The sequence below is a fragment of the Arachis hypogaea genome, chromosome 13 (assembly GCF_003086295.3).
Source record: "Arachis hypogaea cultivar Tifrunner chromosome 13, arahy.Tifrunner.gnm2.J5K5, whole genome shotgun sequence".
In the NCBI taxonomy this organism is placed as follows: Eukaryota; Viridiplantae; Streptophyta; class Magnoliopsida; order Fabales; family Fabaceae; genus Arachis; species Arachis hypogaea.
The window spans coordinates 121,824,584-121,896,672 of record NC_092048.1 but is presented as its reverse complement, the minus strand read 5'-3'; the positions used below and the strand labels follow the sequence as shown (position 1 = coordinate 121,896,672).

The 72,089-nt window shown below is 36.7% G+C and overlaps 3 protein-coding genes, 1 non-coding gene and 1 pseudogene across 6 annotated transcripts; 2 read left to right on the top strand and 3 right to left on the bottom strand.

Moving 5' to 3' along the window:
* Positions 1-3,100: 3,100 nt before the first annotated feature.
* On the bottom strand, positions 3,101-3,208 carry LOC112738739 (small nucleolar RNA R71). The gene has a single exon (XR_003169682.1). It is a non-coding gene; the product is annotated as a small nucleolar RNA R71 (small nucleolar RNA).
* Positions 3,209-28,878: 25,670 nt separating this feature from the next.
* Positions 28,879-32,912, top strand: LOC112733044 (uncharacterized). 2 transcript variants are annotated; one of them, XR_011869934.1, is made up of 12 exons: positions 28,879-29,488; positions 30,517-30,614; positions 30,744-30,789; positions 30,940-31,022; positions 31,112-31,176; positions 31,380-31,441; positions 31,843-31,902; positions 32,118-32,150; positions 32,291-32,356; positions 32,447-32,496; positions 32,587-32,691; positions 32,774-32,912. XR_011869934.1 is itself a non-coding variant. In XM_072212420.1 (10 exons), exons 1-10 carry the CDS (start codon positions 28,970-28,972, stop codon positions 32,489-32,491), a joined length of 1,077 nt encoding a protein of 358 aa, XP_072068521.1. In that variant the 5' UTR covers positions 28,879-28,969; the 3' UTR covers positions 32,492-32,615. The 2 variants fall into 2 exon arrangements, 1 of the variants encoding a protein (XP_072068521.1); XM_072212420.1 differs by lacking the exon at positions 32,774-32,912 and having other exon boundaries at positions 32,447-32,615.
* A 377-nt stretch (positions 32,913-33,289) lies between these two features.
* Positions 33,290-34,463, bottom strand: LOC112733043 (uncharacterized; annotated as a pseudogene).
* Positions 34,464-38,466: 4,003 nt separating this feature from the next.
* Positions 38,467-44,155, bottom strand: LOC112733041 (beta-galactosidase 6). Of its 2 annotated transcripts, none has more exons than XM_025781895.3 (18): positions 43,660-44,155; positions 42,281-42,376; positions 42,077-42,189; positions 41,690-41,756; positions 41,477-41,569; positions 41,257-41,400; positions 41,075-41,169; positions 40,851-40,959; positions 40,681-40,765; positions 40,476-40,594; positions 40,210-40,383; positions 39,889-40,070; positions 39,683-39,774; positions 39,489-39,598; positions 39,283-39,387; positions 39,092-39,202; positions 38,858-39,003; positions 38,467-38,740 (listed from the first exon to the last, which is right to left on the bottom strand). In XM_025781895.3, exons 1-18 carry the CDS (start codon positions 43,843-43,845, stop codon positions 38,617-38,619), a joined length of 2,151 nt encoding a protein of 716 aa, XP_025637680.1. In that variant the 5' UTR covers positions 43,846-44,155; the 3' UTR covers positions 38,467-38,616. The 2 variants fall into 2 exon arrangements, with proteins under 2 accessions (XP_025637680.1, XP_072068520.1); XM_072212419.1 differs by having other exon boundaries at positions 42,077-42,178; positions 43,660-44,078.
* A 4,032-nt stretch (positions 44,156-48,187) lies between these two features.
* On the top strand, positions 48,188-49,903 carry LOC112733040 (protein ATAF2). The gene is made up of 4 exons (XM_025781894.3): positions 48,188-48,350; positions 48,529-48,862; positions 48,951-49,228; positions 49,313-49,903. The coding sequence occupies exons 2-4, from the start codon at positions 48,703-48,705 to the stop codon at positions 49,655-49,657; spliced, it is 783 nt and encodes a 260-aa protein (XP_025637679.1). The 5' UTR covers positions 48,188-48,350; positions 48,529-48,702; the 3' UTR covers positions 49,658-49,903.
* Positions 49,904-72,089: the final 22,186 nt, after the last annotated feature.

Here is a 72,089-nt window from a genome sequence, read left to right as displayed (position 1 = left end):
GGATTCAATGATTGAATGACTGTGACGAGCTTCAAACTCGCGAGTGCTGGGCGTTGTGACAGACGCAAAAGGAGGGTGAATCCTATTCCAGCATGATCGAGAACTGACAGATGATTAGCCGTGCTGTGACAGAGCATGTGAGCATATTTTTCACTGAGAGGAGGGGATGTAGCCACTGACAACGGTGATGCCCTTGCATAAAGCCAGCCATGGAAAGGAGTAAGACTGATTGGATGAAGATAGCAGGAAAGCAGAGGTTCAGAGGAACGAAAGCATCTCCATTCGCTTATCTAAAATTCTCACCAATGAATTACATAAGTATTTCTATCCCTATTCTATTAGTTATTATTCGAAAACATCATTATCAATTTATATCTGCCTGACTGAGATTTGCAAGGTGACCATAACTTGCTTCATACCAACAATCTCCGTGGGATTCGACCCTTACTCACGTAAGGTATTACTTGGACGACCCAGTGCACTTGCTGGTTAGTTGTATCGAAGTTGTGAACCATGGTATTGGCACCATGTTCTTGGCGCCATTGCCAGGGGAAGAAAGAGCCATGAATTTTACATAATTAAAGTGTAATCACGATTATGCGTACCAAGTTGCTCACGTTGCCAGGGATTGTTCGAGCCTGGACATCACAATTTCGTGCACCAAGTTTTTGGCGCCGTTGCCGGGGATTGTTCGAGTATGGACAACTGACGGTTCATCCTGTTGCTCAGATTAGGTAATTTTCTTTTTTTTTTTATTTTCAAAAATTTTTCAAAAATCTTTCAAAAATTTTTTTTTTTTCTTTTGTTTTCGAAAAAAAAATAAAAATAATAAAAATGTTTTCAAAAATTTTATTCAAAATTTTTAAAGAATGAATTCTAGTGTTTCATGAAGCATGTTGAAGCCTATCTGGCTGTAAAGCCATACCCAAACTGCTTTGGGATTGGCTAATCACTTCAGTGGAGTCATGCCCAATCCTTCTGGATAGGGTATGTCAGGCTTGTCATGTCTGAATTACACTCATATTTTTATTAAAGCTTGGCTGGCTATTAAGCCATGCCTGACCCTTTGATTGGAGCTTTAAGACTAACATGACAAGATTCCTGGAATTCATATTAAAGATTTTGAAATCCTTATCTTTGTTTTTCAAATAATTTTTTAAAAAAAAAACAAAAAAAAAATTTAGAAAATCATAAAAATAAAAAATATTTTTGTGTTTCTTGTTTGAGTCTTGAGTCATATCATAAGTTTGGTGTCACTTGCATATTCATCTTGCATTTTTCGAAAATTCATGCATTCATAGTGTTCTTCATGATCTTCAAGTTGTTCTTGGTCAGTCTTCTTGTTTGATCTTGATGTTTTCTTGTTTTGTGTCTTTTCTTGTTTTACATGTGCATCTTTCGTTTATTAGAGTCTAAACATGAAAGATTTCTAAGTTTGGTGTCTTGCATGTTTTCTTTGCATATAAAATTTTTCAAAAATATGTTCTTGATGTTCATCATGATATTCACGGTGTTCTTGGTGTTCATCTTGACATTCATATCATTCTTGCATACATTCATTGTTTTGATCTAAAAATTTCATGCATTGCATTATTTTACTTGTTTTTCTCTCTCATCATAAAAATTCAAAAATCAAAAAAATATCTTTCCCTTTTTCTCTCATCAAATTCGAAAATTTGGGTTGACTTTTTCAAAAATTTTTAAAATCAAGTTGTTTCTTATGAGTCAAATCAAATTTTCAATTTGAAAATCTTATCTTTTTCAAAATCTTTTTCAAAAATCAAATCTTTTTCAAATTTCTCAGTTATTTTCGAAAAATCCAAAAAAATATTTTTCAAAAATCTTTTTCTTAATTTTACATCATATTTTCGAAAATAACATCAACAATTAATGTTTTGATTCAAAAATTTCAAGTTTGTTACTTGCTTGTTAAGAAAGATTCAAACTTTAAGTTCTAGAATCATATCTTGTGATTTCTTGTGAATCAAGTCATTAATTGTGATTTTAAAAATCAAATCTTTTTCAAAACTAATTTCAATCATATCTTTTCAAAAATATCTTCTTATCTTATCTTTTTCAAAAATTTGATTTCAAAATATCTTTTCTAACTTCCTAACTTCTTATCTTTTCAAAATTTGTTTCAACTAACTAACTAACATTTTGTTTGTTTCTTATCTTTTTCAAAACTACCTAACTAACTCTCTCTCTAATTTTCGAAAATATCTTCCCCCTTTTTCAAAAATTTCTTTTTAATTAACTAATTATTTTTATTTTTGATTTCAAAATTTTTCGAAAATTACTAACACTTTTCAAAAACCATTTTCGAAAATCACTAACTCTTTTGCAAAAATATTTTTCGAAAATTCTCCCTCTCCCATCTTATTCTATTTATTCATTCATTTACTAACATCTCATCTCACATCTCAACCATCCTCACAGTTGTGTTTCTTCCATTACATTACATTCTTTATCTCCCCCTCTTTTCTCCTACGCACAAAGGGATCCCTATACTGTGGTATAAAGGATCTCTATTATTATTATTTTTCTGTGCCTTCTTCTTTGTCATATGAGCAGGAGCAAGGATAAGAACACTCTTGTGGAAGCAGATCCAGAACCTGAAAGGACCCTAAAAAGGAAACTAAGAGAAGCTAAAATACAACAATCCAGAGATAACCTTTCAGAAATTTTCGAACAGGAAGAGGAGATGGCAGCCGAAAATAATAATAATGCAAGGAGAATGCTTGGTGACTTTACTGCACCTAATTCCAATTTACATGGAAGAAGCATCTCCATTCCTGCCATTGGAGCAAACAACTTTGAGCTGAAACCTCAATTAGTTTCTCTGATGCAGCAGAACTGCAAGGTTCATAGACTTCCATCTGAAGATCCTTTTCAGTTCTTAACTGAATTCTTGCAGATATGTGATACTGTTAAGACTAATGGAGTAGATCCTGAAGTCTACAGGCTCATGCTTTTCCCTTTTGCTGTAAGAGACAGAGCTAGAATCTAGTTGGACTCTCAACCCAGAGACAGCCTGAACTCTTGGGATAAGCTGGTCACGGCTTTCTTAGCCAAGTTCTTTCCTCCTCAAAAGCTGAGCAAGCTTAGAGTGGATGTTCAAACTTTCAAACAAAAAGAAGGTGAATCCCTCTATGAAGCTTGGGAAAGATACAAACAGTTGACCAAAAAGTGTCCTTCTGACATGCTTTCAGAATGGACCATCCTGGATATATTCTATGATGGTTTATCTGAGCTATCAAAGATGTCACTGGACACTTCTGCAGGTGGATCCATTCACCTAAAGAAAACGCCTGCAGAAGCTCAAGAACTCATTGACATGGTTGCTAATAACCAGTTCATGTACACTTCTGAGAGGAATCCTGTGAATAATGGGACGCCTATGAAGAAGGGAGTTCTTGAAGTTGATACTCTGAATGCCATATTGGCTCAGAATAAAATATTGACTCAGCAAGTCAATATGATCTCTCAGAGTCTGCATGGAATGCAAGCTGCATCCAACAGTACTCAAGAGGCTTCTTATGAAGAAGAAGCTTATGATCCTGAGAACCCTGTAATAGCAGAGGTGAATTACTTAGGTGAACCTTATGGAAACACCTATAACTCATCATGGAGAAATCATCCAAATTTCTCATGGAAGGATCAAAAGCCTCAACAAGGCTTTAATAATGGTGGAAGAAACAGGTTTAACAATAATAAACCTTTTCCATCATCCACTCAGCAACAGACAGAGAACTCTGAACAAAATACTTCTAATTTAACAAACTTAGTCTCTGATCTATCTAAGGCCACTGTAAGTTTCATGAATGAAACAAGGTCTTCCATTAGAAATCTGGAAGCACAAGTGGGCCAGCTGAGTAAAAGGATCACTGAAATCCCTCCTAGTACTCTCCCAAGCAATACAGAAGAGAATCCAAAAGGAAAGTGCAAGGCCATTGACATAAGCACCATGGCCGAACCTGTAAGGGAAGGAGAGGACGTGAATCCCAAGGAGGAAGACCTCCTGGGACGTCCAGTGGTCAATAAGGAGCTTCCCTCTGAGGAACCAAAGGACTCTGAGGCTCATCTAGAGACCATAGAGATTCCATTGAACCTCCTTATGCCCTTCATGAGCTCTGATGAGTATTCCTCTTCTGAAGAGAATGAGGATGTTACTGAAGAGCAAACTACCAAGTTTCTTGGTGCAATCATGAAGCTGAATGCCAAATTATTTGGCATTGATACTTGGGAAGTTGAACCTCCCTTATTCATCAATGAACTAAGTGATCTGGATCAACTGACATTGCCTCAGAAGAGACAGGATCCTGGAAAGTTCATAATACCCTATACCATAGGCACCATGATCTTTAAAGCTCTGTGTGACCTTGGTTCAGGAATAAACCTCATGCCCCTCTCTGTAATAGAGAAACTGGGAATCTATGGGGTGCAAGCTGCTAAAATCTCATTAGAGATGGCAGACAATTCAAGAAAATAGGCTTATGGACAAGTAGAGGACGTGTTAGTAAAGGTTGAGGGCCTTTACATCCCTGCTGATTTCATAGTCCTGGATACTGGAAAGGAAGAGGATGAATCTATTATCCTAGGAAGACCTTTCCTGGCCACAGCAAGAGCTGTGATTGATGTTGACAGAGGAGAATTAGTCCTCCAAATGAATGAGGACTCCCTTGTGTTTAAAACTCAAGGATCTCTCTCTGCAACCATGGAGAGGAAGCATGAAAAGCTTCTCTCAAAGCAGAGTCAACCAAAGCCCCCACAGTCAAACTCTAAGTTTGGTGTTGGGAGGCCACAACCAAACTCTAAGTTTGGTGTTGAACTCTCATATCCAAACTCTAAGTTTGGTGTTGGAGAGTCTCAACAATGCTCTGAACATCTGTGAGGCTCCATGAGAGCCCACTGTCAAGCTATTGACATTAAAGAAGCGCTTGTTGGGAGGCAACCCAATTTTTATTTATCTAACTATATTTTTCTTAGTTATATGTCTTTATAGGTTCATGATCATGTGAAGTCACAAAATAAATATAAAAATTGAAAACGGAATCAAAAACAGCAGAAGAAAAATCACACCCTGGAGGAGCATCTGTCTGGCGTTCAAACGCCAGAACAGAGCATGGTTCTGGCGCTGAACGCCCAGAATGGGCAGCATCCTGGCGCTGAACGCCCAGAACAAGCATGGTTCTGGCGTTCAACGCTAGAAATGGCAGCAAATGGGCGTTGAACGCCCAAAATGGGCACCAACCTGGCGCTGAACGCCTAGAGTTGTGTGCAAGGGCATTTTACATGCCTAAATTGGTGCAGGAATGTAAATGCCTTGACATCTCAGGATCTGTGGATCCCACAGGATCATCTCAGGATCTGTGGACCCCACAGGATCCCCACCTACCTCATCATCTCTCTTTCCATTCATGATCATCCCTTCTGTTTTCCATTTACCACTCACATCTATACACCCACTACCTTCAAAATTCAACATCTCTCTCCCACCCAATCCCACCCATATGGCCGAATGCACACTCCCATCCATCTCCTCCATATCTTCTTCTTATTCTTCTATTCTTTCTTCTTTTGCTTGAGGGCGAGCAACATTCTAAGTTTGGTGTGGTAAAAGCATAGCTTTTTTGTTTTTTCCATAACCATTGATGGCACCTAAGGCCAGAGAAACCTCTAGAAAGAGGAAAGGGAAGACAAAAGCTTCCATCAAGGGTCTATAGCTCAGTGGTAGAACATTTGACTGCAAATCAAGAGATCCCTGAGATACCTCAGGGGATACATTTTCTTCCACGCAATTATTGGAAGCAACTAAGGGTGGAACATCAAGAGCACTCCATCATCCTTCATGAAATCAGAGAAGATCTAAAAGCAATGAAGGAGGAGCAACAAAGACAAGGAAGAGACATAGAAGAGCTCAAGGACATCATTGGTTCCTCAAGGAGGAAACGCCACCATCACTAAGGTGGATTCATTCCTTGCTCTTAATTCTTCTGTTTTTCATTTTCTATGTTATATGCTTATCTATGTTTGTGTCTTCATTACATGATCATTAGTAGTTAGTAACTATGTCTTAAAGATATGAATGTCCTATGAATCCATCACCTCTCTTAAATAAAAACTGTTTTAATTCAAAAGAACAAGAAGTACATGAGTTTTGAATTTATCCTTGAACTTAGTTTAATTATATTGATGTGGTGGCAATGCTTCTTATTTTTTGAATGTATGCTTGAACAGTGCATATGTCTTTTGAAGTTGTTGTTTAAGAATGTTAAATATGTTGGCTCTTGAAAGAATGATGACTAGGAGACATGTTATTTGATAATCTGAAAAATCATAAAAATGATTCTTGAAGCAAGAAAAAGCAGCAAAGAACAAAGCTTGCAGAAAAAAAAAATAATAGGCGAAAAGAAAAATAGAAAGAAAAAGAAAAAGCAAGCAAAAAAAGCCAAAAGCTCTTAAAACCAAGAGGCAAGAGCAAAAAGCCAATAACCCTTAAAACCAAAAGGCAAGGGCAAATAAAAAGGATCCCAAGGCTTTGAGCATCAGTGGATAGGAGGACCTAAAGGAATAAAATCCTGGTCTAAGCGGCTAAACCAAGCTGTCCCTAACCATGTGCTTGTGGCGTGTAGGTGTCAAGTGAAAACTTGAGACTGAGCGATTAAAGTCAAGGTCCAAAGCAAAAAAAGAGTATGCTTAAGAACCCTGGACACCTCTAATTGGGGACTCCAGCAAAGCTGAGTCACAATCTGAAAAGGTTCACCCAATTATGTGTCTGTGGCATTTATGTATCCGGTGGTAATACTGGAAAACAAAGTGCTTAGGGCCACGGCCAAGACTCATAAAATAGCTGTGTTCAAGAATCATCATACTGAACTAGGAGAATCAATAACACTATCTGAACTCTGAGTTCCTATAGATGCCAATCATTCTGAACTTTAATGGATAAAGTGAGATGCCAAAACTATTCAAGAGGCAAAAAGCTATAAGTCCCGCTCATATGATTGAAGCTCTGTTTCATTGATAGTTTGGAATTTATAGTATATTCTCTTCTTTTTATCCTATTTGATTTTCAGTTTCTTGGGGACAAGCAACAATTTAAGTTTGGTGTTGTGATGAGCGGATAATTTATACGCTTTTTGACATTGTTTTTAGTATGTTTTTAGTAGGATCTAGTTACTTTTAGGGATGTTTTCATTAGTTTTTATGTTAAATTCACATTTCTGGACTTTACCATGAGTTTGTGTGTTTTTCTGTGATTTCAGGTATTTTCTGGCTGAAATTGAGGGACTTGAGCAGAAATCAGATTCAGAGGTTGAAAAAGGACTGCTGATGCTGTTGGATTCTGACCTCCCTGCACTCAAAGTGAATTTTCTGGAGCTACAGAACTCGAAATGGCGCGCTTCCAATTGCGTTGGAAAGTAGACATCCAGGGCTTTCCAGAAATATATAATAGTTCATACTTTGGCCAAGAATAAATGACGTAAACTGGCGTTCAACACCAGCTTCCTGCCCAAATCTGGCATCCAGCGCCAGAAAAGGATCCAAAACCAGAGTTGAACGCCAGAAATGGATCAAAACCTGGCGTTCAACTCCACAAATGGCCTCTGCACGTGGAAAGCTAAAGCTCAGTCCAAACACACACCAAGTGGGCCCCGGAAGTGGATTTATGCATCAATTACTTACTCATGTAAACCCTAGTGACTAGTTTATTATAAATAGGACCTTTTACTATTGTATTAGACATCTTTGGTCTCAGTTTTAATCCATTGTTCATCTTAGGAGACTATTGATCACGTTTTAGGGGGCTGGCCATCTCGGCCATGCCTGGACCTTTCACTTATGTATTTTCAACGGTAGAGTTTCTACACTCCATAGATTAAGGTGTGGAGCTCTGCTGTTCCTCAAAGATTAATGCAAAGTACTACTGTTTTCTATTCAATTCATCTTATTTCGCTTCTAAGATATCCATTCGCACCCAAGAACGTGATGAAGGTGATGATTATGTGTGACGCTCATCACCATTCTCCCCTATGAACACGTGCCTGACAAACACTTTCGTTCTATATGAAATAAGCTAGAATGAATATCTCTTAGATCTCCTAACCAGAATCTTCGTGGCGTAAGCTAGAATGATGGCGGCATTCAAGAGAATCCGGAAAGTCTAAACCTTGTCTGTGGTATTTCGAGTAGGATTCAATGATTGAATGACTGTGACGAGCTTCAAACTCGCGAGTGCTGGGCGTTAGTGACAGACGCAAAAGGAGGGTGAATCCTATTCCAGCATGATCGAGAACCGACAGATGATTAGTCGTGCTGTGACAGAGCATGTGAGCATATTTTTCACTGAGAGGAGGGGATGTAGCCACTAACAACGGTGATGCCCTTGCATAAAGCCAGCCATGGAAAGGAGTAAGACTGATTGGATGAAGATAGCAGGAAAGCAGAGGTTCAGAGGAACGAAAGCATCTCCATTCGCTTATCTGAAATTATCACCAATGAATTACATAAGTATTTCTATCCCTATTCTATTAGTTATTATTCGAAAACATCATTATCAATTTATATCTGCTTGACTGAGATTTGCAAGGTGACCATAGCTTGCTTCATACCAACAATCTCCGTGGGATTCGACCCTTACTCACGTAAGGTATTACTTGGACGACCCAGTGCACTTGCTGGTTAGTTGTATCGAAGTTGTGAACCATGGTATTGGCACCATGTTCTTGGCGCCATTGCCAGGGGAAGAAAGAGCCATGAATTTTACATAATTAAAGTGTAATCACGATTACGCGTACCAAGTTGCTCACGTTGCCAGGGATTGTTCGAGCCTGGACATCACAATTTCGTGCACCACTCCTACATTGGATGTTGTGGCAGAGGTTAACGATCATATGATGTCAATGTTACTTGCCCAAAAAAGAGTTTACTTGAGTTCTGATTCTATGTGTTAAAGAAGGTAATATAGAATGTGAATTGGAGGCTTTGTCTCTTGAAATTTTAAATGGAATAAATTGTTCTGGTCTTCCACCACATAAGTTAGTTCTAAAAGAGGGAGTTCCAATCATGCTGCTAAGAAATATAGACCAATCAAATGGTCTATGCAATGGAACTAGATTGTTGGTGAGAAGACTGAGAAATCATGTAATAGAGTGTATAACTCTTACAGGTAATAAAATTGGAGAAATTATTTTGATTCCAAGAATGAATCTTATTCCCAATAATGAGACATTACCTGTCAAATTTCAAAGAAAATAATTTTCAATTATTGTGTCATTTGCAATAACAATAAACAAATTCCAAGAACAAACATTATCAAGAGTTGGAATTTATCTTTCAAAATCTTTTTTTTTTTTTTCATGGACAAATTTATGTTGTATTATCACGAGTAAAGAGCAATGATCAAGTTTGACTTCTACCGCAAATTCAAGATCACCTTCCAAGAAATTGCACTATAAATATTGTATACCAAAAAATCTTTCAGAATTTAACATAAAGTGGTAAGTATTATTTAACTTTTATTTTTTTTCTCCTTTAATTATATTGAATAATATTATCAAAAAATAATTGTTTGTGTTTGTAGGTTCAATAAAAAAAATTTTGATGTGTTTCAAAATTTATTACTCTATTTTTAATTATAATATTTAAACAGATAAAATATATTGATCTATATGTTGTATATTTTTTTATTTATGTGCAAGTATTTTATTATATATGGTATATAATTATGTCATATAACTTTATTTTGATTATTTATATATCTTTCTCTTATGATTTATTAATTATGTGAACGGAATAGCTAAAGGATTTAGAATTACTACTTATAAAATTAAATAAAAATAATTGATTAAAATTTTTGAATAAAAAATTAATTATTAAATTAAATAAATATCATTCAAATATTCACGAGTCTCTATTCATATTTGTTATGAAATTTTTTTTTACTGTCATATCCAAATTTGGAGTTTGGGTGTTTTTGGTGGTGGCTAGTGTTAATTGGTGGATGAATGTCGTCTCGCGATCTCTCCTCTATCCAATAATCTACTTTTTTCAACCTTGCTTTTTTCGTCGTTTCTTCTGTGTTGTATTTCTTTTCTGCTTCTCTGCCTTATCTTATGTGACTCTCTACTTCTATTCTCTTGGTATGTTTTGAGATTGTATTTCTTAATTTTGATATGTATTTGGATTTTGTTTTGATTTTTTTTTTTTTTTGTCTTTTAATCTTTGTTTGGGGATCCTTTTGGGAGCTTCATGCTCTATTATTAACTTAATATTAACATAATTATTTTTCTTTCTTTAATTATACTCAACTCTCTTTAAAATAAATGATAAATTATTCCTTTATAATATATCTTATTATTATTAAATAAAATAAGTTGGCTTATCATAATTAAACTGTTAATCTAACATATATTTTGATAACCTAATCAACTAATTATGATATAACTTTTTCTACAAATTATAAAAATCACTATGGAAGTTCTACTAAAATGATGGATATTAAATATATAATTAATAACTAAATATACTAATAAGTAATTCTTATTACTATTTATGTTGGTTAGCCTAGCGATATAAATTTTAGGGCCAGTTGAGAACAAAGGTTTGTATAATTATTTTATTCCTTTGTATATTTGTGATCTTTTCGGCTAATACGATATCTGGGTATAATATATTTCTCATAAGTTACCACTTTAATTTTCATCTTTTCCTAAATTCATGGTTAGTGTTTACGGTGGTTAGCCTAGCTATGAAAACTAAAGGGTTCACCATTTTAAAACAATGGTTAATATTAATTTTTTATTACTCTGTATATAATTTAGTATATAACTATTAATAATTAGCCTTTTTATTTATTGTGGTGTATGATTTAATATACTAAGAAGTATCAATAAAAATATTTATTAGGGTTAAGTACGATTTTGGTCCTTAAGTTATAGGTCAAAATTTTTTTTGTCCCTAACTTTTTTTTCACATAAAATCGTCCTTAAGGTTTAACTTAGTTTTAGAATAATCTTTTTTACTTAAATTTTAAATTTTATTACCAAATTATCCCTAATAAAAAATATAAAAAACAAAAAAGGGAAAAAAAGAGAAACAGAACGGATGAGAATGAGAAGGGAATCACGCGGAGGGGGGAGAAGAAGGGGAAAGGGAAGCAGAGGGGAAAGAAAAGGAAGAGGGGAAAGGAAGGATGGCGCCTGCGAGGCTTGGAGCTGTCGTCGCCGTTAGGAATCAGAACCAGAGAGAGAACTCGCGACTGAGAGAGGAGACGCGAGCCTTGTCACCATGCCTTGTCGCCATCGACGAGCTCGTGAAGAGAGAGAGAGAGAGAGAGAGAGAGAGAGAGAGTGCACGGCTAGGGAGAGGAAGAGGGGGTGCCTCGTCACCGTCGCACTCTGCCATAACTGCCACTGCCGTTAGTGCTACTGACCTCGCCGCCGCTTCTGGTCTTTGCCGCCGCTTCGCGTCCTCGTCGGTGCTCTTGTAAGAACTCGATTTTCAGTAAACAGACTTTTTTGGCTATTTTAAATTTATTTTACAAAAATTTGAACCACAACCTAATAAGAAATAGTGAGGCTGGCCCAATGGAAAAAAAATTAAATTAAGAAAAAGGCCATTAATATTGTAAAAATTGACTTTATGAGGGTAATTAATCCCCTTAAGTCAAGTTTGACTAGTAAATAATAAATATTAGCTTCCCATTGGTTTATTTTTCTCACTAGAGACTTGTTGAAACGGGAATTCACTTTTAGTGACGGTTTTGCGTGCGCCGAGAAAAACTCTAGTAATCGAAAACCTCAGAATCAGTGGTCAAAATAATTTTTACCCAACTAAATGTGCCTCAAAATTTATATTAGCCATCCATTCATGATTTACTCCTTTAAGAATAAATATTAGCCATTAATTATTTTATAGCACGGTAAAAGTTACCTGAATCGAATTTCTGACTAGTATTCCGCAAACGACTCCTAGAGACCCCAAATCTTCTTACTTGGCATCCAAGTAACTTGTATCTCCTTCTCAGCCTTTGGAAAGAGACTATCTCAGCCTTTCACCCCTCTCTGCTGTGCTTTTAACCTCGAGTAACTAACTGCGGTTAACTGTGGATAAGCTTGACATGCAAGCGTTGACCAAGCTTCCTCATTTTCACGCCCCTTATTCATTGAAGATCAGCCCCTGATCACAAAAATTTCAGCCTCTTTTACCATCACTAATTCACTAAGACTTTGATTTTTTATTTAAGGAAGCATTGGCCACAAAATTCACAAAATACTTTACACATTTTTACACTCTTTTGACCGAATTCTTGAGAGAAAAAGAGAGAAAATTCTTGCACTTGTTCTCTGCATCCCAGCCCCTATTTAAACTAATCTTCCAGTGTTGTTCATGTGTTCTTCAAGTACTCAATCCATACAAACACAAACTCTTGCCCGTTTTCGCTAATTCTTGCATTTATACCGAAATTTTGGCTAGGTAAACTCTTGTTCTTTCTCCTTTTCTTTTTCTTTTAAAATAAACAGTAACCATGATGAATTCTTACTCTCCTCTATGTATAGAGAACTCCTCTTGAAGCATCCATGGAGCACGCCTAAGGAGTTAAGGAATTTTGAGCTCACCGTGGTTGAATTTTGACGTTTTGCGACACTTTAAACCCAAAAACGAAACTCACCACCACCAGCTGTGTTTTTGCCCTTGTATGCACATTTTCTAGTGTGAGAAAGGTTTACTAACTGAATTAGATAAGAGGTAAGGGTTACGATTAGTTAGAGTATGTTTGTGCTTGTTTTCGGTGTTCATATGAGCAACTTTGTGGTGATTTTGTGCTTGATTCTTAATTCTAGAAATTCAGTGATACTTCTCTATTTTTGGACTATTATTTGAGTAATATTTGAAGCTTATTTGCCTCTGAAAAATGTATGAGACAGTAAAAAATTAATAGAGCACTTGGGGTTTAAGTTTCAAGCTTTAAAAGTCACTAAAAGTGGATAAAAATGAAAAAGTTTACCCCTGAAAATTAAGCCACTAAAAGACCATAAAAGTCACGTGTATAAGGGTTAAAAGAGGTTAGAAAACTGATTTTAATCCTATGGAACAAAGGTGTAAAAGTAAAAAGGGTGTTATGGTCATTTTTGGATAAAAAGAGAGTTAAAAATGTAATTTAAATAAAAAATAAATAAAATTCTGAACTTAGTATCATTAGAGTAAGATAGTAATTATATAAATTAGTTGGGTCAAAATTATAATTACAATAAAGTTTCGGGTTTGAATAAAAGCTTTAGTAAAAGTTAGAAGTAAAACGGTAAAAAGTGGTAACTAGAATAAGTAAATAAATTAGTAAAGGGTAAAATGATCTTTTAGGTCCCTAAGGGTAGAATTGGCATTAATTAAAAATATTATGGATAATTTGGTCATAGAAAAATATTAGGATTAACTTGATAATATTTTGACGCTAAATAAGGTTAAACAGTAAAACTAGAGTACTTAGGGGCATATTATTAATTTTAGGCATAAAGTCAAATTAAAAATAACTAATTAACTCAATGAAGGAGAAAAGGTCTATTAGAAAAAATATATGAGGGTAAAATGATGAAGTAATAACACTAGTGGTGAAAGCGTCACTAAAAACCTAAAGAAAACTAGAAAAATGAAGTTATATACAAAAAGGGTAAAATTGGAAATGTACAAAAATTTCAAGAACAAAATGCTAAAATGTGATAAGGCTGAGATATTTTAAGAAATGACCGGGCACAAATTTTATTTAAAAAGAAGGGCAGAGAAGTCCCTTAGAGATAAAGTTTATTGAGATGTGCCGCGGAAAAAGAACTATAAACCCCAAGGTGCTAGAGGTTGTTTGGAGGCGGGTATTTACCCACTGATTGCTAAAACTATGTTTCCCACTTTGTGCGTATATTATGGCGTCAAGCTTTGCAACGATTGCCTGCTGTCATGGATGGGTGGTATGCTTAACCACATCGACACGTATACACGGACGGACGCAATTGGGAAACCATATCTAGGACAAGTTCCTAGGTAACGTCGGGTTGCGGGTAGTCAACCGACGCATGAGCTCATGGCCTGCATAGGACTAGACATGCATCATACTTGGTTGATGCATTATCTATGTTTGTGGTTGCTTACTTGTACCTGTGATTGTATTTTTCTCTGCTTCCTGTACTTTGTGTTTGTTTACTATTTTGCTGTATACTTGTGCTTGTACTTGTTTGTGTGACTTACCGACCTAACTGCGCGAAGTCTTAGACTTAGGCTGCGGAACCCCATATGATTCCTGTGTAGTACCCTGCTGGGAACCTTAGATTCTCACCCCTTACTTCCTCATTCCGCTGATGCAAACTTGCGAGACCTTCTTTGAGTTTCCAGCCTTGGGACTAGCGAGCAGCAGTAGCATTACCAGAGGGTCAGAGCGACTTCTCTTACTTCCACACAGTACTTTCATGTTTCTTCAGCTACCAGGGATCGATGACCAGCAATAGTTATAACAGTAGCAGTAGTAGTAGTTGTCTTTGCCCTCGCTTTGTATAGACTTTTAGAAGGCTAGGTGCTTTTGTAAATACCTATATAAACAAGTTAGAATAGGTCCCAAACTAGGGTGACTCTTGTGAGTCAAGGCCTGTTAGTATAAATATGGAGTTTGTAAATATTTTCATGAATAAGCAACGACGTAACCCGGTGTGAATTATGATGTACTAAATGAGCCTTCGGGCATATATGCATGTATTACTATGTTTTCTGTATTTTCTATGCTAGATGTATATATTATCTATTTAACTATTATATATTTCCTTATATCTATATATCTGATACGCAATCTCGATTAGCACTACAGGCTCATATGTATAGATTTAATATAGGGTCTAAAGTCTCTAGGAAAAGCCGTGTAGTAGCGCCTGGCGGCTAGCATTGGTCATGACATGCTAGAAGCTGGGTCGTTACAAATGGTATCAGAGCAGTTCATCCTTGGTAGAGCCTGGGGATGGACTGCCATGCTTCACTGCATGCTCTGCTTGTGTATTTCCATGCTGCTAGGGTATCTCTAATGATACATTTTGCATGATAGTCTGTGAGCATTCATTTTGGAAATGTTAGCACTTAAACTAGATATATTAAGACTGATCACCTTAATGTTGATCGTTTAGTGTTAACAGGACTTCAATGTCTGCAAACAAGCGTAGCCCCCGTCAATCGACTCCGAGTTCGAAGCCGGCATTTGACTCGGCCGCCTTGTTAGAATCTATTAACACAACGGCTACAGCTGTGCGCAATTCTGTTGTTGCAACCAACAGAGCGGTTTAAAGAATGGAACGACAGCAGGGGAACGGTAATGGGAATGATCATGGAAATAGAAATGGATTGGAAAACAGTGTACCCGAAGGGGATAGGCTTATGACTTTGGCATCTTTTCTTAAAGTTAATCCGCCCAATTTCTCTGGAACCACCAATCTGATCGGGGCTGATGATTGGTTTTATGCCATAGAACGGCTCTACAGGTGCAACATGTCCCTGGAGGACAACAAGTAGAGTTCGCCATTTACATGCTGAAGGGGGATGCACAACATTGGTGGCAGGGAGTGAGCCAGTTGTTGGGACAAGGAGGCTTTGAGATCACTTGGGCTGATTTTTGCACTGAGTTCTACAAGAAGTATTTTTCTCTATCCGCCCGCACTGCCAAGGAGTTGGAATTGCTGCAGTTGAGGCAGAAAAGCATGACGGTGGCTGAGTACACCCGGATATTCGAGGACTTGTGCCAATTTTCGAAGGTCTACCAGGGAAATCTTGCAGAATATGAGGAGTGGAAGTGTATTAAGTATGAGGGAGGTCTCAGGGAGGAGCTGTTAGCCTTAGTGGGTCCAATGGAGATCAGGAACTTTGCTGAATTAGTCAATAAGAGTCAACTAGCAGAGGAATGTTCAAAGAAGTTGGCAGTTGCACGAACAAATTGTCGAGAGGCTGCACAACATAGTTTCAATCGGAAACTAGCCCCTCGGAGAAGAGATTTCAAATCTAATGGACAACAACAACATTGGAACTAACCTAGAGGTGACCTTCCTATTCGTTTCAATGGTAGTAACAATAATCATGACATAGGATGGATACAGGGAGAACAACCTTAGCAAACTCAGGATGGCTTTATATCCCCGAAGTGTGGGAAAAATCATGGCGGTAAGCCTTGCCAGTTTGGTATAAATATATGTTACTACTGCAATAATGAGGGACATTTGACAAGGGACTGCGGTAAGAGGATTTCAGAAAGGGCCTCTAGACCCCATTACCAGGGCAGAGTTTTACCGTGACTACTAATAAGTGTCACAAGACCCGGTCACTTCGCTTGAGGTGAGTGTTATGCTAATTAAGAACCTTAATCATAACACATGACAAAGATACCGTTATAATTCCTTGTGCATAACTGAAGTTTTGAGGAAAAAATTTTCTTTAAGGAGGATAGAATGTAAGAACTCGATTTTCAGTAAATAGACTTTTTTGGCTATTTTAAATTTATTTTACAAAATTTTGAACCACGGCCTAATAAGAAAGAGTGAGGCTGGCATAATGGTAAAAAAAATTAAATTAAGAAAAAGGCCATTAATATTGTCAAAATTGACTTTATGAGGGTAATTAATCCCCTAAGTCAAGTTTGACTAGTAAATAATAAATATTAGCTTCCCATTGGTTTATTTTCCTCACTAGAGACTTTTTGAAACAGGAATTCACTTTTAGTGACGGTTTTGCGTGCCTCGAGAAAAACTCTAGTAATCGAAAACCTCAAAATCAGTGGTCAAAATAATTTTTACCTAACTAAATGTGCCTCAAAATTTATATTAGTCATCCATTCATGATTTACTCCTTTAAGAATAAATATTAGCCATTAATTATTTTATAGCACGGTAAAAGTTACCTGAATCGAATTTCTGACTAGTATTCCGCAAACGACTCCTAGAGACCCCAAATCTTCTTACTTGGCATCCAAGTAACTTGTATCTCCTTCTCAGCCTTTGGAACGAGACTATCTCAGCCTTTCACCCCTCTCTGTTGTGCTTTTAACCTCGAGTAACTAACTGCGGTTAACCGTGAATAAGCTCGACACGTAAGCGCTGACCAAGCTTCCTCGTTTTCATGGCCCTTATTCATTGAAAGTCAGCCCTTGATCACGAAACTTCCAGCCCCTTTTACTATCATAAATTCACTAAGAGTTTGATTTTTTATTTAAGGAAGCATTGGCCACAAAATTCACAAAATACTTTACACATTTTTACACTCTTTTGACCGAATTCTTGAGAGAGAAAGAGAGAAAATTCTTGCACCTGTTCTCTACACTCCAGCCCCTATTCCAACTAATCTTCCATTGTTTTTCATGTGTTCTTCAAGTACTCAATCCATACAAACACAAACTCTTGCCCGTTTTCACTAATTCTTGCATTTATACCGAAATTTCGGCTAGGTAAACTCTTGTTCTTTCTCCTTTTATTTTTCCTTTAAAATAAATAGTAACCATGAGGAATATTTACTCTCCTCTATTTATAGAGAACTCCTCTTGAATCATCCATGGAGCACGCCTAAGGAGTTAAGGAGTTTCGAGCTCACCGTGGTTGAATTTTGACGTTTTGCGACACTTTAGGCCCAAAAACAAAACTCACCACCACCAGCTGTGTTTTTGCCATTATATGCACATTTTCTAGTGTGATAAAGGTTTACTAACTGAATTACATGAGAGGTAAGGGTTAGGATTAGTTAGAGTATGTTTGTGCTTGTTTTCGGTGTTCATATGAGCCACTATGTGGTGATTTGTGCTTGATTCTTAATTCTGAAAATTCAGTGATACTTCTCTATTTTTGAACAATTATTTGAGTAATATTTGAAGCTTATTTGCCTCTGGAAAATGTATGAGACAGTAAAAAATTAATGGAGCACTTGGGGTTTAAGTTTCAAACCTTAAAAGTCACTAAAAGTGGATAAAAATGAAACATTGTACCCCTAAAAATCCAGCCGCTAAAAAATCATGAAAGTCATGTGTATAAGAGTTAAAAGAGGTTAGAAAACTGATTTTAATCCTATGGAACAAAGGTGTAAAAGTAAAAAGGGTGTTATGGTCGTTTTTGGATAGAAAGAGAGTTAAAAATATAATTTAAATGAAAAATAAATAAAATTCTGAACTTAGTATCATTAGAGTAAGATAGTAATTATATAAATTATTTGGGTCAAAAATAAAATTATAATAAAGTTTCGGGTCTAAATAAAAGCTTTAGTAAAAGTTAGAAGTAAAACGGTAAAAAGTGGTAACTAGAATAAGTAAATAAATTAATAAAGGGAAAAATGATCTTTTAGGTCCCTAAGGGTAGAATTGGCATTAATTAAAAATATTATGGATAATTTGGTCATAGAAAAATATTAGGATTAACTTGATAATATTTTGACGCTAAATAAGGCTAAACAGTAAAACTAGAGTACTTAGGGGTATATTAGTAATTTTAGGCATAAAGTCAAATTAAAAATAATTAATTAACTCAATGAAGGAGAAAAGGTCTATTAGAAAAAATATATGAGGGTATGATAAACCACTATTTTATGGTTTATCTTGTGCTCAATTGAGTGGTTTTTATCTACTCTTTACCCACTTATTCATACTATTTGCATGGTTTTATATTTCCTTCCTAATTATGTGTTTTGATTGAAAACATGCTTCTTTGATCTTATATTTTCTTATTATTAATCCTCTCTTATTACCATTAGATGTCTTGATATGTGTGTTAAGTGTTTTCAGATATTATAAGGCAGGAATGACTTGGAGGATGGGAAGAAAGCATGCAAAAGTGGAAGGAATGCAAGAAGTTGGAGAAATTGCTAAGCTGTCCAGCCTGACCTCTCTGCACTCAAATGGCTATAACTTTAGCTACAGAGGTCCAAACGACGCGGTTCCAGTTGCATTGGAAAGCTAACGTCCGGGGTTTCGATTTGATATATAATATGCTATAGTTCCTCTGACGCTAGGCGACGCGACCGCGTGATCCATGCGGCCGCGTCGCAGTGACAAAATCCAGCGTGGCAAAATTCGAAACCAGCGAATTCTGGACTGTTTCTGACCCAGTTTGCGGCCCAGAAAACACAGATTAGAGGCTATAAAGTGGGGGACTGCACCCATTCATAGGAGAGGTTCTCACAATTCACAATTTTAGGAGTAGATGTAGTTTTTAGAGAGAGATGTTCTCTCCTCTCTCTTAGGATTAGGATTTCGGACTTCTCTTAGTTTTAGGAGTGACTCTCAATCCCAGGTTCTTTATTTTATTTATTTTTCCATGCATGTCTATGTCAGATTTAAGTTCTTTTGTTAATACAATTTGAGGTATTTCAGTTTAATATTGCTTTCTTTTATTTACATGATTACTGCTTCCCACCTGAAGACATTTTTATTCCAGTAGATTTACTTTTTCCCTTTTGGTTTTGGTTAAGAAATCAGTAACTCAGGAGTTATCCATCTTAATAGCATAATTGTTAATTGTTATCTTTGCTAATTGAACTGAGCTTCAATAATCCCAATCTTTTCTTAGGAATTAACTAGGATTTGAAGATCAAACTAATTAGTCACTTGACTTCAAGTGAAATTAAGATTCAATTTTCATTATCATTGATAAGGATAACTTGGTCTGGACTTCCAAATTCTTATACTTTGCCAAGAGTTTATTTTATAGTTATTTATTTATCTTATTCTTCTTATGCAACATACTGCTTCCTTACTTTCTAAAACCCCTAATTTACAAGACTCATAACCAATAATAAGAATATACCTCCCTGCAATTCCTTGAGAAGACGACCCGAGGTTTAAATACTCGGTTATCAATTTAAAAAGGGGTTTGTTACTTGTGACAACCAAGACGTTTGTACGAAGGGATTTTTGTCGGTTTAGAGACTATATCTACAACGCGACTGTTTTTATGACATTCTTTACTGGCAAAAATCCTAACGTCAAAATGGCGCCGTTGCCGGGGAATTGCAAACGTGTGCCTTATTATTGGTTATTGTAAATATTTTTTTTATTTTTGCTTGTTTATTTGTTTTTATTTTTGTTTTTATTTTTGCTTTTTCATAAATTAAGAGGTTATTGGTTTTTATTACAAAATTTTTCAAAAATTTGTTCTTAGTGTTCATCTTGATCTTCGAGTTGTTCTTCGCGTTCATCTTGACCTTCAAGCTGTTCTTAGTTGTTTTTTTCGTTTTGATCTAAAAATTTGAAATTTGGTGTCATTTTATTGTTTTTCTCTTTAAAAATATTTTTTAATCAATTTTTTTCGAAAAAAAAAATTTCAGATTTTTATTTTTAAAATTTTTATCTTATCTTATCTTATTTCAAAAATCAAATTTCAAAATTCAAATTTAAAAATTTTCAAAATTTCAAATTTTAAAATTTAATTTTCAAACTCAAAATTTAAATAACCTTTTAATTTAAATTTATTTTTATTTTCATTTTTTAATTTTTATTTGCTACTATGAACTCTCACCCCTTTGGCTATGAGTCTGGTTACAATTATGTTGCAGGAAGAAGAAATTACAATGAGAACAGGCATCAAGGTTGGAACAATCAAAGATGGGAGGAACCACAAGAATTTAATCAACCCTCATGACAACAACCACCTCCAATGAACTATCAACAACCACCATCATATGCCTATGAACTTCCTCAACACAACTTGGGACCACCATACTCACAAGCCCCTTTCCACCATTCACCTCCATATGACCCTAACCCACATCCACCATACCAACCACCTTATGAACCAAATGAACCATACATAAATCCACCCCAAACCTCCATGGAGAAAGCACTTGCCGATCTAAACTCTACTATACAAGCTCTCGTCGCCCAAATCAGACCACCAAATACCTTCAACAATCAACCCTCAAGCTCTAGTACACTTCCTTTTCAACCACAGAATGATCTCTCCATCCCATCACCACCATCCATGGAAGAGCACCCACATCCATCAATCTAAGAGCAACATGATCCCAATGATGCTATTGACATGGAACAAGAGAGAAGGGATCATCTTCGCGAATCCATACTTCATAAGGAGCTAGAGGAGGCCCTAAAGGTGAAGGTAGTAAATACCCTTGAAGATGAAAGAACAATTGAAAGGAGTTGTCATGGAAAGCAAATCATCAAGGATGAGTACGATTTTATATTAAAACTACTGGATAAAGCAGTAATTATTAAAGAGGAAAAAGTGGTTGAAGACTTGCGAGATGCTGAACCTCCATGGGAAAGTCAAGACATAGAGCCTCCTTCCAAGACGGTTGCATTTGATGTTGAGGAGGGTGTACAACCTCCAAGGCATACCCTGGTTGAAGACTTGGAAGAGGTTGAAATTGAAGAAGCTTACAAGGAGGTGGAAGTTGTCAGAGAAGAGCACAAGGGAGTGGAGCTTGCAATTTCATTAAAAATACCTCCCCCTAAGCTACCATCATCCTTCACAACATTCAAGTGGGTAAAATTCATATCCCATAGCTTTTTAATCCCACTTGAATATGGGCTACTGGAGACGGATGGTCAACTTAGAGCTCTTTGTGGCATTAAGAGTAAGAGGAAGATGGCCAGTGGTAAGAATTGTCCTGCAAGGTTCATTATGGTTGGAAGCTTTAAGTTTAAACGCAAAGGTTGGTATAAAGCTCAATTGAATGGGTCTAGGAAGTTGTTTGGACACTTCAGTGAGAATTCAGATTGCTTGCCACCCAGATGAAATCATGATGATCAATAAACAATTGGGTGTAAAAGCAAGATTTGGGATCCTGGAATCTGCTCTGACACTTGTTACTCCGGGAGCCTAAGAATCTGTTTGAAACTTCTTAAAGGCTTTACATGCTTAGTTTGGGACCCCGGAGGCTATTGGAAATACAAACATTGGTGAGGATTCCTGGATTAGTACAAGCACAAGCCACCATAACAGGAAGCTCACCAAATGTCCAACTTAAGGACTATAACTAAAAGTGCTAGGTGGGAGACAACCCACCATGGTATGATCGTCCTTTTTCATTTTTATTTAGTTTTATTTGTTTTTGAATTTTATTTTATTTTGTTATATTGAACCTGGAGTTTTGCATCACATTCATATTAACACTGCATTTTGCATCTTTTTTTCAGATTATCAAAAAAAAAAAAAAAAGCGAGCACGTGACGCGACCGCATCAGTGACGCGTCCGCGTCACAAGGAGATGGGAGACAATATTAATATGAACAGAGAGTTTCGCAGGAGCAGCGCTGGAGGCGTGCCAATGGCACAAATCACCCCACGCGACCGCGTCGCTGATGCGACCGCGTCATATGGGAATAATGGCCTCCCACGCGACCGCGTCACCCACGCGGCCGCGTGACCTGAAAATCGACGTCAACCGGGTGCATGGCCGAAAGTTGAGCTGGAGTTGGGCTGGACCCGTGCTAGTAGCACAAGCCCTGCCACGCGAACGCGTCACCCACGCATCCACGTCATATTGGAAATAAGGCCACCCGCGCGATCGCGTCGACCACGCGACCGCGTCACCCTGGATTTTGGCAATAATGAGTTTTGAACAGAGAGTTGTGTGACCACGAGGCTGCACTCGCGCCACTAGCACAAATCGAGTCACGCGATCGCGTGCCCCACGCGTCCGCGTCACCCAACCTTATCGCGCACCACGCGACCGCGTCGCCGGCGTCACACAACCTATCCAGATTAGTACCAATTTTCTTATCTTTTCTTCTCCGAATCCTTATTCTCTTATCTTTTCTTATTTCTTTCTTCTTCCTTTCTTATTTTCTCTCACTCTCATTCTAGTTTATTTAATTTAGTTGCATACTTTCATTCATTGCATATTTTTATTTTTCTAAAATTATTATTGGTGTTCAAATATTCTTATTCAACTGTTACATCTTTTCTGGTATTTTCTTGATGCTTAGTGACTTGTTTTAATTCTGATTGAGTAATATTATCTAAATCAATGCCAATCTTTTATACCTGTATTACTTTTACATTGATATGAATTTATATTATCTCTCCTTACCCACACTCTCTCCCTCATTATTGCAATATTTTGCACCACTAGTATGCCATGTGCTTCTATTGTTTTCTCACTTGCATGTTGTAGCTACCATGTAATTGAGACCCTCACTTTTGGCATTAACCAACCCATGTTTTATTTGTTTTCTATCTTTGCTTTGGGTTACTTTCCTTCCCTTTTTCTTTCAGGATGGCCACCAGGAAGAGAACCGGAAGACGTTCACATGGGAGAGACAAACAAGTTCCTACGCACATTCCTTGATGAGAAAAGCGTCAGTTGAAACAACCCATCCACCTGTAAATCTCAGCATGCACCGAGGACGGTGCAAACTTTAAGTGTGGGGAGGTCGATACCGATCTCCGTGGGTTAGTACTTTCTTTTCAACACCAATAATCTTATTTTCTTTATTTGTTCATTGTTGCATCTGCATATTTGATTGTATATTTATTTGATTTTGTGCATTTAGTTACTACTTGGTTAAAATAATAAATCTCTTTTTAAGATCCTATTTTTGAAAAAAATTTCACTAATTTAAATAAAAAAAATTTTAAAATTTTTTATGTCTTAAACTTGTTTGGAAGTTGTATTTGGAACATGGTTTTTGAGCCAAAGAGCACACAACCTGTGAGACTTTGAGCTTATTTACATGGTTACATTATTTAACCATAAATATTTTATTCATGTGTGTTCCATTCTCTATGATTGTAATCTATATTTTGTTCCAACCTATATGTCCATTATTTAGTGTATTCACATGCTTGCATATGATTGAGGCCATTATTTGATTTTAGCTCACTTATCCCAAATAAGTCTACCCTTTAAATCACCCTTGTCAGCCACTTTGAGCCTTTTAATTCCCTCTTGTTCTGTATTTTACCACATCACTAGCCTTAAAGCAGAAAAACAATTAAATATCCCAATTGAATCTTTGGTTAGCTTAAGATAGGGATTGTGCATCAACTAAGTGTGGGAAAATTGTGGGAACTTGGGTTAATAAGGGAATGTGTCATGTTTATAACTTATTTGAATATTGGGAATTTGGGAACCTACTCATGAAAAACCAAAATAGAAAAATAATAGAAAATCCATGTGCATTGATAAGTTATGTTTATTTCTATACAAAAAAAAAGAGAAAAAAAAAGAAAAAAAAGAGAAAAAGAAAAAAAAATATATATAATATAAATAAATAAATAAAGGGGACAAAATTACCCCAATGTTAAGTTAATGAAAAATCAATGCACATGTGATAAATTAAAAAGAAAAAGTTGATACATGAGTATGTGATGTAAAAGTGAGAATTATGGGTAGCTAGGCATGAATTTAAAAGTATATAGAGTATATGTATATTAGGTGAGAGCTTAGCTTAATTAAAGATTCAATTTATAAAGCTCACTTAGCCATATATATACCTTTACCCTTACCTTAGCCCCATTACAACCTTGAAAAAGACCTCATGATGTTTGTATTGGTATATTAAATATTGTTGATTGGTTAGATGAAGAACAAGGTTTAGAAAGCATGACTAGAAGAGAGTAGAGCGATTGACCCTAGACACCTTAGAGTAAGAGTGATATACACTGCCAGTGAGGGTTCAATGCTTGATTCTATGTTCCCTGCTTTTATCAGCTATCTTCTTACAAGTTTACTTGTCCTTTATTGTATGATTTGAATTAGTAGAAATTGGTTTGTATTTGTCTTGGAGAACTTATTTACTCTTAACCAAGTAAGTAAAAGCATTTAGCATGTAGTTGCATTCATAGGTTGCATTTCATACCATTCCTCTTCATCTTTATAGCTTCTCTTGAGCTTAGCATGAGGACATGCTAGTGTTTAAGTGTGGGGAGGTTGATAAACCACTATTTTATGGTTTATCTTGTGCTCAATTGAGTGGTTTTTATCTACTCTTTACCCACTTATTCATACTATTTGCATGGTTTTATATTTCCTTCCTAATTATGTGTTTTGATTGAAAACATGCTTCTTTGATCTTATATTTGCTTATTATTAATCCTCTCTTATTACCATTAGATGCCTTGATATGTGTGTTAAGTGTTTTCAGATATTATAATGCAGGAATGGCTTGGAGGATGGGAAGAAAGCATGCAAAAGTGGAAGGAATGCAAGAAGTTGGAGAAATTGCTAAGCTGTCCAGCCTGACCTCTCTGCACTCAAACAGCTATAACTTTAGCTACAGAGGTCCAAACGACGCGGTTCCAGTTGTGTTGGAAAGCTAACGTCCGGGGCTTCTATTTGATATATAATATGCTATAGTTCCCTTGATGCTAGGCGACACGACTGCGTGATCTATGCGGCCGCGTCGCAGTGACAAAATCCAGCGTGGCAAAATTCGAAACCAGCGAATTTTGGACTGTTTCTGACCCAGTTTGCGGCCCAGAAAACACATATTAGAGGCTATAAAGTGGGGGACTGCACCCATTCATAGGAGAGGTTCTCACAATTCACAATTTTAGGAGTAGATGTAGTTTTTAGAGAGAGATGTTCTCTCCTCTCTCTTAGGATTAGGATTTATGACTTCTCTTAGTTTTAGGAGTGACTCTCAATCCCAGGTTCTTTATTTTATTTATTTTTCCATGCATGTCTATGTCAGATTTAAGTTCTTTTGTTAATGCAATTTGAGGCATTTCAGTTTAATATTGCTTTCTTTTATTTACATGATTACTGCTTCCCACCTGAAGACATTTTTATTCCAGTAGATTTACTTTTTTCCTTTTGGTTTTGGTTAAGAAATCAGTAACTCAGGAGTTATCCAACTTAATAGCATAATTGTTAATTGTTATCTTTGCTAATTGAACTGAGCTTCAATAATCCCAATCTTTTCTTAGGAATTAACTAGGATTTGAAGATCAAACTAATTAGTCACTTGACTTCAAGTGAAATTAAGATTCAATTTTCATTATCATTGATAAGGATAACTTGGTCTGGACTTCCAAATTCTTATACTTTGCCAAGAGTTTATTTTATAGTTATTTATTTATATTATTCTTCTTATGCAACATACTGCTTCCTTACTTTCTAAAACCCCTAATTTACAAGACTCATAACCAATAATAAGAACATACCTCCCTGCAATTCCTTGAGAAGACGACCCGAGGTTTAAATACTCGGTTATCAATTTAATAAGGGGTTTGTTACTTGTGACAACCAAAACGTTTGTATGAAGGGATTTTTGTCGGTTTAGAGACTATATCTACAACGCGACTGTTTTTATGACATTCTTTACTGGCAGAAATCCTAACGTCAGGGTAAAATGGTGAAGTAATAACACTAGTGGTGAAAGCATCACTAAAAACCTAAAGAAAACTAGAAAAACGAAGTTATATACAAAAGGGTAAAATTGGAAATGTACAAAAATTTCAAGAACAAAATGGTAAAATGTGATAAGACTTATATATTTTAAGAAAGGACCGGGCACAAATTTTATTTAAAAAGAAGGGCAGAGAAGTCCCTTAGAGATAAAGTTTATTGAGATGTGCCGCGGAAAAAGAACTGTAAACCCCAAGGTACTAGAGGTTGTTTGGAGGCGGGTATTTACCCACTGATTGCTAAAACTATGTTTCTCCTTTGTGCGTATATTATGGCGTTAAGCTTTGCGACGATTGCCTGTTATCACGGACTGGTGGTATGCTTAACCACATCGACACGTATACACGGTCGGACGCAATTGATAAACCATATCTAGGACAAGTTCCTAGGTAACGTCAGGTTGCGGGTAGTCAACCGACACATGAGCTCATGGCCTGCATTATCTATCTTTGTGGTTGCTTACTTGTACCTGTAATTGTATTTTGTCTCTGCTTCCTGTACTTTGTGTTTGTTTACTATTCTGCTATATACTTGTGCTTGTACTTGTTTGTGTGACTTACCGACCTAACTGCGCGAAGTCCTTGACTTAGGCTGCGAAACCCCATAGGATTCCTGTGTAGTACCCTGTTGGGAACCTTAGGTTCTCACCCCTTACTTCCCCATTCCGCAGATGCAAACTGGTGAAATCTTCTTTGAGTTTCCAGCCTTGGGACTAGCGAGCAGCAGTAGCATTACCGGAGGGTCAGAGCAACTTCTCTTACTTCCACACAGTACTTCCGTGTTTCTTCAGCTACCAGGGATCGATGACCAGCAGTAGTAGTAATTGTCTTTGCCCTCGCTTTGTTTAGACTTTTAGAGGGCTAGGTGCTTTTGTAAATACCTATATAAACAAGTTAGAATAGGTGCCAGACTAGGGTGACTCTTGTGAGTCGAGGCCTGTTAGTATAAATATGGAGTCTGTAAATATTTTCATGAATAAGCAACGACGTAACCCAGTGTGAATTATGATGTACTAAATGAGCCTTCGGGCATATATGTATGATATTACTATGTTTTCTGTATTTTCTATGCTTCATGTATATATTATCTATTTAACTATTATCTATTTTCTTATATCTATATATCTGACATGCGATCTCGATTAGCGCTATAGGCTCATATGTATATATTTAATATAGGGTCTAAAGTCTCTAGGAAAAGCCGTGTAGTAGCACCTGGCGGCTAGCATTGGTCATGACATGTTAGAAGTTGGGTCGTTACAGCTCCTCCCTAGGGTTCCAATTCTGTTTCTGATTCGTTATGCTTCTACTTTTGATTTCTTTTGCTTCTGATTTGATCTTCTACTTCTGTTTCTTCTTATTCTAATTCTAATTTTATTGTTCTTGAGATCTGATTTTGATTTTGATTTTATTGTTCTTTTGTTTCTGATTCTGATTCTGTTTTTTTTATTTCATTGTTGTTGTGCTTTTGATTTTATTGTTCTTCTGATTTTTTGTGTTTTGATTCTTTAATATTTGAAATATAGATTTATTTTTTTACTTTTGTTTATGCTTCTATTTGTGATTCTATTTTTTATGTTTATTACATTGGTTTTGCTTCTAATTTTATTGTTGTTGCTGCTTGTGTTTTGATGAAGAAGAAGAAAAGGAAGAAGAGATGCTGTTATAATGGAAAAGAAGAAAAAGAATAGAAATTGGGTATTTTGGTGAAGAAGGAGAAGGGTATTTTGGTCCAAATGACGGTTTTAAAAAACTAAGTTAAACTTTAGGGACGATTTTGTATGCAAAAAAAGTTAGAGACAAAAAAAAATTTCGTCCTATTTCTTAAAGACCAAAATCATACTTAATCCTATTTATTATTAGCATATGCTACTTTTTAGGGTTTATGTTTTTTAGTTTACTTTAATCCCTAATTTTCTTCCATCGTTACATCGTGACAACAATTTAATCTAATTTAAAACATTCATACGAAAGATTTAACATTTTCTTACGTACATGACACGGGTAATTAAAATTGTATTTATCTCTATATGTTTAATAGATTTTGATAAATATATCAGTTTTCATTAAGTAATTGGATGACCATAATTTGATGTTTGGGTAACGTATATAATTAAACTAATTTTTTCATAAGATATTATATTATAAAGTAATTTTATTATAAAAGTTAACATCCAATATTTTAAAAGTTTAGTCGAAAAATAATTTATAGACTTAATATCATAAAATGTTTAAAATGAAATGAATGATAGTAAATAATAAAAGAACAATGTGATTATGCTAAAAGATAATATCACCTCTAAAAAATAAATACAAATGAATATGTCTGAACTCTAAATTAATAAATATAATACTGAATTTTAATCTCTTAATTTTCATCTCAGTATCTCAAAATAAACCCGACCTAGGTGCAGGAAATTTTTCTTGTCTACACCCTTCCATTCACCTTATCTTAATTTTGTTGTTAGAATTAGAATAAAAGTGAAATTCAAGTATGAGAAATAGGGTTTGTAAAATGAAATGAGAAAAGGAAAAGTGAGATTATGGCCGTTGGATCTAGAGAAGGATAGAGTACAAACTGTTGATGTAAAATTAAATCAGAAATGGAAAATAATATTATCTTTTTTGTTTTGCCGAGTGCAAGAAGAAGAAGAAGAATGGCGCTACGGATAGGTTCTTCCACGGCGCCACTCAACTTCAGCTTTAACTTCAAATGGCGCCCGCGCCCCAACTCAGTAGTTTCATTCCCAATCCACGAATCCAATCGCGTCAGAGCCGCTGTTATTCTCTGCCGCGCCGCCAATTCACACTCTGGTCCCGTCCAGAAACGAAACTCGTCCGCCGCCAATACTAAGAAGAAGAAGAAAAACAAGAACAAGACTAACTCTGCACCCGAATCTGACGATTCTAACCCTTTGAGTTTCACTAAGTTTGATATTCCGCACGATTTTGACGATGACGGCCTCGAATATGGCGCTTCTGATTCGGATTTCGATTTGGATTTGGATTACCGACCTTCTTCTTCTTCTTCTCCTATGCCGCTGCCAGAACCGCCAGCTGGATTCCTCGTAGGCGACGACGGCAAGGTTCTCCTTACTTCAACAAATCGACTTGCCACCATTGTGAGTTCTTTTTGCTTTTCAGTTTTCTATTTTATGTTATTTTATTTTCATTATTGTTGTTTCTGTTGTTGTTGTTTATGGATGAATTTGAATTCACGTGTCTTAGTTTAATCAATGATGGTGATGATTAGCAAATTGCTGTTGATGGTGTAATCTTAGAGGTTCTAGTTGTAAGGCCGATTTGATAAAGTTTTACTTTTCACAATTAGCTTATCAAAGTACTACTTATCAAAGTTCGCTTGTGAAAATAGTTTTCTAAAAGTTCTAACACCTATGTTTGGTAAACCAAATTGTAACAAGAATATTACATTCAGCACAGTAGAATTTTCCTTGTAACAAGCATGAACTAAAATAGGTTTTAAAATTCAAAATGGTCATAATAGACATAACTAGAGGAAGAATTTTGATAGTGAATTTAATTTGGCATCAATTATTTAATTAAGGATAAATCTGGATATTTATTAATATATGAAATTATATAAGACTTTTTCAATTTTGATAAGTACAAACTAACTTTAGAAAGTACCTCTTTAAATGCTTTCAAAAGCATCCCCAAATTTTCAAAGCTTTATACAAGCACATGATATTTTTTTATTTATTAAACACAAAGTGAGGTAGTTGTGCTTTTGCTTTTGAGAAACAAAAGCACCTCTTAGAACAGCTTTACCAGGCCTAAGTTGTACACAGTCGAACTGTTTGGAGAGAAACTGGCAAGGTAAAAACATGACAGTGCCTTGACACATTGCCATTTTCATTATCTAACCTGTCATTGCTCCCCTATTTTGGAGTATATAATGTTTCAGAAATGAGAGCTGAAGAGCACCGATGTCTTAGTTAATGATTGTGTTGATTGCCTTGAGTAATTTGATTTTCGTTGTAGTTGACATCATGTGACACATGACAGAATGGATCAAGATTGTAATATCTTTCCTTTTTGCGTCATGTGTCTCCGTGTTTGTGTGCTGGGTTTGTGGCTCGTTACATTCCTTGAATGTATGAATTCTGAGTAAGTTGTTGACAAATGACAGGTTGATCCATCCAACAAGCTTCCATTGGAGTGTGTTATAAGGAGAGTCTTCAGAAGTTCTGATGGAGACGAGTGTTTGTTGCTCTGCCCAGTCGACACGTAAGTGCAAAGCTTCTAAATCTAGAACAGTGGTCCCTGCCCCTGTATGACTATCCCATAAAGCCAATATCTTGTTATCCCTGCCTTCTGTTATTCTTGAATGATATGGATACAAAAATCATACTGCAGGCCAGTCCAGATATTAAAGAGCACCAATGTTGATGGATGGTCAGCTGTAAGTTTCTGTTTTCACATCCTAAGTTGTAATCGCCATCTTTAGTAATGAGACCTCATTGGTCACTCTCTATTGTGAGAAAAAGTTCACTTTCCTCACCACCTGGTGGATCAATCTCATTTGAGTTCATATTTTCTTCCTGTGATTTAGATCAGTGATGAGGAAGTTGAATCTATTCTTCCAGCTGCAGCTTATGCACTTGCCAAGATACACATGCATCTTGTTCATAGTGGGTATGTTTGTGATTCTTTGTTATGTAGAAAATCATGAAATTGAATTATGTCTTTCATCTTCACAAAATATTTCTGCGTCTCCACATCAGGTACTGTTATACAGCACGTGGTGGTTTTTGCTACTCAGAAGAAGACATATTTGACTTTCACACAGGTGAGGATTTCTGTGCTCTCTGTTTTCACAAATTAACTCCTAATGTTTCTATCTGGTAGCTGATATAAATTTATGGTGTAGTTTTGTCAATACCCTGTATTCAGGATGATGATAATCTGTAATTGGGGATTTTCTACTGCATAATTATTTGGGTTACATTACATGCCCAGAATCTAATGCCAGATGTTTTCACCATTTTGCAGATGATGGTAAGGAAGTTGATGGTTTGCCAACTGAAGGTGTGGAAATTACGTATTTCAATTTGGTAAATCTGTTACCCTTTAATCAGACAACTATGTTTGTTTGTTTCCTTCTGAAAGGTTTATTTTCAATAGCAAAGCTTTAATTTGAGCTCTTTTTTTTCCCCTCCTTTTGGTAATGGCTAGTTTACTGAAATGTACTAGTGTACATTCCATCTTTTCAAGAGTGTTACTGTCAAGTCCGAAAAAAAGAGTGTGTTACTGTCATGGACATCCCTTCTTGTATGACCCATAAACTGTTTATGCATTAGTGGGTCTTCTGGAGAACTCCTAGACCATCGTCCATCACCATTTTACATCGTCATATGTGTATCTGTCCAAAGTTGTTCCATACCAAACAAATGGCACTAGAGCTGTGGTCATATACTCATATTTACTGCAAGCTTATGTTTATCTCGTGTTACAGGAAGGTGCCCAGTACATGATTTATACGCCATCTGATCCACTTCTTTTTGTTGCTGTCAAGGTAAGCTTCCATACGGAAACTTTTTAGATGACAAGTGGTATCATCATATTATCTTGAAACAGTTCATCTCGCCAATTACATTTATAGTTGACTGGAAACATTCCAGAAGACTGGTGTGAATGAAGTGTTGAATACCATTCAGTTCCTAGTTTTTGGCAGTCTAGTTCAGTTCAGTATGTAATTAATGTGGCCTCCTTTGTTGTTTCTCTGTTTAGGACGAGAAGGGGATGCTACAAATTGCCGATGATGTAAGTTCACAATACTACAGGCTGTTAACTTTTAGTTCCAAACTCATATTTCTTGTATATTATTACATCTATAATGTCACTGTAAGATTTAGCATAAGGCACTTGAATTGATTGAGGCTGCTGATGACATTTATAAATAGGACTTGCTTGAAGATCCTGCCATCATAGATGCGATAGATGAGGAGACGGAATTTAATGCCTTGGTGGTATGTGCTTTCATTCTACCAAGTTACCAGTTTACTTGGTCATTAATTTTACCCTATTCACTTAAACAACTTCCGTTGTCGTCCCTCCAGGAAGAAGAAGCTGCACTTCATGATTCAATGATGGATGAGAGTTAACTTATGTACTTTTTTTGGCAATCTTACTTACAGTATTTAGTTTTCCACTGTCTTGTGTATATGATCAAATTTTGTAAGTGTGCTATATTTTATAGTTGACAAATGGGATATAGACTTTCACGTCTGGAGGATGTTCGAGAATTCCCTCACTTGAACCCCAACATAATGTTTCTTTTAAATGACAAGCAAAAATGCATCAGGTAGTAATTTTAATTTATAGATATCATGAACATGAAAACACGAATGTAGACGTAACACACTTTTTATTTTCAACATCTACAGGGACGCGTTCGTGGATAGTGGTACGACTGAATGAATAAATACGTCTCAGGTTACGGTACACCTATGTGTTCAATACATTAATAAATGAATACAATACAAAACCAGTAACGGCTTGTTTGGGTGAGCTTTTAAAAAAATATTTTTTTTTGAGTTATCTTTTTTTAAAAGATCTTATAGAGAAGTAAAAGTAATTTTATGTTTGGATATCTCATGTAAAAAAATCTTTTTATCAATCAATTATGTTTGGGTATAATAATATAAAAGTATTTTTTTGTTTATTTATTACATGAAAAACATCTTTTTTTTTAAGAAAAAAAGATCTTTTAAAAAAAGATGTAAATTACAGCTTCTCAAAAAAGATCTTTTTTCGATTTTACTAGTGTTTTTACTTTTACTAATAGAAATTTGTTTAAAAAATAAAAAAAAAAAAATTTTCATTAAAAAAAATTTTTTTTTAACAAAATAATGGCGCCCAAATGGCGCCCAAACATGCACTAAGAGAGCTAGAGTGCTACATTTACTAAACTACTACCTCTGAATATCTCTATGGCATATTTTGTACTCTACCATAAAAAGTAATGTACACCAACAAGAAGTGATATAAAAAAAAAAAAACTACATACATTGTGTTGGATTATATAAAGTATAAACGCAGATAACGGAGCAAGTGTATACTAAGAGAGTAAGAGTTATTGCGACTTGTTTTATTTTCCTGGCGAATGGGATTTGTCGACCACATAGTCTTGGTCAGCCTTAGCGTGGATTTCTCCCCTGAACTGGAAATACCTCTCAAACGCTCTTGGAAGGAACCTTGGTATCAAGAACCCAAAGAGATTCAGGGAGTAATAAACTAGGTTGGTCAACGCTAGAATCCTACCGAACCAAAACCATGCCACGTCCTGCAGCATCCACCCATTCAATTTAAATGGTATGGTCATAACACATAGTGTGATAAATAGCAAGAGCTTAGAGGGATTATAAAAGGAACCTTGAATTGTGGATTTGGCGGGAGAGTGGTATTGAGCCACACTGATTGTAACCAGTCAATATCCACGGAGATCCTTCTAACTGTGTACATCAACGGCACCAACGCCCTCACCGGCGATGAAAACATGGACAAGCCACTCATTATGTTCTCACTCAGTATCTGAAAAGATAGCAAGAACAAGTGTGGACTCGCTGAACGAACCGCATGCTGGTCCCCTCTTCCGAACCCACCCAGCACGTACGCAAGAGGTAAGAACATCCCCACGGCTGTTCCCACCACCACATACGCCTGAAACAACCTACTTGCGTGGAAGATCTGTTGCTGCGGCGACCCGTACGACGGGAAGGAGAAGCGCGAGAGTGCGAAGGCGTAGATGGTGACGAATGCAGGGAAAGCGAGATCCATGAGAGAGACGAGGCCACTTGCTTAGAAGACTAGTATGAAGGCTACGAGTTGAAGCTCTATTATACGCAGCGAACCCATTAGGTTCATGCTACCAACTACAGTTGGTGGAGGAGGAGTAGAAGCAACGTCGTCATGTTCTTGTTGGAATAATAATCTTCTCTCGTGGGGAGGTGTTGTTGGAACCCTTGTGTCTTCTGCTCCGGACACTGCTAACGACGACACGCCCGACATACTTTTTCAAATTGAAACAAGAATCAGAATGTGATGAAAGTGACACTGACGGATCGGAAGATTTATAACTACATAATTTTCGGATAGAGATAGATGAAATGATATACCCGTAAGACGAAGCGGAAATAATGATTCGAACATGATCGCTGATACCGCCACGTGTCTTGCAACTGGCACCTGCTTCCTCGTCCACGTGGATTTCTCAGTGCTCTCCACGCGTCACCTTAGGGAGTCATGGCATCTCATGCTTTGTAGGAGTAATCTTTCGGCAGTAGAAAAGTAATTTTTTTTTTGATAATAGTTGTTTTTTTTTTTGTGACTGAAATAAATTAAACAAAAGAAAAACAAAACAAACAAAATAAGGAACTGCCTAAATAGAGGGACAGTCCCGTTTAAGACTACTCTTAAACTCCTCCCAAGGTGAAAGAAGCTCCACATGCGAAAGTTGTAACTTCATCGCCATCTTTGCCATAGTATCTGCCACCGTGTTTGCATCTCTCATAATCAAACGAAAGTCAACCCGCCAATTTCAATGCATGGTATCTCTTATTTTGAGCACCAGTGGATCAATAAACCCAAAACCATCTTGAGTAACAAGATTAAATGCTTCCACACAATCCGTCTCACAAATAACATCTCGTTGACCCACATCCCAAGCTAAGAGATATCCTCTCCAAATAGCAAACAATTCTCCTTAAAGAATACTATTACTCTCAATCATTCCCAAACATCCCCTTTGCCAGCTCCCATTACAATCTCTAATAACACAAGCAAAACCAACACTATCACCCGAACCAAAATAACTAGCATCACAATTAATCTTAAAAGTACCAATGGATGGGGGATTCCAAAAACCATTTAGAGTAGAGGGAAGGGACATACGTTGTAATTCAAAGATATTCCTAAGCTCCTTTTCTGAAGTTAATGCCAGACAAATCACTTTTTCCGGAGGCCAAGTTTCATCGGGATTAAAGATGTCATTATTCCTTGCTCGCCATATCCACCAAAGTCCCGAAAAGAACTTGAACGGATGCTCTCTGCTATGATACTAGAACCAGTTCTTCAAATCCAAAGGATGACAAGAAATATCCAACCTATGCCAGACAAGTTGAGCTTTGGGACAATCCCGAATACAATGTAAAACCGATTCCTGGCTAGAAAGACATCTTGGACACTTATCCGACGACGACATCCCTCTTCTAAAACGAAAACTTGCATTTGGAAGAGCCTCCTTAAGACACAACCAAGCCAAAAATTTATACTTTTCCGAAACAAGCTGGCGCCAAAGCCAAAGCCAATTCTCCCGCTCCTCCCAACCAAACAGCTGCTTACACAACCACAAGTAACCATTGCGAGAGTTATAGACTTTGGCAGCAGACCCACTCCAATACCAACCCACTTCCGGACCTGCTTGTTCATCTGGATTGTAAGAAAGAATATTATCTTTCAGATTTTGAGATAAAGGAGAATAAAGAGTATCCAAATGCCACCTACCAACCGACCAAATATCCTGTATCCGGAGATTCGAATCAGAAATGTGAACATAATCGATCTCATTAGATAACCGTCCTTCTTTCCTCCAGCTAGAAAATCAAAAATTCTGGTTCAAATCTCCAATACACCAAGCAAACCCATCCTTCAACACTTCCCAAGCCTTGCAAAGACACCTCCAAATGGGAGAGTCCTTGTTCTTAGGATAACTAAAACAGTCATATAGAGATGATCGGTATTTGGCATCCAACAATTGGACCCATAACTTGTTTGGCTGCTGGAAGAAAGTCCAAATTAGCTTCCCAAGAAGAGCAATATTTACACAATAAGGATCTCTAATCCCTAAACCTCCATATTTTTTTGGAGTAACCAGTACCTTTCAACTAACAAGATTCAATTCTCTTCCATCAACTTGTCCTTTCCAAAGAAAATTCCTCATCATAGACTCCAATTTACTAATGATTCCTTTGGGAAAAATAGAGACCTGCATCTGGTACGTGGGAATAGCAGCGACAACCCAAGTTAGATTTGGACCCACACAATTTACTAAAAACTCATATTATAAATTTTTTATGTAATTTTTTAGATAATTAAAAAATGTAGATAAATTTTTATGTCAGAATTAGTTATAAAATAATTTATATAAGAAAAACTTTATGGTGCTCACAGTGTAAATCACCATATGATACTGATGGTAGATGTCGCACAATAAGAACAACACATATTTGGAAGATAGTTAAATTGAGTGCTGTTTATTTACCTATTATGATGGAGGATCATAATTTTTGCTTGAGTTTAGTATCTATATTTGTTTAAGAAATTGTGTAATAAAGAAGAATTTATTGGATCGTTTTTTTTTTCTAATAAAAATAAATCGAATTGTGTTAAGATAATGATAGTTGGATCTTGTTAAAAGATATAATAATGTTAAAGTATATTGTGTCAAAAATATACTAAAAAAAGAAATGACCATTTAAAAAAAAAAAGAAAAGATCATTTTAAAAATAGAAAAAAAAAAAGAAGAAAAAACTCATTTTCAATCGTTAGTTTAGGATTGTCAGTGATAATAAAGTAGTACGTGTAGTATTGTTGGCGTAAAGCATCTTCAACAGATCGATTCTACCAGACGAGTGTCGAGAAGTAGTCGAACACAACATCTCAAAATGGACCAACGTGACTTTGAGGCTGGTGATTGATGACAGTTGTTTTCGGTGAGAAATAGAGAAATAATTGGAATTGAGAGGATCCGTCGTAATCTAATTAAAAGAGAAGATGGTGTAGTTTTTATTTTGTACGTATTAACAACACTATGACTTTCTCCAGTTGTTGTGTCTCAGAAAGATTTAAAGTTCTACCTTTCTGCTGTTCTGTCACCCTCTTCCAAAAACACAACGCCCAATACTCCACCTTAAAGCCAGAACCTATCTTTATTTTTTGGCAATGCAAAATTGTCTATATTAATTCGAATCTTACTAAAAAATAAGAATATTCTGACCCAAAATCCTTGACCCATCCTATTTCTTAATCTAAATACTTCATTATCACTAACTAGCAATTAAATGTATGTAACAAGAAACAGACAAATTTTAAACCCAACGCTCCATGTCAGAATCTATCTACGATACCTATAGTCTGCATCACATAATGATCAGCACCATTAGCACCTTAGAACCTCCTTTTATATAATTCATAATGTTAAAAATTATATCATAATAAATTTTACAATAATAATTATAATAAAAACTGATTTGATAATAAATATTCTATATATATTGAATTATTCATTTTAAAAAATATTTGAATTTATAAATTTTATTTTATGTACAATCACATAAAGATGTAATTTTTGTATTGTTACAGTATTATAATTTAAAATGAATAAACAAAGTTTGTCATATGTAGTTTATTTAGCTAATTTTTTTAGTATTGTTGTATATTGTATTTGATTAATTGTATATATAGTATTAAATAAATTTATAAAGCAAATACGCATATTAATCTATTTATTCAATAATGATACTCTATGGTATAATTTTGATATTATTGTGTCAAAATTGAAAATGATGGAAGAAATTTTTGATTATTTATCTGAGAGATTATGAAATTAATAAAATAATATTAATAAGAGTATCATTGATTATACACATAAGTAAATTACAACAATATGTAATTTGAATATTTATAAGTGAAAATTATTGTTATTGTTATTTTAATATAGATGTTAATTGTATTTGGATGTTATTTTATAATTAAAATGCTTAATGATACTTAACAAATTCAATTAATTAAGAATATTAAATAATAAATATATTTTTTGTAAAAAGATATAAAATATAAAAAAAGTTTTTTAATGATTATTACCTATTTAAAATAGCTGATATGGTTTAATAATAAAGAAGTTCTTTTAATAATTATCACCTATTTAAAATAATTGACATGCTACAATAAAAAATAATTATATGAATAAATTTATTTCATAATAATTTCATATCAATTTTATATAATAAAAATAAACAGTAAAAATGGAAAACAAGCATAGATCAAACAGAGCATAACATTTTACTTTTACCCTTCTTAGTTCCGTTTAATATGGGGACATTTCTCGTCTTATTTCTTTTATTGCTTTGATGTTAATAAACTCCAATAAGTATTTGGATATCACAAAGAAATGAAAGAATCAATCTGAGTGTCGAAATTTGAAGAACATTACAGAGAAAAACAGGCATCTCTATGAGGATGAAAGAGAAACAGAAACAGTGTTGAGTGAGATACGAAGAGGATTTCCACCTCCCTCCTCAAACAAAACCAAAACATTTCCGCTGTCCTTAAGGAACGACCGCGGCACGTGGTACCTGTTACCATATATCATAACATACACAAGCCATTATTCTTATTATTTTTTTTTTGGTGACTCATTATTCTTATTATTTGATGAACAAGTAAGGTTAATAAAAAAGTAAGTAACTTACAGTGTTTGAGAAGGTTGGTCATTGGAATCATGGAATGAGACCCAATAGCGACCAATGCTTTGTCCATTCACCCAAGCTTCGCCTTTTCCCATTGACTCGAGGTTCAGTGCAACTGCCTCATCTCCCTCAGGTGAATCAAATACATTCTACATGCAATTTATTGTATCTCTTTAATTACTATTCATCAATAATTTCTCTCTGCAACAAACACTTTCCAATTCAGGTTTACAGTACCTTGTACCAAACGAGTGTCTGATTACTAGGGTTGTCCCCTAGTTCACACCATTCATTAGAATTGCTATTCTGTTCTTCATATATTTCTAACTTTTCCCCCAGTAATCCTACCTGTAATGCACAACAAGAGACCCATCATGAAAATAATGCCACATTATACTTCTTAATAACTCAACAAAAGTAAAAACAACCTGATATCCCCATGTAGCATTGGTCAAGTCATGGGACTCTTCGCTACACCGAATTTCCACTGTGGTTAAACCAGCAAACCTTCTTTCAAGAAATGCCCCTGAATCCTTTTCAATAATTTAAGAAGGGACAAAAAAAAAGGTACTTTAATTTTGTTATGAAAGATAATAAGGAATATCATATATAAAGTCCATTTTAGAAACATTACCGGGAGTCCAACCATAACGCTGAGAATAGAAATATTATGTGTCCCTTCATTTAGTTCAACGGGGACCTCTAAGATGAAAGACTTGTCATTGTGATTTCCATGATCCCCTCCTATACCAACCAACCATACATAACGCTGAGTTATTTGAAATTCTTTTGTGAAGGGTTCAAATTAATGATTCAATAATTACTTACCTATGTATGTATCGTCCACAAAAGCATGGGCAACATGAGCAGCAGACTTAAGATGAAGTATTGCTTCACTGCAAGGCGAATTTTGTTCAAACCTGTTCATAAATTTAACTGGTTTCATCATTGGATTGCTCCATTGTAATAGTAAGGAATAACATGATATGTTTGATAAATTAGAGAATATTTTGTTGGGGATCTAAACAACTAACCTTAGAGTATACCAAAGGTAATCCGTATTGTCTTTGGTTAGGTTCATATGCTCCAGTAGTGAGTCTGATATTAAGCAAGTGTCATCAAAGTTTGGGATGACATCTTGAAATTGATCCCATTTGTCAGCAGAGCTGAAGGTTTGTACTGGATTTATTACTCTTGTGTTGCTGTTAGTATTTACCTGTGCATGAAATCATATTATAGATACTGATCAAATAAACACAACCATTTTATTGAGTATATGTTGTAAGTTATATAAAATCACTAAATATCTTATTAATTAGTCTTCTATTAATTGTGATGGAGTAGTTCATACTTACAGTTGCAGTATTGAAAGTCACATTTTGACAATCTGGTAGGATACTTATTGATTTTTTTGGCAATTCGTATGATCTGTTTTGGAATTGAACAGTAACTTTATTCACACTGTCATTATTTACAAGGAAAGCAACACATCCCCCCTCTTCTTCTTCTTCTTCTTCAAAAACATAACCCTGGTTGAATTGAAACCGAATAGAATCAATGGAATATTTGGGATTGAATTATATTGGTGAAAAATAAACCTGATATGATAGATGGTAGTCACCTCCTGCAGTTCACCTAAGGTGAAATTCCTCTGCATCCCTTGCAGTAAGGTGGTAGAACAAGATTTAATTGCAGCATGCATCTCCTTAAGATGACCCCACTTGGGTTGTCTTAATAGACCTATTGGGGGGGGGGACAAATCTATTAGAAGGCCGTATAAACTCTTCAAGGGAATAATTAATTAATGTTGTAATAATACTAATTACCATATTCATCAAGTGGAGCTTGATCATAATAAGATGTTATAACATAGGCTGAGCTTGATCTCCCAAAGTTAGTTCCTCCATGGTACTAATAAGTTTTCAAACAATGCAGTAACTAACGTGACCAATTACACAGAACAAAGTTGAATATATTAGTACATATGAGTAATTACCATATAGTAGTTGACATAGCTTCCATTTTTTCTTGCAATAAAAAGAGTGACATGGAATGCAATATCTTCTGCAGACCTTATGTACGGCTTACCACCATAAACTTGATAGCTTCAAGAGAAAAATAAATAACATGACAGGAGAAAATTAAATTAAAGAAAACAGTAGTTAATATTTTGCTTAATATAAAATAAGTAGTGCTAGTTAGTTGAGTGAGGTAACCTACAAAGAAGTCCAATTTTCTGTCCAGAGTGCGGGCTTATTGGGGGAATTTGGTCCAGTAAAGGTTTCGCCACATCTCATTCCATTACATGCATTAATCTTAATATGTAATACATGGTAGAAGCTAAGTAGGATTAATAATTATCCTAAGTAAGTAAGTAAATGATTAATATAAATGTGACTAACCAGTGGATCAGGAGCATCGGTTTGCTTGCACATAACCCAAGGTACGCCAGTTTGGAGGGAGGCAGCCATATCAGCAGCCCAACTAACATACCTGCTTCCTTCTTCTCCAAATGAATGTTCTATGTTTTGATATTCGTTCTCAATCTAATACGTTCTTTTATCATTATAATTTCCATTAATTAATCAAGTGTTGTTGCCTTGTTGAGGGATTCGTTCATACCTGCGATAATATAATTGGACCTCCTTGAGAAGCATATAAGCCCTCTGATTGCATCATGCTCACTATTTTCGTCGTAAAATTTTGCATGTACGCCTAAACATACATAAATATATCAATTATTTCAAACACCTACCATAAATATGGAAAAAGAAAATTAAATAACATAACTGTGATCATAACAAAAAATTAGACAAAGTTAAAGTGCGACATGACCTTGAACGGTTCATTGTCGGTTCGGTAAACAATGTCAGGAACATCATGTAACCAAAATGGGAATCCCCTACATACCACCAAGTTCAATTCAGTTCAGGATATGATGATAATAAGTATTTCTTAACCAGCTTTGTTGGTTTCATAAAATAAATAATAGAGAAATAATTAAGTCTCATTAGAATTTATTATTTTTAACCATCATTTTTAGTTATCAATTTAATTTCTTTAATTTAGTACTCTAATAATATATTTTTAACTTATATTTTTAAATATTAATAATTAATAGCCGGTTAAAAACAATAATTCTACTGCCTTTATAGTATTTCTCGTAGTAATACGATGTTGTCTTGCATTCAGCTAGAAAGAAAGAGTGAGAAGGGAAATTACCCGTATGTCCATTCACTTTCGATGTAAGGTCCAATTCTAAGGCACACATATAGCCCTTGAGCTTCAATCTCCTTTATAAATCTCACTAAATCGTATCTGCCGCTGAAATCATACTGTCCTATGTATGTATTTTTATTTATTTATTCATTTCATCCGCATTACTAGCTTTTACATTAAAATACGTATATACGTACGTATACGTACCTGGCCGGGTTGGGGTTCATGGATATTCCAAAATACGTAGGTTTGAATAACGTCCAGTCCTCCTTCTTTTGCTTTCGCTATCAAATCTGGCCACATCTATAACCAAAACCTCATATATGTTATATTAAATATCCACCAATTTCGATTCAAAAGTCAAAACCCTTCTGTCTTTTTAGAAAACTAAATCAATATTAGCTATTTTTATTATAAAATTATTTTTTAATTTTATTTTTTGAAGAGATAAAATTAGAATTTAATATTTAAAAATTAAGATTTAAAGTATAATATTTAAGATTTAAAATTTAGAATAAAAATCATTTTAAAAAAATTTGGTTGATATTACTTGAAAAATAACTGGTTGTACTTGACAAATTATTAATATTAATATCCTTGTATCTTAGTTTTTCTTTTGTCCTTTTTTTCACAAGTGAACAATTTGACTTTAATGGCACCTTCGTCCACATCTCATCACCAAAAAGACAATTTTTTGTGGTTTATGTTTCACTAAGTTTGTTAGTTTTGATGTCATGCAAGAAAATAAATATGTATAAGTGTCCCTCGTAGTATATATTGCTGTTTTATTTTGGAAAATTCACTTTGTCTTTTTCATACCAATGTTTTGTTTAAAAACTCAGAATTATTTATCTTTAAGATCACTTTCCTAAGGCTAAATATAGTAGCTCAGCGTAGTAAGTAGTTAAGATGGTGGAAAAGAATTAAAAAGAAAAGTAAAATTAAAATGTTTGTTTGGATATGTAAAGCCTTGTCATGTGATACCTTAGATTCCGTCCTTATACTAATATTTCTTTTTTAATTTTAGAATAATATTGCATGGTTCTAGACATTAAAAACTAATAATAATAGCTATATATAATGATTTTCTTTCTCTTCTATTTTCCTAATTATTCCCTCCACACATGACATACCCGGAAAGGTGAAAAAATAATAATCATAATTATAGCTTTCATAGTTTGAAGTTTGAATTTAATTATAGTATTAGGTGGCAGCTACAGCTGTGTTTTGGTGTTGGTGAAAAACTGTCAAGTTGCAACAGTGATTACTACAAACTAGTTGAGTAACAGTGAATTAGTTTAATTTACAAAGATTCCAGACACAAGCTAGTGTCCAAAAGAATGCAGCTTTTGGATTGGGTCAACCAACAATGCAAGCAAGCTAGCTAGCTAATTAATAAGTTAGATTAATATATATAATGCCAGTTTCGTATTTCAAATAATAGATTTGAAAATAATATAATGCACCCTCAAACATATATAACGGTGGTCATTAATGGAAGAAGATGAAAACAAGAAGAAAGATAATGAATAAATATAAGGCAGCTGAACTGTGTGAGAAGAATGGCATTACATAAACATAGATACCTGAGGAGTGCTGCGGGGATAGTGAATGGAGCCAGAGAAGAGAATTTTCCTATGGCCACCAATGATAAGAGATCTTCCATCATAAGTCACCTCTGCATCTTCATTATTTCCTCTTGCAATTGTGACTCCTATTATGACCATTAATAATGTCATAAATAAACACACATGAACCCAGTAGCTTCCCATCTATACATACAATCACTCTATCTATCTCTCCTTAATTCTCTCTGAAATATTTAGGTGCACTTGTGCATATATATTACATTACATTCACATAGCAAGTTAGCAAATTAAACGAGTATTGTTATGGTAGAGGAGGGAAGTGGCAGCAAAAAAAAGAAAGTGAGGACTTTAGGGACATGTGGGAACCACAATTCACAATTGTGAGAGAAAGAAGGTAACAAAGCTGTTGCATGTGCAACCCAAACCGGATTCACTCCCCTTATTATACTCTTATCAACGGGTATGTCACTAGCGAATAAGGAAATGCCACTTCACACTACATACACCACCAATACTTGAAATATATGCACCACCATTGCTTCATCTTCCATAAATCGGAAGCCATTTTTTTTTCATATTTTATAGAGTAAATTTTTTATATTTTATAAAAAAATTATTTACTCATTTTAAAATAAAAAAGAAAAAACAATAAATGATAAATAAATATGGTAAAGAAAAAAATTGATTTATGCTTATTTTTCTGAGAAGTTTTGAATTATGCAGAATTTATCAGTACACATAAAAAATTCTTAAACAATACACTCAAATATCTTCGTGTTACACCTAAATATCTTCGTGTTATACCTAAATTTGCTGCAAATACAGAAAAATATTTCCTCCAATGCTGCATTTTTTCTTCTTTTTTTTATTTCTTTCTTTCTTTTAGTTGAATAAATGTAAGTTCATCCTCTTCCAAGTAATTTTGTACCATTATGTGTTTTTTCTTCTTCTTTGTTTGATTTTTTTTGTTTTTATTCTTGTTAAGAGAGTAAAACAAGAAAAAACTTGAGAAGATAAAACAAGAAAAAAAAAAAAAGATGAATAAGAAAAGAAGAAGAAGAAGATGATGATGATGAAAAAGAAAAAAAAAAGCAACAGAAGATAAGGAAGAGGGAGAAGAAGAGTTTTGAATTATGCAGAACTTATCAGCACACATACACCAAGAATTCTTAAACAATACACTCAAATATCTTCGTGTTATACCCAAATATCTTCGTGTTACACTCAAATTTGCTGCAAATACAGAAAATTGTTTCCTCTAATGCAGAACTTTTATATTACATTTAATTCAAACCATCAACGATGAACAACAATTTTCACAAATAAAAATATTATTCACCTACAAAATCATAAACTACTAACAAAAATATTAATAGAATCGAATCACATCTCAACCACTTGATTGGATTCAAAACAATAATCAAAAGTCACACCTTAACAAAGAACGGGAGACAGTAAGGAACGCATGTGATAGCAAACTAAACAAACGATCCCAAATGTCCCTTGAAACCCGATCAAAATCTTGAAGAAAAATTCACTAAGAAAGGGAAACTTCTAAAGAAATAGAGTAATCGCGAGGGAGAAGAAAAGTATTGAGGAAGACCAAGTAAAAGTTCAAAAGACAAAGCAAAAACGAAAAAAGGGGAAGTAATTATGTTTATATATACCCACTAGGGGAAAAACGGTACATCTATCCCTAATTTAATGATATGCACAGTTACCAAGGTAACCGAAAAGATACGGGAGCGGTTATGAAAAGACGCAACGTTTAGATTCAAAAATACGTTGAGTATTCGACCTAGCTCCAAGAAAGGCGGTATACCCGACGTGATAGGATGAAGGCCGACGGAGATCATGATCAACTTAAGAATGCTTGAACATGAACCGACGAAACTCGGACTCAAGTAAGGGCACTGTTCATACCCTGACCCACAACTTAGTTAGGCCCAAAATAAGTAAGGCCCAATCAATAGATATTGGCTAGATCGACACCTACCCGACTTCATAAAAGTCGGATGCGACGATGTTATCCCAGCCCTACTTGTCCAAATCAGTAACTAACTCCTACAATCTCTCATATTTATCTAGAAAGGAGATCTCAACAATCTCAACACTAAAAGGGAGTAACCAACCCACCACCAAAAGTGGGACTATTCAAAAGGTGGTTATTGACTCTACATCTACAATTATAAATACTCTGACACCCTCAGGTATACTTCGTATCCAATCTACTAAACATCTATCTAAAACTCTTGCTAACTTAAGCATTGAAGTCACTTGCAAGTACCACCTCTACTTCCTCACAAGAAACTTGGACGGCGGCATCGTGACACCAATAGATGTCGGTCACTGCCCCAAATTTGTATGGACTTCGCATTTAAGTCCAAAAACAACTCAATTTCAAGTAACCTTCGGAACAGTCTCTATTGGTCTTCGAACACACAAAAATTCCCATAACAAATGAGATTGCAGAGATGCGTTGCAAATTTAAAGAATAAAATGGTGTCTAGATTTTTCAGTCAGCATATAGTCAATAATCCTATTTTTCACTTCATAAATAAAATCTCCCCTTTTCTTGGGTTCCAAGTGAATCTTTTAGTTTTGGTTGGGCCTATATGAATCCTTATCAGTGCTTTTTGGACAGAAGTGAGCCCTAAACCTTAAATAAAACATCTATTGGGTTAGAAATATCAATAAACAAGCATTTGATGAAATATGTAAACATATGGACCAACTCAAAAGTCTAGTGGCTGTTAGGACCCTGACCCATTTAGAAGATCAAAGAAAAGAAAAGATGAGACCCATAAACAAGGGGCGAAACTTGTCATAGTGGGTCCCCAACTTGACACAGGGAACCGAAGTCAATGATGGCAGCTAGTGCGATTGGTGGAGAACTTTCGCCGAAGGTGCCATTTTAACTAAGCAACAAAATGTTCATTTCTCTCCGACCTATTGGCTCTCTCTTCTAGTTCAAAAAGATTCACACTTGACATGACATTTCTTAACCACGTTCATTAAACTATATTTCTTTCTAAAATAAAACAATAATTTATGTATTAGGCCATTTACTAATACGGCGGCTAGTAATTATAATAATATATATGGAACAGAACTCAATGGTACTAGCTAGTAGTAGTTAACTTGGTGGCCAAGCATAGAGGTAGTTGCCATATTATACTACTAGTATCAAGAAACACAAAATTCAAAGACCGAGGGAGATGGATATGGAATCCTTTCAAGCTCATTCATAATAAGCAGACAGATTTCTAGCATGAGCGTTTGTTATCTATTTTTAAGTCAATATAAATAGTTTGTTACCTAAAATTCCTATATGTAATGAGTGTTCATACTTCACTCTTGAATCTTGATCACTAACGCACGTACTTACGGAGACTAATTATATATTTTAAGGTAATATTGCTTGACAAAATTATTTCAAAATAATAAATTATTCTAGTAAAAAAACTTTCAATTCGTGCAAGTCAAAGGAGTTTCAGAGATAATTTGATACAAGGTGGGCCAATTGAAAAAGGAAAATAATGACAGCATCCTTGACCATAGATGGATAAAATAAAGGATTTGTTAATTGAATTCAAACCAAGGGGAAGAAATGTCATGTCTTACCTCAACCGTTGTTGGACCCACCCAAAATGTTTGCCCAAAGGCCTAGCTTAGGCCTTAGAGAAACAATCCTTAAGGTAACATCCAGGCAGCTTCCTCCCAAGAACAATGTCCTTGTCCATACTGCTAAGTCACACATCACGTCACACCACATGAACTTAGGTTTTGCAGATCCATGCATCATGCATGTTGATGTTACTACTGTTTGTGGATCAATTTTCTATTTCTAATCCCACGCACTAGTATAGAGGTTAAGAATGTTCTCGCGTCATAAAGTTCGCGGCTAAGAATATACCAAAGATATGGCATGCACGCTTAACCTTTTATTAGTGTGAGCTTTAATATGTCCAATGTCTTTGACCAAGTAATTCCTATGCTATTAAAAGCTTTTAATACAGAGGAAATTTATAGGAAGAGTTAAAAATTAGGAAAAGTATATGGAATACGTTGGAGAATTAGGAGCGGTGCTTCTAATAATCCAAATTCTTAGTATATAAAAAATTTATAAAATATATAAAAGAACATTTATTTAATATGAAAAAGAAATATTTTGATACTTAGTAAAAAAAACATTCTAATGTATAGCATAAACACTATCTACGTAGAGGTTTTGGATTTACTCAAAGACATTTGACTAATTTTTTGCTGGTACCCTCTTGGTTTCCTAACATTGTTGTAAAAATTAATATTAATTCTTAAAAACTTAAAAATGCCCTTAATATCAATTCCTTAGTTTAATATTTTATTGTATATCATATTACCTAATTAAAAGTATAGCGGTATTGGCTAGTTGAAGACACCACCACATACATAAGTAATGGACAATGGTCAAACCATTAATAATAGTGAAGGTTGAAGAAGAGGGACTTCGGCAATATAAATAAATAATCATAAGAGGAGAAATATTATTTCTTTGAGGGAGGGACAAAAACAAAAAGAAATTAGGTGGAGACATGGAGGGAAAAGGATTGAATCATTTTGGGCAATATAGAAGGAAATTCAACAAGGTGACATGGCTAACCACCTGTAATAAGTGAGCGCTGCCGCTACACTACACTACAATACAAGTAATGAGTTCAATCTTCAATCTCCATTTCAATTTTGTGTATTTTGAAGAGTCAAATGTTATAGTACAGGCGGCGTGACATGACTGGTTAGGAGAAGGGTGCAGGTTGGAGAGCACCCAGAATCCACATGATTTACAGTCAACTTGACTTAACCCTTTTCTTTTGCTGATCTAAGCAGTGACAGAATCACTATCCCTGCTTCCAAGTTGCAAGTTCCAAGTGCCAAATGCACACGTGTCAATTTAATTAACCCTCCCTATATAGACCTCAGCTTCTCCAAGCCTCTCTCTCACGTTCCAACTTCTAAGTTCTAAGTCGCAAACAAGAAGAAAAAAGAAAGGAAGAGGCCGGAATGAAGAGTGAATTGGAATTACCACCTGGATTCAGGTTCCACCCCACTGATGAGGAGCTTGTGAATCACTACTTGTGCAAGAAATGTGCTTCACAGTCAATTGCTGTTCCTATCATCAAGGAGATCGATTTGTACAAGTTTGATCCATGGCACCTTCCAGGTACACTACTTTATTTCTCAAGGGGAAACAAAGGCAAAAACAAAAACTAAGTACTGATTATTCTTTTTCTATCTAAATGAATGTACAGAGATGGCTCTATACGGCGAGAAAGAGTGGTATTTCTTCTCTCCTAGGGACCGCAAATATCCGAACGGATCACGCCCAAACCGGGCTGCGGGTTCAGGGTACTGGAAGGCCACAGGTGCTGATAAGCCCATTGGAAAGCCCAAGGCCCTGGCCATCAAGAAGGCACTGGTGTTTTACGCGGGGAAAGCCCCCAAGGGAGTGAAAACCAATTGGATCATGCATGAATATAGACTCGCTAATGTTGACAGATCCGCAGGCAACAAGAAAAATAACTTAAGGGTATGTCGTGCTCTATGCACCTTAATTTCAATCTCACAACATTTTAGATTTGGTAAAAAATATAATGATTGGGAATTATTGCAGCTTGATGATTGGGTGCTATGCCGAATTTACAACAAGAAAGGAAAGATTGAGAAATACAACCATCTTGGAGCGGCGGATCACAAATCAGCATCGTCGGAGGAGGAGAATGAGAGGAAGCCGGAGGTGAAGGAGCGATTGCATATGGATACGTCGTCGGATTCGGTGGTATCGGCGGATGTGACGTGGGAGAGTAGGGAGGTGCAGAGCGAGCCAAAGTGGAATGACCTGCTTGACCAGGTCTTTGATTTCCAGTTAGGCAGTTTCGTTGATTTCTCATCGGCTGGAGATGACCCTTTTGCCCCCCAGCTCTCTCCTTGGCACCAGGACACGTTCATCACATTTTAATTCATTCTTTCCAACACAACAAGAAAAACTAAGATTGTTTAGTTTAGCCACCATGACTCATTTGGATTTAACTCGGGAACCAAGGACGATGAGATCATATATGTAAAAATAAATAAGAAGAAAAATAATCTCACCAATGCCACCTAGTTAGTTTTCATGTTACCATTGTTGGAGTGTTAAGCATCTACTCCTGTAGAAAATTCTTCCTACCATTTTTTAAAATATATTTTATTATTTAATTCAACATATTCAAGGAATGATTTCGTTTATTCATGTCTGTTTTTCTTTTATTTTTAAAAATAAAAGCAACTTTGGTTAATAGATTCTATAACTCAGTACTAGATTATTGATGTAAAAGGAAATGGTGGCAAAGCGAGCACGAGCACACACGCACACAAGGAAAAGTTTCTAACGTTGAAGAAAGATTTTGATTTAGCAAACATGCAACGTATGAAACAATGTGCAAGAAATGCACCTCCCATTCCTATGAGCAATAACCCTTGTCCAGTCCATCCTATTAAGTACCTTTCAATTCCATTCCTTCTTATTCAGGTTCTAAAAACCCAGTTGTCCAACTCATCGAACCACTACGTTTAGAAGCTAAAAATGCAAAAGTTCAATTGAAGTTAAACCAAATATAATATTGAGTATGGTTCTTATTCCGAAGGTAGAAAACCCGGTTTCCATGAAGGATTTCCGACCAATTAGTCTCTGTAATGTGGTTTACAAAGTTATAACGAAGGTCCTGGTCAATAGACTTCGTCCCCATCTCAAAGAGATTATTGGGCCCCTTCAAGGAGGGTTTATCCCGGGGAGAGGAACCCCTGACAACATCATTGTAGCACAAGAGGTTCTCCATTTCATGAAGAAGACAAAGTCAAAGAAAGGCACCCTGGCCTTTAAGATTGATTTGGAGAAAGCGTACGATAGAGTGGATTGGGGATTTCTGAAACAAACCCTGGTGAGTTTTGGCTTTCCTCCTCCGACAGTCAATCTGATTATGCGTTGTGTCACTGCTTCCTCACTGTCTATCCTCTGGAATGGGGATAGATTAAATAGCTTTACTCCGAGCAGGGGTCTTAGGCAAGGAGATCCTATATCACCGTATCTGTTTGTGTTGTGTATGGAGAGATTGTCCTGTTCTATTAATCAGCAAGTTGATAAGGGCGTGTGGAAGCCAGTTGCGGTTTCTAGAGGGGGTCCAAGAATTTCTCATTTGATGTTTGCCGATGATTTGCTTCTTTTCTGTAAAGCTGAAAAACAGCAAGTTCAAACTGTAATGGTAGCTTTGGAAAATTTCTGCAGAGCCTCTGGGATGAAGGTTAATGTGGAAAAATCTAAAGCGCTATGCTCCAAGAATGTTTCAGCGACAAGAAAAGAGATTTTCACTGGAGTCTCCTCCATCAGATTCGTTCAGAACTTGGGCAAGTATTTAGGGGTGAACCTTAATCACTCTCGGGTGACACGCGCAACTTTCAACGATGTTTTGGACAAGATTCGGGGAAGGCTAGCCAGCTGGAAAGGAAGATTGCTTAATAAGGCAGGCAGACTCTGTTTGCTCAACTCGATAGTGACTGCGATTCCTACTTATCGCATGCAAGTATCTCTCTTCCCTAAAGGGGTAACTAATAAGATAGAATCCATGATGCAAAACTTTCTATGGAAGGGTCAAGCTGATGGTAGAGGCCTGAATCTAGTTAACTGGAAAGTGTTGGTCACTCCTAAAAAGTTTGGAGGTCTGGGAATTAGAGATCCCTTTTGTGCCAATATTGCTCTTCTTGGAAAACTAGTTTGGCAACTTTTTCACCATCCCAACAAGCTATGGGTTCAACTGTTGACGGAGAAATACCATTCTTCTAAGGATGATTGTTTTAGTCGGTCTCGAGGAAGTGGATCTTATGTTTGGAAGAGTATATGTCGAGCTTGGGATATCCTAAAGGAAGGTTTTAGTTGGTGCATTGGGGATTTGGAACAGAACTTTTGGTTTTCTAAATGGAGAAGAGAGGGGCGACTGTGTCAGGAGATGGATTATGTTCACATTTCTGATTCGGATCTCAGGATCTTGGACCTTTAGTCATCTGGACAGTGGAACCTTGAGAATATCTATTCTCCTCTGAATCAGTCTCTGCAGAGCAACATTAATTCTTACAACCCAGATGTTCAAGCTGGTTCAGAGGTCGGTTGGTGTTGGACTGGTGCGGCCTCAAAGGTTTATGATGCTCATAGTGGTTATTTATGGCTCAGTAAGAAGATGTTTAGTTGGGAGGATATGGGTAATTGGCTTTGACTTTGGCGTCAACATGTTCCGGAAAAGCACAAATTTTTGGTCTGGCTATGTCTTCGGGAGGCTCTTCCTACTGCTGCATTTCGTTTTAGAAGGGGCATTTCGCACACGGATAGTTGTCCACGATGTTTCTCAAGTCAGGAGTCGGTTTTACATTGTATTCGGGATTGTTCAAAAGCCCAACTTGTTTGGCAAGCTTTAGGGATCTCCGATCAACCAGTGGATTTGATGAGTTGGTTCTTACATAATAGCAAACAGCGCCCCTTTAGATTCTTTTCTGGTCTCTGGTGGATTTGGTGTTCGAGAAACAACGAGATCTTTCATCCTCACGAGCATTGGACCACAGATAAGGTGATTGGTATGGCTTTGTCCTTAGAAAAGGAGCTCCGAAATATTTTTGAGTTGCAACGACTATCTATCCCCTCAACTATTAGTGGCTCTTGGATTCCCCCCTCAGTGGGTACCTTTAAGATTAATTGTGATGCTAGCTATCCTGGCAGTGGTGCTCGAGTTGGTTTTGCTTGTGTTAGCAGAGATTGGAAGGGAAGGTGGCAACGAGGCTGTCTGGGAACAATTGAGAGTCGTAGCATTTTGCAAGGAGAATTGTTTGCTATTTGGAGAGGCTTTCTTTTAGCATGGGACTCGGGACAAAGAGACATTATATGTGAGACAGACTGTGTGGAGGCTTTTACTATTGTCAATAATTTACAAGATTGCTCTGGGTTTACTGATCCTTTGGTGTTAAAAATCCGAGATATCATGTCTTGGAAATGGCGTGCTGATCTTCGGTTGATCTTGAGAGATGCAAATACAGTAGCAGACATCATGGCAAAGACTGCAATGAGGACTATTTCTCCCCAAGTGGAGCTTCCATTGCCTTGGAAGGAGTTTGAGAGTAGTATTCAGCGGGACTGCCTTTCTTAAGCAGTTTCTTGTTTTTTTTTTCTTTCTTAGTTTTTGTTTATTTTTCTTTTAAGTCACAAAAAAAAAATATAATATTGAGTAATAGTAGAGGTTTTTTTAATCAATTAGTTAATATTTTAGATCAATACTTTATTTTTATACCTCAAAAATTTACATACAGTTTTTGTGACGTTGATATTTAATGATAATTTAGTCAAAAAATTATTTAATAATTATGAACTATTAACTTCATATAAAAACAATATTACGTAAATTTTTTACATTTTTATACTATTAAAATTTAAAATTTAGCGTCAGTCAAAATTTGACAAAAATGATAATTTTATAATTTTATTATTTTATTATTTTAAACCAATAAATACTAAAACCTGTACGATTAGTTTGCTTTTTTTTTTTTATCAATTCTTTTAATTTTTTATCAATGCACTGACAAGTAGTTTTTACTCTCAATTAGACTGATCTAGCGGCTAGTTTGGTCCATATTTTAGAAGCATATTTTTCATTCCATTTATCCCATATGTATTCATTTTTTTTAGAAATATCTCTTATATTAATAGAAAAGAATTTTAGAAAATTTTCATAAAAAAATTAAAAGTATAAAACAATATAAGTACGATTTTGGTCTCTATAGTTTAGGTCAAAAATTTTGTTCGTCTCCAATTTTTTTGTATTTGAAATCGTCCCTAAGATTCAACTTGGTTTTAAAATCATCCTTTTTACCTAATTTTTAAAATTTTAGACGAAATTACCCTATTTTATCGATTTTTTAGCAAATCAATGGTGGTTCGATATCTAGTGGTCTGGGAGTGAAACCTATTCCTCTGTGCAGGTACCCGTTTTGTAAAAGTGTATCAAATCGTCCTCAATTAGATGTGTATCAATATGACAAATAAATAAAGGTTTGTAAAAGGATAAAGAAGTTTAAAACAAATAATTTAGAAAGGTAAATTGACTGAAATTGAAAGATTTGCGTTGAAAACAAAAGAAAGCAGTAAAGTGCCTCCGAGTGAGTCAAAGGACTTTGACATGAAAATTAAAAGTGCAGAAATGTAACTTGGACATTGAAATTAAATGGTACTTGGAAGATAAACTTGCTTGAAAAATAAAGTTTACAAGAAAATAAATTGAAAGAGTAAAACATGGAAGGAACCCTACAGAAAAGTAACTCGATCGCAGACTCAGGAATTCTCTGGGGATGTGAGTGTGCTTGAGTGTTTTCTGAGTTAAAGTTCCAACCCTTATTCCCTAAAACTTTCTAGTATTTATAATCCACTTTCGTAACTGACAATTAATTACAAAAACACAACCTTGAATGCGCACTCCTCAGTAACCGTTCCCACCCTTTGGCTAATTAAACGCTTACTCATAAATTCTCCACATGGTGAATGTCTTCAACTTCACATAACCGCTCGATCTTCTTTTCGAAATAACTTATTCGATTACTTCTTTCGAATACCTGACCAACTTGACCTGTTCGATTCGATAAAATATTTCGAAATCGAATCCGCATCGAATATCTCCAGCTAATGCTTGCACGTGCATCTTTTTGAGAACTACTCATGCCTTCGACCTCTTCACTACTTCAAACCAACTTACCTTAATCGAAAAAATATTTTTTCGATCAACATACCCCTAACAAGAAATTATAAAATTTAGAAAAAAAAAAAAGAAAAGAGAGAGAGATATATATATAGAGAGAGAGAAGCATGATGAGAGATACAAGGGAAGAGGGAGATGTCACGTGCGACCATCGCCGTTTTTGCTCTGTGCCAGCACATCTACGAGCGGGCATGGTGGAGACGGCGTCGACACAAACAGATCGGACAGTAGAGTCAAAGTCATGTAGGCCACTTATCTAGTTTGTTGTTTGCAGCGAGCTTTGCCTCGCTGCTCCTCACTCACTCACCATTGCTCCTTGCCGCTCACCACTACAACTCGCGTGCTCGCCATTGTTTCATGCTACTCGCATCTGCTCCTCACCATTCGCCACTTGTCGCTCACATCCTCGTCGTTTTACGATTTTTTTTCTTTCTGCTTGTGCTTCTGCTCGTTTCACTTCTGCTTCATTTCACTTCTAAATTAGGATTGTAATTCTATTTTTTTATTTTTTTAATTTTTTTATATTTGAAATGAAGAATTGTTTCTATCGTTGGTCTCTCATCTTGGTATTGGTTTCTATTTCTGTTTCTTGTTTATTACATTTTTTTCTTGTTGGCTTGTTGTTGTGTCTTGTTGCTGCTGTAGTTGGTGTTTCTTGTTTATTCCTTACTTTTATTTTAAAACTTTCATTATTGTTGCTGATGCTGTGAAAACTTTTGGTGCATGTGATGCTTTATTTTCTTAATGAAAATTTTATTTAAATTTATTATAGTGTCTATAAAAGCAAAAGCATAAATTTTGGATGATAAAGAAAAAGAAGAGAAACTGGGTATTTTGGTGAAGATTGTTGGAGAAGGGTTGTTAGAGAAGGGTATTTTAATCTGAAGAATGATTTTAAAACTAAGTTGAACTTTAGGGTCGAATTCGAATACAAAAAAAAAGGGTTGAAAACGAATAAAATTTTCGGCCTAAATCTTAAGGACCAAAATCATACTTAACCCTATAATATAATTCAACCTACAAGACACTTTTAGTGAAAAGATATAAAGTACTGACTAATGTTAATTTAAATATAAGACAAAAATTAAAAAAAATTAAGAGTAAATTTTCATTCCGGTCTCTAACCATTTGGATAAGGGACTAAGCGCCTCCCAACAATTGAAAATTACTCAAGCAGTCATCATCCACCTAAGAAAATGGTCTTTGCACCCCTTGTAATTGGTTGAAAAATGGTGGAGTGTTGACGTGTTAGTGGAAGAATTTTGTTCCTCTAAAATTGGGACAAATCGACTCCTGCAGAGAACCCAAAATCCCAGGAAAATACACAGATCATGGCCATGTACCACAAATCCTGCTTGTTCGACACCAAATGCAGCAATGGCATATCGGGCCGGGGGCTCTCGTAGATGATCATGGAGTGCTCCTTATCCCTTTTCGGTGTCTCAGATTGCAAGTGGTGTCGATACTTGAAGTTCCAATGTGTTTAGGATCGATGTCGTTCTAATTGAAGGCGATGAGAGGGGCGTAGAACTCGCTTGTCTTGCCGAGCAAAGGCTCGTGGGTTAGTCCGTATGGTCCTTCTCGAAGAAAGGGACCTTGGAGTTGATCCCGTACACAAAAATCGACAAGGCCCAAACGACAACGGGTTGTTTACTGTCTTGCATGCTTCTAGAAGGTTCACAAATCGACGACGTGTATAAACGTGCGTTCCAACAAATCCCACGTCACCGGTGACGAGGACGACGAGACCAAAAGGGGGAGGCGTGACGCGCCGACCTGCTCACGTGCTTCTCCTAGTCGGAGTCACCCCAAAAGGTGCTAGAGGAATTGAAAGAGTTGTCGCCGATTTCTCTATTTAATGTATGACAATTGTTTTGGTTTTTGTTTTTTCAGCGTGAATGGCGTGTGATCCACTAAATTTAGTTGAGACATTTTTATAAACACCTTAATTGCATATTTTTGCTAGTTTTACTGTTGTTGAAGAGGGAGAGGACTTTGACGGAGGATTTGCAAACCTCTCAGAGGCGGAGGTAGTCATTGGAGGTAGACCGCTTAAATAATTTTCAATTGTTAAAAAGCGCTTAATCCCTCGTCCAAATGATTAGAGACTGAAATAGATATTTACTCAAAAATTAATCCCCTAATATTTATAAATTTAAAAGATAAAAATTTATAATTTATTTATAAAAAATATAATATGAAATTAAAAATAATATAAAAATACATCTATCTCATTTTAACACTAAACTATTTCAAAATTTAGATGTTTCTATTAATAAAATCAAGAAGTTTGGGATTCTCTAGGAGTTGGAACCTCTTTTCTCACTTCCATGCCATTTAAATGTGAGTACTTGGCTGTCTTTGTTTCTCTTTCGGATAATCTCTACTAATGGATTTTTTTAAAAAATAAATTATTTTAACTTAATTTTTGGAATTTTATTTTTGTTTAGAATGAGTTCGCCGTACTTAGGAGTAGCAATGGGTAGGGTTTGGATCTGACCCTAACCCTACCTGCGAATTGAGAATTTTATATAAATTCAACTCTACCCTATCTGCGGGTGGAGAATATTCCAACCCTAACCCTATCCGCTCTTAACCCGCGGGTATTCGATCCTACTCGTGGGTTACAAAAAAGATATATATAACTTGATGATAATTTAAAATAGAACTGATTTTTATGTAAAAAAATACTAAATTATCAATTAATGATTTTCTTTTGGTGGCCAAGAATCTTTTGCATTTAGTGAGAGGTCTTTAATTCAACATCTACTTAAAACGTATTTTTATATAAGTATATAATATATACATATATAGAGTGCGGGTTGGTCGGGTAGGCTTGAGACTCAACCCGCACCCTACCCAACCCGTACGAGAACCCTACCCGCACCCTATCCTATCCGCTGTGGATCGGGTTGGCAACCCTACCCAACCGGGTGGGGTCGGGTTGGGTACCTGCGGGTAGGGTACATATTGCCACTCCTAGCCGTACCCTGACGAATTTCTATAATTTTATAACCCAAATTCTCTCTAAAACCTAATTGAGAATGAAACTCAAATTTTTAAACTATTATGATTGTCTCTAAAGAGTACGTGTACACAAAAATACACAGACAACTAGCTAGCATGGTTTTTTCAACATTGTTGGCGGCAATGACAACCATTATCATCGTCTCTAGAAATACACAGATACATATTCCATATTTAACAAGAATTTTTTTTATTATAAATTAAAAAATAATTATTTTCCTAAAAAATAACGACTCATTCCTGTATACTCTTGTGTATCTATTCTTAATATATAAAAGTAGATAGATAAGTTTTTCCACATTACTTTTAAAACGTTCTCTTTCTACTAATGCCATGTCAACAACGTCGCTTACTTGAGAAAATTTTAGAATCAACTATTCAATTTTTGCCAAATCACCTATTATTTCCAAATCAGCAAAAAAAAAAAAATACAAAAAAAAATACTGATAATTAAAAATTAATAGTGTCTAATCAAATTTGTAACCTACAAAATATTGAATCTATATCTCTATATTTATTATATCTTACCGTTATAAACAATACAATAAGTTTATAACCCCCAATAATTAATTTCTATAAAAAACTCATTAAATGTAATAAATATCCATATTACAAATATTATAATAATATTATTAATCATAATAAATTTTACGTTATAAATATTCAAATTCTATACTATTTGACCTACTTATATAAGTCTCTTATCACTATTCCTTCAAAGAACATCAAGTTTAGCACAAGAAATTTATTTCCGAACTATACAACATCTCAAACTTACTCGATGGAGCATCATTCTTTGGACAATATTACCAAATAAACAGACAATTGGTTTATCAAAGTTTGCGTGATTCGTCTATGAAAAACATTAACAACCATAAATGAAGAGGAATCTCTTTGCTTAGAAATGATTATATTAGATTAAAATGAGACAACTACATTTGTGGCACATGTAATCAAACACCACAATATCCAACAATAAGGTAACTCTATATACTTTTCATAATCCCATCTATCAAATTATTAGTTACTAACTCAATACTTATTACAAATCAAAGTGCTATTTGATGGCGAAGAAAAAAATTACCGGGTACAACTGTTTCAAATCTAATAACACTTCAGAAAAGTAATGACATTGAAGCACCACCCCAATTGAAAAATTTGTGCAACCTTACACTTATATTTGAAGTCAAAGTAAATGATTTTAATCTCAAAAAAGGTTGTCAACAATATACAACACCCATTACAACAAATAAAATAGGTAATACTCCAAAAAAATCACTTATTCAAGACATCATTTTTATTTCTAATTTAAATTATTCATTGATTATAGGAACCAACTTCGCCAATACTAATATCTTCAGACGAAGATCACATACCCATCAAGAGATTAAGGAGAAAGAAATCATTCAAGACACATCTTCGGAAGAATAACATACATGCAAAGATGTAACAAATAACATAATAGAAAGTGCATACAACTCAACAATTCATTAAGAACATGTCTTTCCAAGAACTTACGATAGAAAGAAAAAAGCAACAACTCTAACAACAACTAATAAAAAAAAAAAAGAGGACGAGTGTCACATAAGAAGATTAAGTCCATCAACTAAAACAAATGCAAAAATTAAACCACCAAATAAAAATATCACTTTGTATAACTCCAACATCCAAATCTTTTGTACTACAAATTATTTTAAATAAAACACCTTTCAAATTTAACTTTAGTTTATAAATATTTAATTTAATTCTACAAAATATAATAATTTTTAATATTTTTTATATACTATCATTAATTTACCGTTTCGTCCCGCGCTGTCTCATTCTAGTTCTTATTTACTCTGTAAATGATAATAATGGTTGCCATTACCATGACGAAGTTTAAGAATTTGAATCAGCCAATTATTTATGAGAATTCGAAGTGAAGTCCGCTGAGAATGCGGTGAACTTCATAATTGTCAGGGTGAGACAAACTCTATTAATATTATGGAGTTATTTTTGGAAATAATTTTTTTTTTATTTCAGAAAAAAATTGAGTTAAATACCAAAGTAGTCCCTGAGATTCACAAAATGCACCGATTTGGTCCCTGACTTCCCAATTGCACTATTTAGGTCCTCGACTTTGGAAAAAATGCACCTAGTTAGTCCCTTCCCTCTTTTTCATCGAAACTCCTTCCCGGCGGCAGTGATGTGGCAATTTTTTGCCATGCTGGACTGTCAAACGGTTACATGACGTGGCCATGGAAAGTTTGAAACCCAATGTGGTCCTTGAGCCTCTTTTTAACCCTAACTGCTGACGGAGTAGCATACCACTTCTTCCCTGTTCTGTGCTGGGTAGAACGATGGTTGGACGTGCAAATGAGGGAGATGGGAGTTCTATTCGATCGACGACAAGGACGCCTAGTCGCAGTAGAGCCTCACGAGTGCCAGAGCACTGCGGGTGTGGGAAACGCCCTGTACTCCGATGGTCTGGAACAGACACCCACCCAAACAAGCCGTTCTTCGGATGTCCAAATTACGTGAGTTTGTGTGTAAGAGATGTTGTTTCTGTTTTTTAATGTCAACCCCTAAATCCCTAAATTTACTGCTCATAGTGTAGTGAAAAACGGTGGTGTGGGTTTTTCCGATGGACAGACGTTGTAGAAGATGACAATGGCAATTTTGAAGAAGCTGCAGCATATAAGAATGAAAAAATGAGCGTGAGTCTTGCATTGAGAATTGGCAATTTGGAGGCTGAATTAAGGAGCCAGAATTATGTGATACAAATGTTAGGATTGTTGGTTTTTTTCTTGTTAGTTGTTGTACTAGTTGTGGTTGTAAAAATGTAACAACTGTGTTATGTTTATGAATGAATTGGCACTCTTTGGATTATTGGTGTGGTCTATGTTGTGTATATAGTTTACAAAGAGGTTAACCAAACTGAATAAATAGAACAGAACAAGTAAGTTGATAAAAACCATATTTTGATTATAATTAACATATTGTCAAACACTATCAATGGAGTAGCTCCTGATAAACACCATAATACAGCACCAAAAAGGAATACAATAAGAGCTCCAAGTTTAAAGGTTTATAACTATCAAAAGTAAAAGTTAACCATACAGTCTGGTTATGTGCTACTCCTGAATGAAATTAACAAAAATAAAGAAACAACTGGTGCCCAAATTCCATATGTAATCAATCAGACTTCAGCAGCCAGAACATCCAATTACTTAGTGTTTTTCTTCCTTAGTGGTTTGAACCCTGGAGTTGGAACAAACTTCAAAAAGTTGGCCAATCTAGAAGATGTTGCTGTACTTGCTCCTTGCATGGGATCAACAGAAGCAGTTACTGGTGGTGGTGAGTTCCTCCTTTTGGTTGGTAACTTATCTGGTCTTTTTGTTGGTGGTGGTGGTAGTGGGGCCTGAGAAAAGTTAGGAAACTAGTGTGAAAAAGGAACAACTAAAAAAATGTCAAAAAATATTATATACCAAATATTTACCTCATCTTGTGTTCCACCATAATTTGGTTGGGATAAGTCAATCTCGGTAGCAACTGCTGGTGGAAGGTTGTCTGTAACCTCCAGTTGAGCATGATTCTGGACAGCTACACCAGGAGGAGCTTCAACTACTTGTGGTGCCACATTGGTGGTGTTGCTTGCTTCGGCTGCAGGTGTACTCCCAGTTGGAGTAGATTTGGACTTGGCCGCTGCCACAGTAGCTGCTGCAGCTGCAAGCGCGGCAGCAAGCTCATCAGCTCTTTTCTTTTTACATCCTCTCTTGGTGTGGCCCTTTACTCCATAGTAGTTGCATATGAACGACATCAGCTGTCTCTTTAGTGTACCCTCATCAGAATCCTTTCGTCTTTTGGTTGTCAGTTTTCTAGGTTTACGTTTAATGTTAGGAGCTTGGAGCTGATTGTAGACTGACTTTTCCCATAGGGATTGGCCTGGGAGAGGATTGATGTGATGTTCATATGTCTTCTTGTATGAGTCCATGGTGACCAAGGAATGACAGAAATCCTCGGGTCTCTTGTACACCCGTGCAAGAGCAGCACAAGCATGAACACAAGGAATGCCTATGACAAATAAACCAGGAGATATTCAACTCCACAGCAGCCAATATAATTAATGAAGTAAAGCCATTTACAATGAAGAAGAGAATACATTTGATGTAAAGGCTAATAATATCACCTGTTAACATCCAGAACTGGCAGGTGCAAATTCTCTTGCCTAAGTCAACAACCATGTTAGTTAGGTGTCCATGGACCTCAAATTTTTCATATTCTTCATCTCCAGTCCATATAGGAACCCAATTCTTTGATTCTTTACGAACCTTTTCCAATCGGCTCTGAATAATAGGAGGTAGTTTCCCCACACGATTGTTCAACTTTACTTTATTCTTTGCAATCGATCGCATAACAAACATTCTTACCTCTTCAAGCAATGTGATGATTGTCTTGCTCATAGCCTCTTTGATGCGTGCATTGAAGACCTCACATACATTGTTGCAGATATTATCTAGCTTTGGCCGATGGCTAAATTGAGACTTTGTCCATGAATGCCTTGGCCACTTGTTCAGGTATGTACATGCCTCCTCACTCACCCTCTTTATTTTGTCCATGTTATCAATAAAGTCTTGAAATGTGGTTGACCTAGCAGCATCCCAGAGGAGTCTCCTCCTTCTACTGTTTGTTGAAATTTTGCCACAGGTGCCATACACAGAAATGATGATGGACCTGTGGCATGACCTCTTCTACAGCAGAAATCAATCCCTGCTTATGACAAACACATGTAGCAGAAACCAAATAGGATCAACCAGCATAAATTATTGAAGCATATTTAACCAAATTTCAAGCAATCTATGTTAAATAGAGAATCATATAGTTTATAAAGTCCAAATAGGATCAACCAGTATGAAATATTCACACAATGACACGTTATCCATAAATCAACCAACTACTTATAACAGAATGAACCAAGCTCAGACAATATCATACAGTCCAGAAAATGAACCAACTTTAACATTTGTGTAACTACTTGAATAACACAACAATGTTATAGGTAGGAGTTGGTTACCTTCTGCATGTCAGAAATGAAACACCATCTGTTAGCCTTATAGTCTCCTAAATCATCGTGGAGTAGCTCAAGAAATCACTTCCAATTCTCCTTGTTTTCAACATTGACTATAGCCCAAGCAATCACATATATGTGATGGTTTGCATCTTGGGCTACAGCTGATAATATCTGGCCTCCAATCTGTGTCTTCAGAAATGCACCATCGAGTCCAATTAATGGCCGGCAACCTGATCTGAACCCGTTCTTGCAACCACTCAAGCAAACATACATTTTCTCGAACATGACTTGTCCATCAGGCAATGGAATCACCCCAATCTTCACAGTGGATCCGGGATTGGTTTTTCAGAAGCGTTTCAGCATAATCCCTTAACAAGGCATACTGTGCTTTCTCATCGCCGTAAACAACATTCCTTGCATTAGTCAAGGCTCTAGCTATTGAGTTTCTATGCAGAATCAGATCATATTTTGACCTAAAATACACTGCAGCTTCACATTGCTTGAAATTAAGATACTTTCTAACCTTTTTAACCAACTTACCAGCCAACCATGCTCTGTTTGCAGCCCTATTAGAATTTTTCCTTGGACATGTATGATCATCATAAAATGTCTTGATTTGCCAGCAACAATCCTCATGATCTCTTGAAGCATACACAACCCATGAGCACTCTTCCACTTGGCAAACTGCCCTACACCTGATATTATCATTCTTTACAAACTTAATCCCCCTATCCTCCTGTATGGTAAACTCTCGCACAGCATCCCTGAATTCTTGTTTGGTATTGAACTTCATGCCCACTTGAAGTCTCAACTCACCAAACCTCTGGCCCCCTTGAAAAATAGGAAATTCATCTGAATCTCCATCAGATTCTAGCTGATCCTCAGAGTTAGGAGGAGTTTTCATCTCTTCCGAGTGCCACGAGTTGGCTCCATCAGATTCTGCACCAGGGTCCAGAGCTTCATACCAAATTTCTTCCCCTAGAGTTTCTACAAAACCTAGGTCCACCTCTATATCTGATAGATCCTCAACAATTGCATCATTAGCTTGCATAATATTATCTTTTCCTATCTTCTCCTTCCCTTTAGCCATGCCTGAATTCTTTTGAACCTTTTGGCCTCTTTCCTATTTGGTTTCGAATTTCTTTCAACCAATTCTTCATCAATACTAGAGCTGCCCTCTTGCACTGGGACATAAGATGTATCCTCTGAGCTGCCATCATCACTTGTTGATTCATTTATAGTTAAATCCATATGAAGAGGTTGCTTGTCTTTGCTAGTACTCCATCCCTTTCCCTGGGATCTTGTAATTCTTTTAGGTGGGTTAAATTTGGGTTTGGGTTTAGAAGTGAATTTAGACTTGGGCTTTGATTGAATTTTGTTGGGCTTCAGATGGTGCTTGGGCTTTGCAGTTGGCTTCTAATTATGTTTCACAATGGGAGATAGGTTGGGTTTTCTACTGGATTTTGGGTTGGGTTTTCTACTGGATTTTGGGTTGGGGTTATAAAGTTCATCCATGGGGTTGGGCTCTTCATTGGTAGGATTTGTAGTGAGGGGGTCAACAACAGGATAGTTTGGGATAGGAGTTGTAGTAGAAGGAATTGGGTTTGCAGTTGATTGGTTTAGAATTGGGTAGGTAGTTGATTTGTCATCTGGGGTTTGAATTGAACTATCCACAGGTGTTTTCTTGTTAGTCTGTAAGTCACCATGGCAAACCTCTTGTGCTTCATAATCAAGTAACATCACTTTCCCTTTTCCCTCCATTAGTTCAGGTGTGAAAACTTCATGTTCAAAGTAAACATCAACTACTCCGTCATTCCTCTCTGCATGGAAGCACATCTCCCTTATTTCATCATCACTGGTCAGAGCTCTCAGTCCCACCTCCAAGCTCCTGTCGGGAACCAGCCACCAGCACTCTACTACCTTGTCATACCCCATCTCCTTGAAATAGTTTCTCACAAAAAAAACATCAAGGGTATCTTCATCTAAATCTCCTAAGCAACTTCGGTTTTTAGGTGAATAAACCAATTTTCCATCATCATTCTTCTTAAACATCCCACCATGGTGGAACATGATATCCAGCAATTTTTTCATCTACAGTGAAAATCAGGTAGAACAATTTATCTAAGGTATGGTATTGATAACATAATCAACAAACCACAGTAGAAAATAATCAAATATTGTTTAAAAACAGATACTTTATCACATTACCATTATAGAAACACCCTCATTCCTTGTGTAAAAACAGAGCATTCACAAAATCCAAACCCACAGTGCAAGAAACCCTACCTAATAATATAGTGACAAACCCCAATTTGACGGTTTGTTTTGCATTGAATTTAGAACATTTTGATAACCTTTTGTCACATTTAGCCTAAGAATTAGCATGGTTTTGTTATCTCTTCCATAATTGTGCTTAAGTGTAAAAACATGCTTTTTAAACCTTATTTTGATGAATTCTAGTTTCTGTTTGATTCCATAAGATGCCTTGATGTGTTTGCTAGTAACCTCAGGTTGAAATAGGCTAAGCATGGATCAAAGGAAGCAAGGAAGGAAGCATACAAGTGGAGAGAAGCATAAAAAGTCAAAGAAGCAAAGTCAGCCATGCACGCGCACGCGCACAAGGCGCTCGCGCGAACATTGCAGAATCGACCAGGGACGCGCACGCGTACCATGCGCGCACGCGCCGATGATAACACATGACCTCATTAATGCAGCACGTGCCTGGCGATTTGAGAAGGTTTCTGAACCCATTTTTGGCGCCAAATTGCTAAGGGAAAGGGATAAAAGGATAAAGGATTAAGGGGAAGACATCATTCATTACTATAACATAACTTCCAACTAACTAATCACTTTAGTTTAGGTTTTTAGAGAGAGAAGCTCTCCCTTCTCTCTAGAATTAGGATTAGGAATTAGGGTTAGATTAGGATCTCATAGTTCTAGGTTTAATTCAAGTCTCCTTCTACTTCTACCTTCAATTAATGATTGCTACACTTTAGTTCTTCTCTCTATCCCTATTCTCTTGTTGTAATTTCTCTTATTTTGTTTCTAGGTTTTGTAATTGAGATACTTTTGTTCTCTCTACTTTCTTTCAATAATGCAATTTGAGGTAATTCATGATAATTGTGATTTCCTTGATTGTTGTTGTTAATTTCTTTCAATAATTGTTGTTAGATTTCATTCTTGTTGTTGATTTACTATGTTCTTCTTTTATGCTTACCAGGTGTTTGATAAAATGCTTGTTTGGATTTTAGAGTAGGTTTTGTTCCTCTTGGCCTAGGTAGAGTAATTAGTGACTCTTGAGTTATCTAATTCCTTTGTTGATTGATAATTAGAAGTTGCTAATTGATTTGAATGCCTCTAAAGCTAGTCATTCCTTTAGGAGTTGATTAGGACTTGAGAAATCAAATTGATTCATCCACTTGACTTTCCTCCACTATAGTGGTTAACTAAGTGGTAGCAATGAATAATTTGAGATCACAATTGAGGAAGATAACTAGGATGAGACTTCTAGTTCTCATATCTAGCCGAGAGCTTTGTTAGTTGTTAGTTTATTTTCTTTGCCATTTATATTTCTTGTCTAAAATCTCAAAACCCCAAACATACTCCATAACCAATAACAAGAACACTACCCTGCAATTCCTTTGAGAGACGACCCGAGGTTTAAATACTTCGGTTTATAGATTTTAGGGGTTTGTACTTGTGACAAACAAATTTTTGTATGAAAGGATTATTGCTTGGTTTAGAAACTATACTTGCAACGAGAATTCATTTGTGAAATTCTAAACCGTCAAAAATCCAATCGTCAAAATGGCGCCGTTGCCGGGGATTTGCAATGGTGTTATGTTATTGGTTATTGTACATATGTGAATAGTATAAATAGTTTGTCTTTTGCTTGTTTACTAGATTTTGTTAGTTTTATTTTGTTTTTCCATAATGAATTCTCACTTTGGCTATGAGTTTGGCTCTAATTGTGTTGTAGGGAATGTGAACTTCAATGCTAACATGTACCAAGGATGGAACACTCCAAGATGGGAGGAGCCTCAAGGAATTGATCACTCCTATTGACATCAAACTCCGGACACTTATAGGTATAATTCTCATCCTAATGCATGTCAATTCAATGGTTATGGTGACTCCTTTTATGACAATCAACCACCACCATATGCCTATGAATCTTATCCTCAACATGATGCTCAACCATACTCACAAGCCCCTTTCTACCAAGTACCTTTATGTGACCCTTACCCATCATATAACCAATCACCCATACCACATCCTTGTGATCATTATGAGCAAGAACCTTTAGAACCACCACAACCTTATCAAGATTACTACCATGAACCACCTCAACCCTCACCATCTCCATACCCTTATCAAGAAGAACCACCTTCCTACTATGAACCCTCTCTCTAAAATAATAAACCTTCCTATTCACCCCAAGCCCTAATAGACGAGCCTCTCACTTTGTTACTCCAAGGACAAGAAGCCATGAAGCGGGATACACTTGAGTTTGTGACCAATTTGACCAAGGTGGTGCACACTTTAGCCCACCAATGCTTGAATACTCAAGGTACTTCCGTGACCACATGGGAAAAGTCAAAAGAAGAGCAAAGCATGAAGGTGAAATTGGAAAATTCGGTGGAGAAAGAGGAGTCAAATTTTGTATTGGAGCAACTAGAGGAACCTATAATCATTGAAGAAAAGGAAGAAGTGGTTGAAGATTTAGGAGATGTTGAAAGTCCAAGGGAATGTAGTCTCATGGAGCACTCTTCCAAGGAGCTCGATATTGAAGTTGAAGAAGGTGCGCAACCTCTAAGGCATACCGTCGTTGGAGACTTGGAAGAGGTTTATCAAGAGATGGATTCAATCATGGATGAATTTCTCTCTACAATGGAATCCTCTCCCATTGGACATGGAGTTGAAATTATAGAAGAGTGTGCACAACCTCTCATACCCTTGGTGAGCAATGAGAAAGAGAGCTACCAAGAGGAAAACGTTGGCATGGTGTATATCGAAATTGAAGAATATGAAGAGGTTGATCAAGAAATGGATTTATTCATCAATGAATTTCTATCCAAAATTGAACCACCTCCCATTAGGCAAGAAATCAAAATTCTTGAAGACAACACCATGCTATGTGATAAAAGGGGAAAGGTTGAAATCAAGGAAGCTCGCAAAGAGGTGGAAATACACAAAGAAGAGCACAAGGAAGTAGACCTTGCATTGTCTAAGTGTGGGGAGGTCTACCCTCCCGAGTCATCATCCAACACAACATTCAAGTGGGTAAAATTCTTATCCATAAGCTTCACTTTCTCACTTGAATATGGTTTAATTGAAAATGATGGTCAACTTAGAGCTCTTTGTGGAGTTAAAAGTATAAGAGAGTTGTGCAGTGGTTGGAAACATCATTCTAAGCTCATGATGGTTGTAAGCTCAACATTCAAGAACAATGGTTGGTGTAGAACCAAATTGCATGGGTCTAGGAAGTTGTTTGGAAGCTTCTTTGAGAATTCTACATGTCAACCACACTTATGTCAACCACCCGGAAAGAAAATGTATGAAGATCGAATCGAAGATGGGTGTGAAGATAAGATATGGGATCCCGGTTCGCTATGTAAAGACCAACTATGGGGACTCATATCTTGGGTAGAACTTTGCCCAAGTTTGATGAATATGGTTGGAAATTCTGTCAACCAATTGAGGAGCAAAGATCCTTGGAGATTCAAGGATGAGTACAAACATAAGCCACCATGACAATAAGCATCTCAAGATGTCCAACTTAAGGACTTAAACTAAAAGTGCTAGGTGGGAGACACCCCACCATGGTAAACTCTTTCCATTCCCTTTTAAATTTGCCTAATAAGTGATTTGAGTTACCATTGTAGGTAGATGTTTCATACAAATTTGTTTGTACAATTTAATTGTTAGCTTAGTCACATGCATGTTGTGTTTAGTAGTAGATGAATAATATCAAAAAATTGCATTTTTGTGAATTCTATGATGGTTGAGTGAATAAGAGTTGTGAACACTAAGGGGAGCACCCAGCAAGTTTTTTTTTTTTCCAAAAAAAAAAAGGGGGGGGGGGCGCAGATGCGCACTACGTGCGGGCGCGCCGACTGTTAGATCCTGGAAGTTCGCGCGGACGCGCACCTGCCGCGTCCGCGCCGATTTGCTGCTGCAAATGATTGGGCCAAACCCCAGAGAGTTAAGCCATTTCTGGGCTAGCTCTAGGCCCCAGGCCCAACCCCATCTGCGCGAGCGCACGCATCGCGCCAGCGCGCCATTTCACAAATTCGTCAATGTACGCGGACGCGCACTTGCCGCGCGCGCGTCCTTGCGTGGTGCCACCAAACTAGGCCATGGACCAGAGAGTTGGGCGTGCCTCAAGCCCATTCTAAGCCTAAAGCCCAATCTCATGTACGCGTGCGCGCAAGGTACGCGCATGCGCCCCTGCCTCATTTGCCACCCCATGTTAGCGCGCACTGTACGCTCACGCGTGGATCTCCATCCCCCTCAATTCACGCGGACGCGTATATGCCGCGTGCGCGCACACCTCGTGGCGCGACTCCCAGGCCATTCTCCAGAGAGTTAGGCCTGAGTTGGGCCAACTCTAAGCCCCTGGCCCAACCCCATGCACGCGTGCGCGCACGGTACGCGCACGCGTCCCTTCCTCTTTCTGCTCATCCCCGCTTAAGCGCGTTGTACGCGCACGCGTAGGGTCCACATTCTCTCAATGGGCGCGGACGCGCAAGGTGCACGTGCGCGCCAATTCAAAATAAGGATAACCCTAGATCGCGAGGCACACTGCGCAGTCGCTCACCCCCAACTCTCTCTTCCTCTAACGTTCCATTTTCCCCACCATTCTTCACCTTCTTCTTCTCCCGACCGGCCGTCCTCCGGCGAGCACTCCGCCCCCGTCGCCACCGCTGCCGTAGCCTCGTCCTTCTCCCCCTCTTCTCTCACCACCACCCGTTCTCTCTCTCTTTCTCACTCCTCTCTTCCCCCTCCCGGCCAAACTTCCACCGCGCCACCATCCTCGACGCCGCGCCATCTTCACCGCCGGCGACTCGCCTTCCCTCATCACTCCATCTCTCTCTCTCTCACTCGCCCATTAGGCTCAGTCTCGCACGCCTCCAAACGCCGCCGGCGACTCGCCTTCACCGCCCTGCCGTTACCGCCACCACCCACGGCGGCAAGCCTCACTGATTCTGCTGCTTCCGTTCCGACCCGAATTCCCTTTCTCATTTTTTTTTATTCGGCCCAGCTCCCAGGTTCCTGCCCTAATTCTGCTTTCTATCAATCCGTCATTTTTGTTAATTTCCTGTTAGTTAGTTAGAATTGGAATGTTGTATGTTAGGATTAGTTAGAAATACTTGCGGTTAGGTAGCTAGGACTGGATAGAGGATTCTAGGCCTGATAAGTGCTCCGTATGTGCTTACTTGCTGTTTGTCTGTTTGACTGTTGTATGCTGCTTTTGGACTGCTTTTTATGCACTTCTTGTTGCCTGAATGCTGTACTACTGCTGCTGTGCTTAATTGATGCTGCTTTCTTACTGTTTGTGCTATTCTGCTATCCGGGAACGTCCAATTTTAAGCCGGAATGCTGCCCGATTTTCAAGGAAATTAGTTTCATTTTGATCTTTATTTCAGCTTTGGGCAAATTTCCGTTTCCTTTTTGACTTCCCGGATTTGCACAATCATCGTGAACATAAACCGCAATTTCTCGTTCAATTGAGCCTATATATCATCATATCACTAATCCACTTTTCTAACTCACTGATTTCTTTCACCATTTTACTTACACTCACTTTTAACCCTCTTTAACAATTCTTTCATGAATATGATGATATTAGTGCCTTTTGCATATGAGGTGTTACCTTTAATGAGGATTACGGTTTTGGTTCAGTCACTTATGCTTACTTGTTCACTTTTACATATTCAGTGCAACATCATGATTGCTCTTTGATAATGGTATCCTGAAAATGTCTTCTTTGTTACATGCTAAATGTTTTATATATTCTATCACATTTTTTTCAGGATGTCGAATAAAGGCAAAGCCATAGCCACCGCCTCCAAGAAGAGAAAACACTCTACCCCCTCCATTCCTTCCATCTACAAGAACTATGCTAGGAATCCATTGCAGGACGAGGATAAAGAGAATCAGCAGTTGCCTTCTACCAATCCTGGCAAATTCCCCAATCTCTACTGTGAGCTTCGGTTCTCTAGATATCGAACCACGAAGCTAAATATTGAGAAGAAGTTGCTCCTACCTAATGATGTGAGACGGCGCATTAATGGTCAGATCCTTGAGTTAGGTATTGACTTTGTTGACCGGGATTTGGGTGACATTAATATATCTTGGGTGAAGGAATTCTACTGCAACTTCTTCCGTCCGACCTTGGATTCAGTTCAGCTGAGGGGTAGAGAGATTATGCTCACCGAGGCCGCCATTGGGGAGGCATTACATTGCCGACACATTCCGCATGACCAGTGTGCCCATCATCAGGCTGAGATAGCCATCCATACCATGACTTTTGATTATGAGGCGCTTCGGCGCGTGATTGGGATACCGGAGGCTTCATGGGTTATGGATGCGGGCAACACCAAGCCAAAGGGGATGTTATTCACTCATTTGACTAGGGAGGCCAGGACTTGGCAGATGATCTTCGCCCACTACGTCCTGCCTACCACCCACTTTTCTGAGGTCCCCATGGAGATGCTTCTGCTGATCGGGTGTGTTATGGAAGGGAAGGATGTCTCCTTCCCTAGACTTATCCGACAGTGCATGTGGCGGGCGCATATTCGTGGCCTACTTCCATTTCCTACATTGGTCACGAGTATGGCAGCCTTGGCTGATGTCCCGTGGTCAGCTGATGATGTGCGACCACCACCAGCTGATGCAGATGACAGGGAGATTACTATCCCCTGGGGAGTTTGGGTGCACGAGAAGCCACCTGCTAGCCGCCGCTCTCGGGCTAGGGCTGTCATAGGGACACCTTCACCACCAGCCCCTGCAGCTGGCCCATCCTCTTCTACAGCCGCAGCTCCTTCACCATCTACAGACCCTCCAGCAGCACCTGAGCCTACCTATCTCCTGGTCCAGCGTCTCTTCCGGTTCTTAGAGCGAGAGCGACACCATGTCAGACGCCGTTTGGATCGGATGGACCAGGCCCTTATCTCTCTGGGCGCTGAGCTACCTCCGCTTCCCGATTCTCCGGCCTCCGATGAGCAGGATCATCAGGAGGAGGACGCGGAGGCACCGGTTCAGCAGGATGCCCCTGACACTACAGAGCCACCTCAGACTCAGGAGGAGCCCGTCCCTCAGCCAGTCCCACAGCCACAGTCAGAGCCAGAGCCTATCGTTGTACCTCCCACTGATCCTCCGGTTTAGCATCGAGGACGATGCTTGATTTTAAGTGTGGGGAGGGCACCGGTAGCGTTATCTGGGAACCGGTGAACTTTTTTCGGCCTAGTTATCTCATTTTGCATATTTTTGTATATATTTTGATGCATTTCTAGTTTGCTTTGGATACTTTTATTGCTTATTTT

Excerpts from the sequence above, each read along its gene's own strand:
- LOC112733044 (XM_072212420.1), top strand. The coding sequence starts at position 28,970 with ATGGAAAATAATATTATCTTTTTTGTTTTGCCGAGTGCAAGAAGAAGA. Across the intron at positions 31,177-31,379 it reads CATATTTGACTTTCACACAG|ATGATGGTAAGGAAGTTGAT; the intron begins GTGAGGATTTCT and ends ACCATTTTGCAG. Across the intron at positions 32,357-32,446 it reads CGGAATTTAATGCCTTGGTG|GAAGAAGAAGCTGCACTTCA; the intron begins GTATGTGCTTTC and ends TCGTCCCTCCAG.
- LOC112733041 (XM_025781895.3), bottom strand. The coding sequence starts at position 43,845 with ATGGGAAGCTACTGGGTTCATGTGTGTTTATTTATGACATTATTAATG. Across the intron at positions 40,766-40,850 it reads GCTATGTCAACTACTATATG|TACCATGGAGGAACTAACTT; the intron begins GTAATTACTCAT and ends AAAACTTATTAG. Across the intron at positions 40,071-40,209 it reads TGACTTTCAATACTGCAACT|GTAAATACTAACAGCAACAC; the intron begins GTAAGTATGAAC and ends TTTCATGCACAG.
- LOC112733040 (XM_025781894.3), top strand. The coding sequence starts at position 48,703 with ATGAAGAGTGAATTGGAATTACCACCTGGATTCAGGTTCCACCCCACT. Across the intron at positions 48,863-48,950 it reads TGATCCATGGCACCTTCCAG|AGATGGCTCTATACGGCGAG; the intron begins GTACACTACTTT and ends ATGAATGTACAG. Across the intron at positions 49,229-49,312 it reads ACAAGAAAAATAACTTAAGG|CTTGATGATTGGGTGCTATG; the intron begins GTATGTCGTGCT and ends GAATTATTGCAG.